Source organism: Populus nigra, chromosome 4 (assembly GCF_951802175.1).
Source record: "Populus nigra chromosome 4, ddPopNigr1.1, whole genome shotgun sequence".
NCBI lineage: Eukaryota > Viridiplantae > Streptophyta > Magnoliopsida > Malpighiales > Salicaceae > Populus > Populus nigra.
The window spans coordinates 13,091,335-13,155,446 of NC_084855.1; the positions used below are offsets into that span (position 1 = coordinate 13,091,335).

Consider the following 64,112-nt stretch of genomic DNA (forward strand, 5'->3'; position numbering starts at 1 on the left):
TTAATTACAAAGGAAAATGACTTAATTAAAATCAAATAAAAGATTTATAAGCAGATTCACGTGCCTCGAATGACTAGAGAAAATTTGTTTTAAAACATTTCCATAAGCTAGCAATCAATTATTCCATTTATAAAAACAATTAAACATTTGAAATTCAAAATTGAAATTGAAACTGGATTTTCAAAGATTTTGGACTGGTGTGGCAAATGACCAAGTCTTCTTTTAAGACTAGCATTTTTTTGAGGCCTCCAAAATTATTGTCGTTTCATGTCAAAATGGTGTCGTTTAGCAGACCAAAAATATCAGCGGGGCACGTGTCAAATAGTTGTGGTGAGTGGCCAATCTATCGTCAATGTTTACCTCTTCCGTCCCCAGACTTCGTTGGTCAGTTGTCTTCGAGCGTGTTTAAAATTGTAGCTGTGGTTGGATTTAAAAATATTTTTTATTTTTTAAATTTTAATTTTATTATTAGTTTATAATAATTTAAAAATATTAAAAATATATAATTTAAAATAAAAAAATCAAAATTTAATAAAAAAATACATAAAAGATTAATAATTAATGCTCAAGGCTCGTCGTAACTTCCGGTGGACATGTATAAAAAAGAAATTTCCGGTTTCATAGATTAACAGCTGAAATATGTTCGACACACTGTTCACGCGCTATACCCCACCTAGGGACCCACTTAAAAAGTAATATTAATGTCACTGTTTTTAGAGAGCGTAGAGAGGACGATTCCATTTTCCACTGACAACCCGACACCTTGTTTTATCAAGCGGTATTTGGATTTCTCTGCTGGCCGAAGCCCAATCCCAAAAGAGTTAAAATCTATAAAATATTAGTTATTTGACGCGGTTGTCTTGTGGGTTAAATTGTTTTTCTCACATGATATTATTTAAAATTTTAGAAATATTATTCAAAAATAAAGTTAATCTATATAAAATATAAAAATAATATAGATATATTAGAATAATCTCTTAAGAGATTAAATATGTATAAAACAAATTAAAAAACAAATTTTATTTAAAAGAATGCTAAATAAACAAAATAAAAAATCAATAGAAGGGGGTATTGATTAAAATATAATACAAAAAATATTTAAAAACACATGTTTTGTACGCATGCACTAATTTTTTAATTAATAATGAGGGGTGATTAAAAAAAAGCAAAGCCAGACCAAGCATGATTTGTTTTTCCTCAAGCTTGGCTCAATTTAATGATCAGAAAAATTATATAAAAACTTGAAATTAAATTAAATATTTTTCCAAACTTAAAAATGTTTTTTAAAACAATTTAAAGGTGAAAAAAAAAACTTAAATAGAGCTTCTCTTATCAAATAAAATTCTTTAACACCTAGATCAAATATTTTTATGGTTAAAATCAACATCCATGTTGATTTTCTCTCTACTATTGAAATTCAACAACTCTCTTTTATTTCTCAAACCATGATTTAAAATTAAAAAATAAAATTTTGGATTAAAATTGATTGTTTTGAAATTTTCAAAATTAATGAGATGCTAAAAAATATGAGGACTATAATGAATATTTCTCCTAGAGTAAAAAAGAAAAGCCACTCATTTCCTTTATTTTTTTCACATTGATTCCCTGCCCTTTTAATTTCACATTTTTCTAGCATATTAAACAAAAATTGGCTTACAATTTGGTAATGTGGGGTGGGGGGGGGGGGGGGGGTTGAGATAAAACACTATGAATTTTTTTGAATTCAAAATGTATTTTTTACAGTGAATTCCTTGTACGTTCTAGAGTTTTGTAAATATTTTTTATGATATATATATTCATGGTTTTTTATGTTCTTAAATTAGAATATTAGTTAATTATGATTGGTGATAAATACATGACATATTTTTATGGTGACATATGTAAAAAGAAAAAACTTACCTATTTTTTACAGAGGCATGTGAAGCAAATAAATACGATACAATAAATATAAAAAGAATAACAAAAACATGTCACATGTAGAAAACAAATCACAGCTAACCAACACCTTAACCAAGAATATAAGAAATCACAAATACATTATGGAAAGTTAAAATATCCCTTTAAAAAAAAAACATAAGAAACCAAATCAATTTAATACATAAATAGTTTTGAGCTTTAGTTAGTACTAGATTTGACACCTGCCCAATGTCGCGATTTCCAAAACAAATTTTTATTTTATTATATGATTTGACATTAAAAATAAATATTTTGAGGTAAAATTGATGTGTATACCAATTTTCTCCCGACAAAATTGAATAAAGTTTTATTTATTTATTTTTTGCTAGAAAATGAAAAGGATACCATTTGATTTTTCACCATTCTTTTTTATATTATAAATTTAAATTTTATTTAACTAGATTGATATGCAATTCAATTTCAAAAGTTTATTAAACATCTTAAATTTGCAAAAAATTGCAAATAAAATAAGAATCTAACATATAAAATATTAAAATATATAAGAATGAAATTAAAAAATAATAAAATTCAATGATTAAAATTTAAAAAAAAAACAGTTCATAAAACAGTGCTACACAATGAATTTCGGTAGAAGTGCAGTAAAAAAACTGTAAAAAACGATATTATGCAATAATTATATTACAATATACAGAACTCAGTTCACGTGCACTTGAGGGTTGAATGTTTGAGCGAACCCCTGCATGGGACCAGGAGGAAAAAGTCAAAGCAGTAAGCACCGCAGGCTTCTCTCGTTGTATCCTTCTTTCTTTTTTCCTCTCTAATCACGTGGCCTTGAAGAAAAAGAATATAAAGGGATTATGTCCTTTAAAAATTTAATTTTTTGTATATATTTTGGGTAGTTTTGATATACTAATCTCTAAAATAATTTTTTAAAAATAAAAAAATATTTTTTAATGTATTTCAACACGAAAAACAATCACAACTACACTCTCAAATAAACATTAATTAAATTATTCTTGGACAAAAAATCTTTTTAAACCAAAAAAATTATTTATAATAAATTCAAACTCGAGCCACACAAGCACGTATGACTTAACCCAAAACCCATTTAATTTAGAATCCCTTCTTTCTAAAAACTTATAAACCTACAAATTTAATTTTAACTTTTTAACTTTCGCTGAATAAACTACAAGAAATTTTTGTAATATTTCATGTGGGTTGAAGTTTTAGGTTCGACAACTAATAATTTTTTAAAATTAATTTTATATTGGTCTATGCACTTGATTTTAGACGCTAATGTTAAACGTGAAAAGATTTAAGTTGAAGAGCAATTTCTCATAAAATCTGAAACCAAATTTTGAGTGAAATCTACAATTAAATTGATTTTAAATGCATTCAATAACTATATTTCAAACCAATTTTTCTAACAAATAAAACATGGAAGAGCAATTGAGATTCAAACTTACACATCGATCAGGCTACCTAGATAGCCCAGGTTAGACACGGGTCAAACAAAAATTTAACAGATATAGCCTGTGAACCTGTCTAGTTTTAGTTTATCCTACTTACGTACCCCGCGCGATACCACGGGTCAATTATTTTTTGTATTTTAAAAATAATTAAAATCTAAAAGTATTAAGTTTTTTTGCAAAGTTATACTCAAGAGTCTCGGGTTTGGTTGCAATGCCTGACTCAAGAGTAATGTTTATAATATTAATAATAACATTAAACTTGGGTTAACCCTTGTCATAAAAGTGTCTGGACTGTAATACCAGACCCAATAGCATTGGACGTGGGTCTGGCTGCAAGGTCGTGTCATAAAAACATGATAATTAAATAGATTAGTTAAAAAAAACCAACAGGAAGACAAAAACTAATGAATATATATATATATATATATATATATATATATATATATATATATATATATATATATATATATATATATATATATATATTGGGTTAACCCTTCAAACCAGGTTAACCCGTCATACCTTAAATTCGCATCATGAAATTTTGATAATTAAAAAGAAAAAAACAAATTAATGGGTTAACCCAAAATTAACTGGGCTAACTCGTCAAACCAGATTAACCTGTCAAACCCGGAATCCGTGTAATGAAAGTTTGATAACTAAATAGAAAAAAATTTAACATTAACAATTTAAATTAAATGAAAAAAATTAATTAAAAAAAAAAACAAAAGGCATCAGCCTTTTCACTGTGGACTGCACTGTGCAGTTCACAGTTAAAGGCATAAAAAAAACTAAAGGCATCAGCCGAGTACTTAGAAAAAAATTTAATATTAATAAACAAAATTAATTAAAAAGAAAAAATAAAAGAAAAAAACCTCTAAGAAGAAAAAAAAAACTAAATAGAAAGAAATTTAACATTAATAAACTAAACTAAACGAAAAAAATAATTAAAAAGAAAAAAAAGCAAAAAATAAAATAAAATTCAGGTTAACTCGTCAAACCAAGTTAACCCGTTAAACCCGGGATCCGTGTCATGAATGACTGGTAACTAAATAAAAAAAAGTGAATATTAACAAATTGAACTAAACAAAAATATTAATTAAAAAGAAAAAAAATCCAGGTTAATTCGTCAAACCATGTTAACCTGTTAAACCTAATATTTTGTGTCATGAAAATCTGATAACTAAATAAAAAAAAAATTAACATTAACAAACTAAATTAAACAAAAATATTTATGAAAATAATAATAAAAAAATTGACGAGTCAACCCGGAATTAACTGGGTTCATCCGTAAAACTTGGAATATATATCATGAAAGTTTAATAACTAAATAGAAAGAAATTTAACATTAACAAACTAAACAAAACAAAAAAAATTAATAAAAAAAACAAAGAAATAAGCAAAAAAATTACTCAAAAAACATAAAAAAAACTGCTAAAGAAACTTAGACAACTTTTTTTTTAAAAAAAAAAGCCTAAAGAATCAGTGTTTTATCATGAACTGTACTGTGCAGTCCATAATAAAACACTGATTTCTTTTAGCTATTTATAATAATGAGAACCTATTATTAATTATTAATATTTGAGTATTGATTAATAGCTTAAGGAAATTATTTGCAACTATTTTTGGAGAAAACTTTGATAACACACGTAATAGAGATCATATTTTGGCTGACAACATAATTATCAAGAAGCTTATAACTCAACTGTAATTAATATCTTTCTTTTCCAATATATTTTAAATTTAATTTTAATATTAATACATAAAAAAATATAAAAAATAATGTTAAAGTAAAACAATCTAATTTTTTTTTTAAAAAAAACACACGTCTAACCATGGTTCCAAACACCCGAAAGCTGCAGAGGGTAAAACTTTTCAGAGCACGATTATTTTTCCTTAAGAAAAAGCAGCACCTCTTGTCGGGGGGCTGGGGCTGGGGGCCGGGCCCATAGTTGAAAGGTCAAAACACACAGTGCCACGAAGCCATGTGGTCTTCGTTTCATCAAGAAAAATACAAAGGGTAGGCAGAAGGCGACACTAGCAAGCTTGATCGTGAACTACGGATTCGTTTGATCCATTAATAGGGCAACACGGTTTCACCGTCGCAGTGAAGCACATCAATTGATCAGATTCGGCATCCTTCTTTTTATAGATATCAGGGCTCCCTTCACCGTCAAGTATAATTACCGTAGTTGATTAGAAAAAGAAAAAGAAAAGAAAAAGAAAGACTATAAATTGATCTTAACTAGAACCTAATATCAAGATTGATCCCAGGAATGGTAATTTAAAATCATAATCCGATGCATATTGACCCAACCAGATAGATCTAAATGAATTGATATTTTTTGAATAATTATTTTATTTAACAAGTAATGAGTAGAATATACAAATTATCAAATCCAACTCAAAACGTGCTGGATCCTAATCTAAAATATATATTTATATTATATAGATAAATTTATATAATATTTAGATTGTTTTAATATAACATCACATATATATATATATATATATATAAACTATTGTTCATATAACAGGATCCTAAAGAAAGGTGCCATAGATCCCTACGAAGTCATGTCGGTAAGAAGATTAAAGCCCCGAATACTCTCACCTCTCTAAGATTCAAGCGCCAGGAGCAGAAGACGTGAATTTAAAACATAGAATGAATGGATTGGCCGGACAGAACTCTCTCCTAGGACCTTAAATTAAGGTCAAGAAATGATGCAAGCATGTCAGTAGTTTGCATTCAATAATTCAAAGCTACGTTCGTGACTTTTACCTAATTGAAAGACAGGCACGCTGAGGCAGTCAGCATGGGAGGAGGACCCATCTCCGTGAACAGGGTTCCTCACTTTTCCTGGATATTTGTAATTAGGCCCTCACAGCTGGTCATCAGTTATTTTATTTATTGGAAGGTAGCTACCAAGTAGCATCTCATCTTACAACGTGCCTGGCTATGGCCACCCCATAGGTGTACGCACGTGTTGGTCGTGCCCATGGATGAAACCACAAGTTATGAGCTACGAGGAGTGCATAATTTTATAGAAATTAAATAAAAAAAATTTATAAAATTTAATTTTTAATTAATTTATTATTAAAGTATAAAATTAAAAAAAAATTAGAGTCAATTAGTAAAACACGCAGTCTCGGTCAAGAGACTAGAATAACCACATAATAAGTAAATTGAAAAAAATTATAAAATCCAAACTTCTATAAATATAATGTTGAAACATAAAATTTAAAGTGAAAAAAAATATAGATTGAAAAAAAAATTAAAGGTACAAAAACTAATATTTTTTTCTAGTGAATGGTGTTTTGTAAAGGGTATAGTAAAATCCCTTTTTCTTTTAGTTTCTAGATAACTTGATCATTGTCCCACACCACGCTTTAGTTCGAGTGAAAAACAATTCATGAAAAACATATCTAGGCATTACTAATATCTTTTATAGCAAAACATTTTTTAAACCATGTGGACTTGGTCTTTTTGGTAGGTCCATATGTAATCCAGATCATTGCTAATAACATAGTTTAACTTAAAAAAAAATATTTAAAATGATTTTTTTATATAAATACTAAAATGACAACATACTTGATTGATTCGGGTCTACCCGGGTTAATCTGTCAGTCTGTATGTCGAGTAATAAGACCATGATAACTCTATAGAAAACGAATTATAAAAAAATAAAACTTAATTTCTCATAAACCCATTGTAAATTAAAAAAAGATCAATTAAAAGAATACCTAAAAAAATAACTCGAGCTAGCCTGGTTAATCTGTTAAACTTGTGACTTGGATTATGAGATCGGGATAACTCAATAGAAAATAAATTAAAACAAACCATTAAGACAAATTCTCAATCAACCTAGTACTGAAAGATGAAATTGAAAAAAAAATCAATTAAAAAAATAACATAAAAACAACTCGTGTCAACCCAGATAAACCCGTTAAACTCTAAACCAAGTCATGAGATAAGGATAATACCATGGAAAGAAAACTAAAATAAATCATGAACCTTAATTCTCAATCAAATCAACGTTAAATGATGAAATTGAGAGGAAAAAGTCAATAAAAAAAAGGAAAAAAAATCATGATTCAATCAAGTTAAATTGTTAAACTCGCGGTCTATATCATAAGATTATAATAACTTCATAAAGAGTAAATTGAATGAAATTATGAAGCTTAATATCTAATAAACCAATTACTGAAAGATATAATTGAAATTAAAAAATTGAAAAAAAGGGGGAAAGGGGGCAAAAAAGACTCTTATAAACTAAAATTAATCAACTAAACTTGTGACCCAATTCATGAGATAATGATCACCTTGTAAAAAGAAAACAAAAAAATCACAAAATTTAATTCACAATCAACCCAATATTAAATGATAAAACTGAGAGAAAAAAAATTCAACTAGGAAAAATAAAAGAGAAGGAAAACATGAGTTAACCTGTCGAATTTACGATCGGTCATGAGACTAGGATAGCCTTATAAAAATCAAATTAAAAACAATTATGAAGTTTAGTTCCCAATGAGCATAATGTAAAATTATGGAATTGAAATTGAAAATTCAATAAAAAAGAAAACAAAAAAACAACTCCAGTTAACCCGCCAAACATGTGACTTGATTCATGAAACGAGGATAACCTAATATAAATAAAACTAAAATAAATTATAAAACTTAATTCCCGATCAATCAAATATTGAAAGATAAAATTAAAAAAAAAGATCAAATAGAAAAAGAAAAAAAACTTAAGTCAACTGAGTTAGCTCGTCAAACTAGTGATTAGGGCTTATAAAACTGAGATAACTATAAAAAAAGTAATTTGGAAAAAAAAATATAAAACCAATATTGAAGGATTGATTCGAAACTAAAAACAAAAAAACAAAACATCAGTATAGTAAATAGTATTTTTCTATAATAATATTTTACGACAAAAGGAATACTAAATTTCTTTTCTCCTATGAAAGTAATGATGACTTATAAAAGTTATGATGCTTGCATTTGTTTCAATAGTGTGGGAATAAATATATATATCATAACCTAATTTTTTATTTTTATTTTAAAAATAAAAAATAAAAACAAATAAATAAATAAAAATAAATATAATTTGAGAATTGGGTTAAAACAACATAATTTAAAAGTTTGAGACTAATAAAGATAAAATTATAAATTTAAAAATCAATTTAATAAAAAAATTAGAAGACTTGATAAGTTCATGAACTTAATTAAATTTTGATTTATTTAATCAATGCAATCAAGGGTTTAATTGAAAAAATATCAAAGTTTAGGGCTGATTTGGATTGAAATTGCAAGAAGTTAAAGTCCAAGGACCAAAGTGAATAGACGGTGATACTACAGGGGGTTAATTATTATTTTAGGGGTAATTTTGAAAGAATTAAAAGTTGAAGAGTTAATTAGGATTGAGTTGAATAATTCAGAAACCAAGGACTTTTTTGTAAATTTCGATAAAATACAGGGTCCAATTGCAATTGATCCAGGGCAAAATTGAAAATAGCCAATGAAAACGGCGCCGTTTTGGAATAACTGTTCATCGCCTTCTTCCTCATCCCAGGGATCGATTCAGCAGGAAAATGCGCCAAAACGGTTGCATTCATGGACCACGTCTACTACCAAGTTTACCAGATGCCCAATATCACACGATGCATCTCCAAATGAAAGTTGGTCGTTACCATTGCAGGACTGTGAGTTCCCATCGTGCAGGTCGTCCATGATCGCTATCATGGGGACAAACAGAGTGCACTTTCTGGCCTTATAAAGGCCAGAGAAAGGCAAGACAGGGGGGGGGGGCGGAGAGCACAGAGAGAAAGGCCACGAAACCAAGAATCACACAAGACAGAGGACGACACCGAGATATAAAGAGAAGAGAGACCAGAGAAAAAAATAGAGAAAACAAAACAAAAGAAAAGGCAGATAGAACAGAGAGAGAGGGAGAGAATCCTGAGAGCAGAAGAAAGCAGGAGATAAAACGGAAGAAGGGAGAGGACGTCGCCCAGCCAGGTCATCACCAGCGTCTTCATCTTCGGTCTTCAAGCTACAGGTCAGTAGCGTTCTTCTTCCCTCGCTTTTCCTTTTTAATTACACTGGCACTGTTGCCAGCATGCGTGAGTAATTCACGCATATTAGGCGGCCAGGTCTCCGGCTCGGGCCAGTGACAAGGCCAGCTCTCTTGGGTCTAGTCCAGCCAGTAAGACTGCACTAGACCCAGCTCAAAAAAAAAAGAGAAGAGAACAGACCAGGCTTGGATCTCAGCCCAACCAACACAATTTGTATTGGTCAAAGGTGTATTTGACAAGGCACATCCTTATACCTTATTCTTTTTATTTTACCTATTTTTATTTTGATATCTAGCCAAACAGATTGTTCTGGTTATCAAAAAATTCCAAAAAAACTCGGAATACCATACATTTTTTTTTAATTTATTTGTAAGTTCCTTGTTTTTTTTTTGTTTTTATGATTTCATTGTATAATTGATCTGTAGATTTTTACTACGAAATACAAATTTGATATATGATATTTTTTTTTATTTTTAAAAATAAAAAATATGTATGCATTTATTTAAATTTATTTTATTGATTTATTAATTAACGCTAGAACCAGGAATAGAATACGTTTTTTTTTGCTACTGAATATTTACCAAAGCCAAAGTTGAAAGTATCCTTAATTGAATATTCATTGACGTTGGAGTCAAGAATATTACAAGTAGACCATAGGTAGCATAGTACAATAAACCCTTAATAATTTAAGATAAAATCAGCAGTACAACCTATCTCATGTAGGACGCTTAAAGGGTGATAATATCTTCTTCTTTTTTGTGTAACTAGTCTCATACCATAGAATCTCTATTGACTAATAAAGGTTTCTAATGACCATAATACTAGGTGTTGAATATTTAAACAAGACCTTTTCCATCTAAGAATAAGATGCCATAAATTTATTCTCTTCGCAATTGAATTTTTAAAGGTCGCTGCGATGTCAGGTGCAACAATACATGTTATATAAGTAAAATGAATTGAGTGTCTTTTCCAGAAAGAGAATGTTGTTTCTATTGACTAATAAGGGTTTCTAATGACTATAATACTAAGTGTCGATTCCTTAAACAAAACTTTTTTCATCTAAAAACAAGATATCAGAAATTTATTCTCTTCTCAATTGAATTTTTAAAGGTTGACGCAATATTAGTTGCGACAATACATGTTACATAAGTAAAATGAATTGAGAGTCCACAAAGAATGTTGATTGCTTAAGATGAAAGAATGCTTTTCCCTGGAATTTATAAATTACTTCTCCAATTCATTTTGTTTTTTATCCAATCAACATGGTGTGCGATGACATTATGTAGTGTGGGTATCATATTACCAACATGTAGATGGAATATGCATGTCTCGTGTCTTTATCGCTCAACTAAAATTATAATCAATGTGTAGTCAGGATATATGCTACTCAACTGATTAATCTAATAATTACTTGCCTCGATATCAAATACTCTAACACACTCATATAACTCTGTTAATGTATTTTTTTTAATATGTTTAAAATTTTATTTTTGTATAAGAAAACATAGTTTAACACTAGTGAACTTGGTTACAAAGACAGATAATTGAATAAATTATTTTATCAAATATACTTGAATTACTTTCTCAGACCGGCAGAACTCTTATCTGTAATATGCATAACATGAAAGCAAAGTTATTCGAGTGTCGGAAAAAAAAGTAACTGCGCGAAAGAAAAGATGAAATTAATAGTTGTTGTCCTAGGTTTATCAGACACATCAGATTTCTTTATTTTCTTATTAATATTTTATAGCCAGCTACCAAGAAAAGTGCTATTGATACCAAGAATTTTCTAGCATTACTTAAATATATTTAATGAGATATAAATATTGAATCAGGTTAAGCTGGTTTTAAATATTTTAAATCATGATATTTATTTATTAAAATTTTATTGGTCTTTTATTTTCTTTTTTATTTTATTTTTTTCCCTCCCCTTATATTGTTCACACTCATTCTTGTTTATTCTAGCACCAAGAGATTATTTTTTTATTTTCAAACTTTTTACATTTTTTTTATATTTATCCGTGAGGTTTTCAAAATTCAAATCAATGCCCCTTTCTCTTACAACAACATCATTCTCCCTAATAAGAGTTTTATTTATTTTTTTCTAATTTATTTTTTTAAAATAAGTTTGTTATCATGACAATGATAAACAAAATGATTCAAAACTACCATATGACTGAAGATTAGTCGAATCGAATCCCGTCAAAAATATATTTTCACCTATGGCTATGCCACTCTTGAATTATGATTGGTTTTGAACTGCAAAAGAACGCAGGTTCTAGTTTCACCTGTAGATCATTTAAAAATAAATATATCCATGCCAAATCATGAGAAACTCATTCATAATCAAATTGAAATTAAGTAATAGGGGACTCGATTACCTAAATTGGAACATGAGGGACCAAATATGAAGAGAGGCTTGACACAAGGACTGGTTTGAGCCAGAAAAGCAACAATAGCTAGGCTCGGTCATGATAATCGGTAGATATCTGGGCGATGCGTGTACTTCTAGAAGCGGGTTCTTGGGCGGCGAAACAATTATTGCCCGCTTACCGAGAAGAAACAAGGCCTTAGTTTGTGCTTCTCGAACAAATTTGGAGGCCTCGTCGCCGGAATTAGATAGTTAAAGTGTTTAATGTGCACAGGGAGGCAAATTGTTGCGCTCACGGCCTCGATATTTTTAGGGTGGGTCTAAATAACATTGTATTATGCAAATTTTACAGAAGCTCCTGCTTTTATATTGGAACACCTGTTAAAAGATTGTATAGGAATAAGAGGCTTCAGAAGCTGTAGTTATGTTCTCTTTTTTTCTTGTTCTTTTTGGTGGCGTTAAGTCCCCTTTGTTACCGACAAACAGAAAAACAAAACCAAAGTAGAATTGAAACGATATCCAGCAATTGTAGTTACTACTCTACACATGGAAATATTGAAAGCCTGAAAACCCATTTTGATAGTCTGAAAACCCCCCAGGGATCCTACTATCTTGAAGTGCAAAAATAGTCATAACACATTTGAGGGCTCCACTCTCTCGAAGATGGGTATATTCATCTAAAAAGAGGAGTCCACGAATTTATTTCTAGTGGGCTTTTCAAGCACTAGCTTTATTACTATGGCACGAGATAACATTCTCAACAGCCAGAAGCCTTGTGCACAAGCATATTAGCTGTAACTTACTCTCCTTGATAGGTCCCATCTCTCTTGCCTTGGCCCTGAGAGATAAATTACACATAGCAACTATAAATGATAAATTATGGATCATAAAAACATTAAAATGTAATATGAAATCAGCTTGTATGAAAAACTTGAAATGATTTAGTTGTTTATACATAGATTATCCCCTTCCGAAGAAACTAAGAGCGAAATTCATGAAACAACCGAACAAAACGATGTTTATCCGATTATTTTTTTTAGCTTTCTGGTAGGTGGCGTCCATTAATGATTCAATAGCTCTAGCTCCTAGGAATGACAAAGATTGAATAGCCTTGAGCAAGGCCATGTGTTCCTATGGTTCTTGATTTTCTTTCCTCGTAAACCCCAGGGATTAATGTGGTCGGTTGGTGTTGGGCCCTCCATATTTTAAGCTTCTGCAGATTGGCTCAGCTGGTCCTTCTTGTTTAACACGCCTTTCCATTTTGCATATAAGCCCCAGCCTGGGGAAATTAAAGATAATCACCCCAACGGGCCACAGCCTCGCAAATCAGGCTATTTATGTTCGGTTAGCGAGGGACAAGCATGGCGATACTTTGTTGACATTGGCTGGCTATGGTGCCTAATCTCCCGTCGCAAGGCACAAGCAAGAATAACGGGGTCCCCGGAACGAGCATTAGCATGATTTGCCGGATCTGGATTTACTGCGCTGTGGCTGAGGTAAAGATAAACAGCAGATCGGCAAATTGAAATGCAATCTTGCTCTGTCAGCAAGGAAGACAACAAGCAACAAGTTATTCGCCGTCTCAATCCAGTACGAGCGACGGACCACTCGTCTTTTGTTGAATGCTAGCCCTTTATTCAAGTCCTCGACGTTTTGGATTCTTGGGTCATTAATTTCATAAAAAACCAAAGTTGTCGTTAAAAAGAATTACTCCTTGCTTTTGTGGATGTTGAATTTGGGTGGCTGGAAAATCTAAGTATTGTTTTTTATCTAAAGATTTATTTTTATCTAATGAACATCTTTTAAATGTCCATAAATCAATTTAGTAACTCAAAACAATTTTAAATTCATTAAAAAACACATAACAAAACCTGAAAAAAATCTTTTCCAATTTTGGTCCTTTTTTTTTTTTTTTTGCCAACTGATAACTTTATCTTTCATTGACAAGTTTTTCTTTAGCCATGTGGTTTTCTTGTTTTTTATATTTTAATCGTCTATTTTTTAACTTTTTTCGTTTGCTTGTCTCCTTCTGACAATTATGATGTCTTTGTTAAACTCTCTCACAAGAACACTACAAAACGAAAAATACCAAACGTTTTTCGTGTGGTTGCGGGTGCTTTTCAAATAGCTTTTCGTGCCGAAATGCATGTCAATGATGTTTTTTTATTTTTTAAAAATTATTTTTGACATCAGCACATCAAAACGATCCAGAAAGTACAAACCACACTTAATTTTAGTAAAAAAAAAATTCAAATTTTAACGAAATACAGGTACAAACACAATACCAAACGTTCTCTAAATGCTTTAAATAAAAAAAACTGTTAGACTCGTTTGCCACCACATGTGCAATCTAAAGGGTGCGCTCTAATAACTTTTCCTTTTAATTGATATTTTTACTTATTAAAATACTTTTTTGCTCTTAATTCAAATTGACTATAACAAAAAAAAAATACTATGGAAATATAAAAATATTATTGAATGACAATTTTATTTTATTTTTTGTTTGTAAGGATAATAAAATTATTTTATTGTGCTAGATAACAGAAAAAGACTGAAAATCCCCTCAGACCTTATCTTTTTGAAAATTGACTTGAAAGGTACTAATGTAATTTTGCTGTTTTAAAAAGATAAAAAAAAACTAAAATACCTTTTTATTTATTTTTTATTCAAAAAACAAATAAATCAGTGCAAAAAATAATAATGAAAATACCGATATATACCATCAAACTTGGTGACATTAATTGAACCTATTAAATCCAATCCTAACTTATGTGGGTGTTATAATTAATGGAGAGCAAAAATGATATTTTACTGTACACCACTGATTCTTTTTAATTTTTTTTCTTAATTAGCAATTTTTTTCTTAATTAACGTTAACTCACTTAACCTGACATAATAATTCTTTTCTGAATATATCATATGGGTGAGCTCTTAAAATGTACAAAGAAAAGATTTAATTTTAATTCAATTATAATCCAATTCAATTATATTTTTATTGTAAATATCTTTTTATGTCAGGTTAAGTGAATTAAAAATAATATGATGCTCGAAAAATAATTAATAATATCTTATTGTTAATTGTGTTGAGATTTTTATGATTTTTTTTTTTGAAAACATCTCATCTTTTCTCCAACACCTTCTATAAAAAGCTATAAAAAGTAAAAGAAATCAGTCCTCTCAGTTTCCCTTCCAAGATCAATTCACCCAGCGACCTAATTAATATTTTCTCCAGGTCTTTCCAGCACAATTTCTTCATCTTTGAAGTGCCCAGAAAAATTGAATTTTCAATTCAATTTTGTCTTCTTTTACTTTTGCAGTTTATTGACCAGCCCACGTTGTATGTATACGACAGGGTGCATGCTAGATCACGTGAGTTTTTCGGTAGCCACAAAAGAAATATCTAGCTTTTGGGAAAGTATCGCGTGGTTTCTATAATTAGTGGATGCTCTTTTCTTTTGAAGCACCAAAATATCCTGTGCGCATTGACGTACAATGAAAGAGCATATAATTTAAGATTTTTTTTAAAAAAAAATATATCAGTAAAATAACATATTTTTTTATTAAAAAAATTAGTAAAATAACACACTTCATATATGTTGAAATTAAAAAACATGACATTCAAGCTCATTATTGTTCAAATACATGATATTTTCAAAAAACATTATGAATTGAATTACACATGAGAAGGGAGGAGAGAATAAAGATGAGAAAGAAATAAAAAAGAGACCCCAAAAATATAATAAAGTTTCAATTATAATATTACTGGTATCACATAAAAAATCTTGAAGAAAAAAATTCAACAACATAAAGGAAGATCATGAACATTAACTCGAGTATATCGTATTTATCGTTTAAAGATGGTTGATGACTTACTTGTCTTTGATGATAAATAGAACTAACTATATTAATTATTGATGATATTTTTTAATATCATTAAATTTGTTTTATTGAGAATTTTTTATGATACTAATAAGATGATAATTAAAATTTTATTGTGACAAAGTCAAGGACCATAAATAAAAGAAAAAAAAAATATAAACGTCTGTCAATGTCATACTGGAGGTGAGAACACCACATGCACCGCCATGAAATAGAGGGGCCTATGAGAAGAATCCAAAGGAAACCCACGTTGATAGTTGAAAGCCTTCACACACATAGCCTGAAGGTGAAGGAGCAGCCGTTGACGTGTCGTGATTTTTTTTTAATATTTTATATTTAACAAATAATTAATTACTCCTAAGCCAACATAAATATCACAAAGAAAAAAGTAAAAAGATAAATAAATAGCCCGTTGATAGTTTATTAATTTTTTCTTTTTAAGGGAACTACCACCTTTTCATTGTGATAATATGAAAGAAAAAGATGAGAATGACCAAGGATAGCATTTCTTTGATTTTCTTCCTCTTAAAGGTACTAAGAAATTTAATTTTATTAAAAAAACGAGTTATTCTTAGTCAATTTCATATTAATTGATAGATAACGTGTAAAGACTCTTACCTAAAAAATAAGCATATTGATTTTTTTAAAATAAAATAAAATAATGACCTTCAAAGATGAAATTGACTAAGAATAACTCGTTTTTTTTTTATATGTTTTGTTACAATTTAGTTTATTAATTTAGTGTAGTGGTAAATCATAAACTAAATTTATTACATTCGGTTTTAGTTTTTTTTATATGTTTTGTTAATCGGGAGGCAATTTATATTGTCAAACTCTAACTTAGATAAGGACAGTTAAGTAATTTACCTAGCTGTTGTCTTCTTGTTAGCGTCCGGGACAAATATAAATATTAATAATGTCATGACGTCCTAAGCCAACGGCTCTAAACGTGTATGGAGCAACTCCCATACGCTGAAGATGACCCGACTACAAATTCCCGATGCTACCCGGGGAAGCGGCACCCGACACCCCGCCTACCGCGGTGTCCGAAAACGGAGGTGGGGAAAATGGGTGTCTGAAATTAGAGAGCCACGCAAGAAATCACGCATTTGGCTAGGCTCATTTCCTGTGCCAGAAATGGCAGCCAAGGCATATGATGTGGCAGCGTATTGTCTTAAAGGCCGTAAAGCGCAGCTCAATTTTCCTGAAGAAGCCGGTGACTTGCCTATACCGTCCACGTGCACGGCCAGGGATATTCAAGCAGCAGCAGCAAAGGCTGCACATTCGGTACTGCTTCCAATGAAAAAGAGCAGCGAAACAAACAATGGTGGTGGCAGTGACGGTGAAGTTGCTGGTGATGATTTCTGGGGCGAGATTGAATTGCCGGAGTTGCTGCTGAGTAATAGCGGGTACAGTTGGGATTCTTGTGGATGGAATACTACTCTTGCAAGTGATAATTCAACGTGGCAGCCGGATGGAGAGGGTCTACAGCCATCCATGGCATGTCTTTAATGTGCCTACGTACATTAATTCCAGGCAAGCAGTAAATCTTCATGTCCTTTTAAAGTGGCTGTGTTAATCCTCTCCCTCTCCCTCTATATATGAAAATGTGTGTATATGTTTTTGTTACAACAGTTAAGTAATTTGTTCTAATAAACTGAAGTGGCCCCAATATATAATTGTGAGTTTACCTATTTATACAGCTTATTTTCCTCAAATTGAGATCGTTTTGGCATCATACATGTGCTGGATGAGGTTTCTGCAGAGGTGGCTGCAGTTTTTTCCCCTCCTAATGACGATGCTCATGGTGGATGTAGATTGTATACTAGCTATCAACCTCAAAGCCAATTTACTTGAGTTTTTTAACGTGCAGTCATCGTATTCTCGGGGCAATATTTTCTCTGGTTCAAATTCTTCGAGCAATTTAGTGCATTGAAACAAGCCCTTCTCAGAGCCGAAATATTCATGGAAATCACTGTTTCATACGTTGTTTTTTCCAGATTTAAAACTTGAAATAAATGGTAGAGTTCAATTTTAATGAAGCTTGTATTGACTTATCAGGTTCTAACCTGTATTGCAGAGGAACATGTGAGGGATAAATTGACACACTATAACTTTAAATTAATCATATTAAATGGTACCCCCGCTTAGATTGCAAACTCTTGATGTAGAAATGTCTGGCCCAACAGAGAGGTTGTATAAGAGTCGCCTCACAATAAGCACAGTGCAATTTCATCTGGAGGCCGATGTTTTGTAAAATTCCAGGTGCTAGAAAACAAAACCATCACGATAGACGGGAATATTCTTAATCTTCAAAAGATCAATTTTGTTTTTCGGGGACTATTTATTTAAAAGAACTTGAATTACTTAGTGTTCTTATTAGTAAAACTTGTTGATGTATTTTCTATTACCTTAAATAGACTCTGAATTGTCCACGTACACTGGACTTTTCTTTATTTTAAACTCACGAAGAAGATAAAAACTTGGGAATACACTTGCCATGCAAGGAATAAAGCATGCAGTACTGTCATAAGTTTGTCGTCTCAGACAGAAGGCCAATTCCAGTTACTTTGCAATTAAGTAGAGAACAAAAAAGCACGGAACATAGGTCGCGCTGTAATTTTATAGGACTGCAAGACTTTTGTGGTTTCAACTGCACAGTGAATCTGCAGGGGAAAGAGATCGCTGCCATTGCTTTCGTTTCCTCAACGTCATTCTGGCGTGGTCTATTTTGTGCTGTGCAATGCCACAAATGACAAAACTGAAATAACCATTGAATTCTAGGCTTTAATCATTCATCGATCACTTAAATTAGAATGGCCCTGATTGGTACTCTTAGCAGTCCACCGATTTATTTGTTATTCCAGGACTTGGGAATTATCAATTACGCGTAATTTGATGCAAGCATATTCTTTTTTAATCTAAAAATCTGTTCGGTCCAGAGCCATACACATAACACAGAATCGTCCTCCCTCAATTCTAGTATCTCACATTAATTCAGGTGTGGATTCGATCAGTATTTGATTCTGAAATGTTGAAATGATATCAAAGCACACGGTGCTTGTGCTTCTCCATCAGTATTTGATGGACGGGCTGCGTGTTCTTTTAGGGACCACGGTATCATCGCTGGGTCAAAACATAAATAAAGTTGAGAAAAACGATCTATATACAGAACATTTTGAATGCATTTGTCTTTTATGTTGCCTTTATTGTTTTTCTTTTCTCTCAATTCTCTATCGAGGGAACTCTTAAAGTTTCGCGTCGGCATGCATCGGCATTGGGTTTCTGAGCATCGGTAATGCAGTGTTCCTATAACAAAGCATCACCAGGATGGTGACAGAACAGGCAATTTAGCTTCAACTCAAAAGGAGAAACAGACCTACAGGGGATCCTCGTTTGGTCTCCAGGAGTTCAGTGACTTGGGAAACAGTGGCTTCGTCCAAGGTCGGCCGAACGCCGCTTTTTCTATTCTACAATACACGGATGTTCTTCAGTGATCATATTTTTATTCTTTGACAAAGACGACGCAGTCAAAACCATTGAACTTCAAAACTTCCCGAATACATCAAATGGTTTGCTTTCATGAAAAGTGCTGAATAATGAAAATTTGGATGGAAGTCTGCCGAGGTGATTCAAGTACAAAACTGTTGCACCTAACAATACTGAAAATCGAACCCGAAATATGTCTCATACGCACGACACAATTTGAGCATGCGTAGACTTGACTAGCCCAGATAGGTAAAAGGGGTGATCAATTTGTGCTAGTTACAAATAAGTGCTCTTTCTTCATGTCCATAATCTTGGCTCGCAGCTCACCGTTCCCTCTCGTATGACTAGTGGTTTCAATTTCTCGAAGCTCTGATTCATCGACAATGACTGAATATTCCGAGTTCATTGTGACCAGAAAGTAAAGGGGTAAAAAAGAATCAAGGAGAGTTGATCGTGACAGTAAGAGGCCCTGTCCTTCTGGAGTGTTGTTAATCAATGTGCTACAGGATTGATAAATCTCATGATCTTGAGGGGATAATATTCAAACATTATTCGGTGAGATAGAAAAAGAACCAATTAAAGTGCTGGCTCGCACCCGCAAGAATACTATATGAACCCGTGACTATTAGGTTGTGTAACTGGTGGTGAAGTTATCAAGTGGTGTGGTAGATGCACATTTGAGGTTTGAAAGATGATTAATCAGTGCAAATTAAACACTTTATGATAGGACCGGACCACCACCTACGGCCTGCAATTTCCGGTGTCACCACGTTTTTCATGGTCTGAAATTTAGCCATCCAAAACGGGTTCTTCAAGAGAAAAAAACAAGAAAAAGATGATAATTTCTTCTTGCAGTAGATTGCCAGTGAAACTTAATAATCTTTGAATTCAGGACAAGGTGATACTTGGGAATCTATTTGGTCTCCGATCATATTCAGGGTGCATAAAACCACTTTTCCAGCACTCTCGCGGTCAGTGCTGAAAATGTAGACATGACCAATTTATCAGGAATTAGCACGTCGTATTGTCACCTAGCATTAATTTTAAGATGAAAATCAAAGAAAAGATCGAGGAGAGTGTAAATTACTGTTTGGTTAAAAATGATTGGTTTTATGGAGAGGATGAAAGAAGTATTTGAAAATATGGTAATGATTGCTTTTTAAAATAATATTTTTTTATTTAAAAATTATATTAAAAAAATAATTTTTATTATTAACTTATTAAAATATTTAATTTTTAAAAACAAAGCATCAATTTTTTTTTTCAAAAATAAAACATGTTGAAACTCTGAATATAACACCCGGGAAACGACAAGGGGACTGCGGTGGAGATCGTGGTCAGAATTTAATGGCTTCGGCAGGTTTTCGAGGCGGTCCATCTACCATACATTGAAACCACAAAATTAGTGAATTTCACATGAGACGGAGAATGAGGAGAGGAGAGGAGACGACAAGGGAGGGCATTCATCATGTGGTGAGGTGGTACTGTATTGTCTTGTTCATTTATTTTGGTATCGTGACATCTTATTTACCAACTAAATTATTAAATGACGAGTACTAATGTACTTTTGATGAGAGGTGAAGTTTAGTTAATTTGATTTTAATTTTTCATTTTAAAAATTATCACTGTCACGTGTTTTAAAGTAGTTGAAAACTTACATGATTGTTAATTTTAAAATTTTAAAAAATTAATCAAAATATATATAAACTCATCGGAACATCTATATTTATATATAAAATAATTATTAAATGATGAGTTTCACGGCAAACTTCCTTGGATTTGTGACTGATAACTAGGTTGAAAGGAGGATGAAAAAACACCACACTGGATTGGCCACAAACACCTAAAACAAGTTTTTTATTAGACTTGAAGTGCCCTGATGCTTAAATTAGTTAAAGCTGTGTGAAAAATGTAGTTTTCAAGTTTATATGCTGTACGTACTATAGTGCATCCATGAAGATAATAAAAGCAGGTGCTGTGAAAATTTGGAACGTGATATGCATGTCTCAATCTTATCGTCTCTTACACAATGATTCATGGATGTTTATATATATATATATATATATATATATATATATATATATATATATATATATATATATATATATATATATATATATATATATGGATCACGTCAAATTACACAAGGAAAAGGGTGTATATATATAAAAAAATATATATTGTATGGCCTATTTTAGAAGGATAAAAAATCTAATTATTGATTAATTATATAAATGTTGAATGTTAAAAAGGAAAAAAATAGAGAGAGGGAGAGCATGAAAGATTTGTTTTACATGTGTTTCCATACAATCTTGCCACGTATTCAAAATTAATTATGGTTTGTTGAGTCTTTAACCAAAGGATATAAATAGCCACATGAACATAATAAATTAACCTCGAAAGATATACAAGGACATAATAAACCAGAACGATATAGTACAATAATATTTTAATGCTTTAATCTTTTAAAAAAATTAATTTATTAGAAACAAATTAATAATAACTAAGTCTAAAACAATGCATGGCAACTATAAATGATAAATTAATTATGGGTCATAGAACATAAAAATATAATTATCAAGGAATGATTTAGTTTATAATATAGGATTATCCATGAAGCTTCCCCCTCCCCCTCCCCCTTCTCCTTCTATTTCAACTTAACCAAATAATTTTAAAAAGTTAAGTTTATGAAACAAGCAAAATAGTGTATGAAAAGCCACTTATCCGTTTCATTTTTTTTTTAGTATGGGAACCCAAAACTGCTCGCCTGTATGATTTTGCGTTTCAAAAATATCTTTGACAAATTCTAAATTTGTTTTATTTTAAATTAATATTTTTTGATATTTTTTTATCAATTTCATATACTGATATTAAAAATAATTTTTAAAAAATAAAAAAATATTATTTTAATATATTTCTAAATAAAAATCACTTTAAAACACAACCACAATTATACTCTCCTCTTTATTATCAACGAAATATTCACAACAAAAACTTTTGGTGGGTGACATCAATTAATGATATGATAGTTCTAACTCACAGGAATGACAATTAAAAGATTGAAATGGCCGGATTTAAGTAAGGTCATACCCTTTCGTTGTTGTTTTTTCCCCCCTGATATTTTTCTTCCTTTACTTTCTATTGAGGTTAAAATTGGGTGATGATATGGAGAAGCAAGGGAGAAAGAGAGAGGAAAATACGAGAAGGGAAACGGAAAAAGGAAAAAAAGAGAGAAAGGTAGAGAATATGAAAGAAAGATTCTTCCACACATGTCAACATAAAATTCTGTCATGTATTCAAAATCAACTATAGTTCACTAATTTCTTAACTCGAGAATATAAAAAACCATAAGCATATTGTAGATAGAAAAAATAAATTAAAAAAAAAAAGATAAAGTAAACCAAATTGATATAGTATAGGGATATTTTCTAGCTTTAATCTTTAAGGAAACAAATAAAAATAATAATTTACAAACAAATAAGTGTAAGAAAAAAAAGTGTAAAACTACACATGACAACTATAAATGTTTATCCGATTTTGTTTTTTTTACCTTTCTGGTGGGTGGCGTCCATTAATGATTCCATAGCTCTAGCTCCTAGGAAAGACGAAGATTGTATAGCCTTGAGCAAGTCCATTAATGATTATCTGAGAATGTATTTGAGAGGGTGCTGTGGTTATTTTTTATTTAAAAATATATTAAAATAATATATTTTTATTTTTTAAAAGTTATATTTGACATTAGTATATCAAAATGATCTGAAAATATTAAAAAATATATTAATTTGAAGTAAAAAATTAAAAAATTTTAAAAATACTTTTGAAACGTAAAAATAAACAGGAGACCCGGCTTTAGGTTTGTTACTGCTTGTAAACCCCAGGGATTAATGTGGTCGGCTAGTATTGAAGCACTCCGTGCGAGCATATTTAAGAGTATAGTTCTTGTTGTTTTTTAAAATATTTGTATTTAGAAATATATTAAAAAAATATTTTTTTAATATCATCATATTAAAATCAAAACAATATATATATATATAAATTTAAAATAAAAAATAAAAAATTTTAATTTTTTTTAAAATAGAAAACAAACAAAACCTTAGATTTACACAGATAGAGTCGGCCGGGTGCTTTTTGTTTCACACCTTTCCTTTTTGCAGATAAGCCCCAGGTATGTGGTTGGTCTTGTCGAGCTTGTACCTGATTGTTGGAGTACGGAAGGAGATAAATGACCCAAGAAAAAGACTGGGGAAATTAAAGATAATCACCCCAACGGGCCACAGCCTCGCAAATCAGGCTATTTATGTTCGGTTAGCGAGGGACAAGCATGGCGATACTTTGTTGACATTGCCTGGCTATGGTGCGTAATCTCCCGTCGCAAGGCACAAGCAAGAATAACGAGGTCTCCGGAACGAGCATTAGCATGATTTGCTGGATCTGGATTTACTGGGCTGTGGCTGAGGTAAAGATAAACAGCAGATCGGCAAATTCAAATGCACTCTTGCTCTGACAGCAAGGAAGACAACAAGCAACAAGTTATTCGCCGTCACAATCCAGTACGAGCGACGGACCACTCGCCTTTTGTTGAATGCCAGCCCTTTATTCAAGTCCTCGCCGTTTTGGATTCTTGGGTCATTAATTTCATAAAAAACCAAAGTTGTCGTTAAAAAGAATTACTCCTTGCTTTTGTGGATGTTGAATTTGGGTGGCGGGAGAATCTAAGTATTGTTTTTTTTTATCAAAAAAAATTTTTAATTTTTTTTTAATGAATATATTTTAAATGTTCACTGGTAGATATGCCCGTGCGATGCCGCGGGCTTATAGCAGGTTTGTATATTATCGTGGATTTGTGAAAAAAATCACATAAAAAAAATTGTTACCATTCACAATATTTTAAAGGAAAAAATTATAAAGTTATATTTTCAATCAATTCAATATTTAAAAAACAAAATAGATAAAAACAATTATGAAAAAAAACAAAAAAATAAAAAAAAGAAGATGATAATTTTGGAAAAAAAGCAAAAAGCAAATAAAAAAAATAAAAAAAACATGTGGGGAAAGCTAAAACTAGATTATCAGCCAGCTTAATATTGAAAAAATAAATTCGATAAAAATAATTAAAAAAACATATGTGGGGAAACATTGCAGCAAAACAAAAACTATATAGGGAAAACACTGTGGCAATTCATATTGTTTTTTTTAAAAAAACTACAAAACTAAATTCTCAACTAACTTAATATAGAAAAAATAAAATCTACAAAGACCATTTAAAAAAAAAGAATAAATAAATCATAAAAAGAAAAAAAAAACAATGTATGAGAATATTATAGCAGTCCACAATGTTTTAAAGAAAAAAACTACATAGTTAAATTTTCAATCAGCTCAATATTTAAAAAAAATAGCAAAGAAAATTTTGAAAAAAAAATTAAAAAAAAAAAGAAGAAGTCAATTTTGGGTTAAAAAAAGGAAAAAAAACATGTAAAAAAAAAAGAAGAAACAGAAGCAAAAAAAAAAACTGCTACAATTGAAAAACCTACGCGTTTTAAAGTATTCGTTAATAAATCAATTTAATCACCCAAAACACTTTGAAATTCATTTAAAAAAATATAACAAAACCCGAAAAAATCTTTTCCAGTTATGGTCTATTTTTTTCACAATTTAAAAGTTAAAAAACATAAATTCATCTTAAAAAAAGAAATCATTGATACAAAAATCTTCCATCTTGGTTTCTAGAATATAGCCAACTTTTTTTTGGTCATTTTAAAGCAAGTTTCTCTCTCTATTTTATTATAAAAACTAAAAAAAATAACAAAATCAATATGTGAACCAAAATGACTTATTATTAATTTTGTATTAGCGATTTGGATTTCTTGTTTTTTATATTTTAATCCTTCTTCTTTAAACTTTATTTTTCCTTTATGGATTTTACCTATCAATCAGTAATTGAGAAACAAAAGGTTCCAATTGAAAGAAAGAAATAAAGACTAATGAAAAAAAAAGTGAGGTGATTGAATGTTAATATAAATGAATTATAATTTCACTTTAAATATTGAAGGATGAAATTAGAAAAAAAAAGGATCAAAATGAAACAAACAAATAAATAAATTATAAAGATCAATTCTTAACAATCAAATATTGAATGATGAAATTAAAAAAAATAATTAAAAAATTAAAAACCAAATATAACATAAAACAAGATGAAATTAAATGATGTAAAAAGCCCATGAAAATTCCAGTTAGCATGTCAAATTCATGATCAGGATTATAAAACCAGATTATCCTCAATAGAAAGCAAATAAAAAAAATAAAAATGTTTATTCTCTAATAAACCTAATATTGAATGACGAAATTGAAAAATAAAATAAAGACCAATATCAACTCGAGCTAACATTTAATACTTATGTCCGAGTCATAAGACTAAGATTACCATATCGGAAAAAAAAACATTGAAGCCTAATTAGAAACAAATTCAATGTTGAAGGACGGAAAAAAAATCAATTTAAAAAAAATTCAAAGAAAAAAAACAATTAAAAGAATAAGGTCTTAATCTTACATAAAAATAAAATGATGGGGATGACATTGAGAAAGGAATTTAATTAAGAAATGGATATAAAAAAAATAAAAAAAATAAAATCATATTTGATATAAAAATTAAATAAAATCAACAAATAAAAAATAAAATTAAAAAAACAATAAAAAAATTCAATTTTTGTTCAAGGTGGAGGAGTGACCAGTACGTTGACGTGTCAACAATTATTTTTTTAATATTTTATATTTATAAAATGCTTAAATTGCTTTCAAGCCATCATAAATATTACAAAAGAAAAAAAACCACCAGAGTAAGAAAAAAAAATAACCCGTTGATAGTTTATCTATTTTTGCTTTTTAAGAAAAAAGTAAAAAGATAAATAAATAACCCGTTGATAGTTTATTAATTTTGTCTTTTTAAGGGAACTCCCACCTTTTCTTTGAGATAATATGAAAGAAAAAGATGAAAATGACCAAGGATGGCATTTCTTTGATTTTTTTCTTCTTAAAGATATTAAGAAATTCAATTTGCTAAAAAAACGAGTTATTCTCAGTCAATTTCATAATAATGGATAGATAACGTGTAAAGACTATTACCTCAAAAATAAATTTATTGATTTTTTTTAAAGAAAAAAAATAATTACACTTTAGTGGTAAATGATAAACTAAATAATTACACGGTTTTAGTTTTTTTTATATGTTTTTGTTAATCCGGAGGCAATTTATATGGTCATACTCAACTGTTTTTAGACAAGGACAGTTAAGTAATTCACCTAGCTGTTGTAGTCTTGTTAGCGTTATAAATATCAATAATGTCACGACGTGCTATGCCAACGGCTCTAAACGTGTATGGGGCAACTCCCAGACGCTGAAGATGACCCGACTACAAATTCCCGATACTACCCGGGGAAGCGGCACGCGACACCCTGCCTACCGTGGTGTCCGAAAACGGAGGTGGGGAAAATGGGTGTCTGAAATTAGAGAACCACGCAAGAAATCACGCATTTGGCTAGGCTCATTTCCTGTGCCAGAAATGGCAGCCAAGGCATATGATGTGGCAGCGTATTGTCTTAAGGGTCGCAAAGCGCAGCTCAATTTTCCAGAAGAAGCCGGTGACTTGCCTATACCGTCCACGTGCACGGCCAGGGATATTCAAGCAGCAGCAGCAAAGGCTGCACATTCGGTACTGATTCCAATGAAAAAAAGCAGCGAAACAAACAATGGTGGTGGCAGTGACGGTGAAGTTGCTGGTGATGATTTCTGGGGCGAGATTGAATTGCCGGAGTTGCTGCTGAGTAATAGCGGGTACAGTTGGGATTCTTGTGGATGGAATACTACTCTTGCAAGTGATAATTCAACGTGGCAGCCGGATGGAGAGGGTCTACAGCCATCCATGGCATGTCTTTAACGTGCCTGCATTAATTCCAGGCAAGTAGCAAATCTCCATGTCCTTTTAAATTGGCTGTGTTAATCCTCTCCCTCTCTGTATATATGAAAATGTGTGTGTATGTTTTTGTTACAACAGTTAAGTAATTTGTTCTAATAAACTGAAGTGGCCCCAATAATTGTGAGTTTACCTATTTATACAGCTTATTTTCCTCAAATCGAGATCGTTTTGGCATCATACATGTGCTGAATGAGGTTTCTGCAGAGGTGGCTGCAGTTTATGCCTCTCCTAGTGAAGATGCTACACTAGCTATCATACATATCAACCTCAAAGCCAATTTACTTGAGTTTCTTAACGTGCAGTCATCGTATTCTCGAGGCAATATTTCCTCTGATTCAAATTCTTAGAGCAATTTAGTGCATTGAAACAAGCCCTTCTCAGAACCGAAATATTCACGGAAATCACTGTTTCAAACGTTTTTTTTTTTTTCCAGATTTAAAACTTGAAATAAATGGTAGAGTTCAATTTTAATGAAGCTTGCAAGTGCGGAGGCATGTATAGGCTTTGGTGTGCTATGGCAAATGTCAAGATTTTATTAATATTTTTTAACTAATTTTATGTAAAATATTTTTGTAATTCTTGATTGAGGTTTTAAAAAATTCTGAAAATTTATGTGTAGTTTTCTAATATGATACTTTAGTTTAAGATAAAATTTCAGAATTTTTGGAAGAATTCATAAATTTAATAAAAAATCACAATATGACTAGTTTTATGTTATTAGGTGTAATTTTCAATCCGACCATCAGATTGAGCTGAAATTTTACGAGGGATCTTAAAATATATTGAATAAAATCTAATTAAAATTTTAGGATGAACAAAGTTTGATAGTGCTAACAAAAAAAAATCAAATAAAAGCAAAACGACCTATTAAGGGTAAAACAATTATTTGCCATTAAAAAATAAAACAAATCAGTTCTTCATTTCTTTTATATGTTGTCAACTGGACAGAAGCAGAATAAAAAAAAGAAAAGAAAAGGCGAGAGAGAAAGAGAGAAAAGTAAGGGAAAAATAAAATAAAAATCCATGGAAAAAAAAGAGAAAAGTAAGGTAAAAGTGAGCGAATATCCTTGTAAACTTACAAAGTCCAACTTATAAAATACTAATTTAAGGAAGAATCAAGTAAAGGAAAGAGGAATTGAGAGAGGAAAAAAATTTAATTACTTTGTTTTTCAGTTGACATGAAATTGTTATTTTATCTCGGTTGAGGGGTTGTTACAATATCGATTCAGATTCGATTATAGATAAATTATATTACACAAAACATCGAAAAATATAACTTTAATAGTGAGTTTATTTTTACTTTTACTTCAATTTTATATATTTTTAAATTTATTTTTTAATATTTTGGATTATGTATTTGAATTAAAACTTTACGGTTGATTTTAAAAATTCATGTACATAAATTAATAATTTATCTTTAAAAAAATTATATATTTATTTAATAGTCTACGGTAGAAAATTTTTTTGGCTTCGCACTTGGAAGCTTGTACGGAGTTATCAGGTTCTAACCTGTATTGCAGAGGAACATGTGAGGTATAAATTGACACACTATAACTTTAAATTAATCATGTTAAATGGTACCCCCGCTTAGATTGCAAACTCTTGATGTAGAAATGTATGGCCCAACAGAGAGGTTGTATAAGAGTCGCCTCACAATAAGCACAGTGCAATTTCATCTGGAGGCCGATGTTTTGTAAAATTCCAGGTGCTAGAAAACAAAACCATCACGATAGACGGGAATATTCTTAATCTTCAAAAGATCAATTTTGTTCTTCGGGGACTATTTATTTAAAAGAACTTGTCTTACTTAATTAGTGTTCTTATTAGTAAAACTTGTTGATGTATTTTCTATTACCTTAAACTGACTCTGAATTGTCCACGTACACTGGGGAAATTAAAGATAACGCACCCCCACAGCCTCGCAAACCAAACCAGGCTATTTATGTTCGGTTAGCGAGGGACAAGCATGACGATACTTTGTTGACATTGGCTGGCTATGGTGCGTAATCTCCCGTCGCAAGGCACAAGCAAGAATAACGAGGTCCCCGGAACGAGCATTAGCATGCTTTGCCGGATCTGGATTTACTGGGCTGTGGCTGAGGTAAAGATAAACAGCAGATCGGCAAATTCAAATGCAAACTTGCTCTGTCAGCAAGGAAGACAACAAGCAACAAGTTATTCGCCGTCTCAATCCAGTGTTAACAACGTCTCGCCTGTTAACGAAAGTCATTTTACTAGTTTGATCTCTCGTGATATGTCCAGGGTACATGTTTAAATTAATTTTGAATATAATAAAAAAAATATGTTAATATTATGTTTTTTAATTAGAAAACACATACATGTTGTTTTTTTAATCCTGACGTTTTTATTTTTTTTTATATTAGAGATTTCTTCTTTAACAAAGGAAAGATGAATTTTCTTTTTATAGATACATTGGAAATACAAATTACTTATAGAAAATATGAAAGAAAGAAAAGATAAATCACTATAATTTTTTGAAAGATGATCAAATTAAATAATAGCTACTAATTTAAAAGTGTTAAGTAAAAGTTATTTTGAAAAAAAAAAGGAAGAGAGGGTGCCATTTAATTTTTTTTTATTGGCAATTTGTTTATCAAAATATTTCTTTGTTGGACCAAAAATTTACGAGAATCATAAAATAATTTTTTAATAAAAAATAATGTTTTTATAATATCATAGATAAAGTTAATTGTATTATTTATTATATATCATAAATAAAAAATTACATTAATTGAAAACAATTGCTCAATAATTTTATTAAAAAACATTATATTAATATTAACATTACAAAAAAAATTGAAAATATATTGAAACTTTTTATTTCAAATCTTTGAAAAAAAAAATAAAAAATAGGCTAAAGAAAATAGGCTAACGTTTGGGCCTAAGTGACCCAACTCTTGGTCCAACAAGAGATAAAAGCCTCGTATGTGGGCCTGCAAAGTCAAGCCTATTTGTCATGGTTTCTTTTTTTTTTTTAATATTTATTTTTAATAATTTGAGATGTCATCAATTTGTTTTTATTTTCATACGTCACATTATCTGCCTATCTAGTTTTTGACCACTAAATAAATGGCTAAAAATTAAAGTTTTTTTTTTTTCATTTAAAAATTCATTTTCAATTTATTTTTATTTAATGAGCATCCTTTTAATGTCTATAAATTAATTTACCAACCCGAAATACTATAAAATTCATTAAAAAACATATAATAAAACCCGAAAATAAAATAATCTCAATTATGGTTTTTTTTCCAGCAATTTAAAGGTCAAAATACACCTTCATTAAATTATTGGATTGATTTTAAGAAGAGGAATACATTGATACAAATATCTTTCATTTTGATCCCTAAAATATGGTCAACTGATATTTTTATATCTCTCATTCATCTTTTTTCTGGCAAGTTCCTCTTTCCTTTCAAACATAATGACTAAGAAAATTAACAAAACAAACTTTTAGATCAAAATGACTTATTGTGTGAATTTTATATTGGCCATGTGGTTTCCCTGCTTTTAATATTTTGATTTTTAATCTTTGAGTTTTGTTTTTTCTTTATGGATTTCTCCTATCAGTCATTAATGGAGAAATAAAAGGTCCCAATTGAAAAAAAGAAAGAAATAAAGACTCTAATGAAAAAAAAGTGAGGTGATTGAACGTTCATATATGAATAATAATGTCCTCGGTAAACTCTTTCAGGAGAATAGTACTTTACTAGAAAGATGGCACGGGCTTCGCCATGGACAAGACCTATATATATAAACAATAATATATCTATTAAATACTTTAAAATATACTATTATTATAAATTAATAATATATCTATATAGAAAATAATATATTAGGATATATTACTATAAAATATAAAAATATATTAATTTTATATATTAGTGCATGTAATACTTTAATTTAAAAAATATCGCTAAAAAATACATTTGAATACAAAAAATGTTATATCATGCAATAATTATATATTTTAAATTATATAAATTATGTTGTAAAATTAGGATACCATAGAAAATAAATTTATTTTTAATTTTCTCCAAGCATCAAAAAATGATTATATGTATATAACATTATATTTAAAATATTTATATTATATAGTTATATTTTACAAGATAAACTATATATAAATATATTATATAATAAATTATTTTTTTATCATTACACTTTTTTATTTTTATATCTCATTATTTCTTATAAGTAGTGAAATAGTTACATGTGATGAACTTGAATGAAAAAATTAAAATTTTAATAATTAATTTTTCATCTTATTTTTCATGACATAGAAAAATACTATTTTTTTTAAAAAATTATCATAAAAAATTAATTTACTTTCTATATAAACCACTTTAGAAAAACTACATTCCATCTAATAAATGAGTGCTAAATTACGATAAACAAATCATTCATTCAACGTTAACATCATGGATCTACTAGTTTTGGACTAACAATAAGAGCTTGGACTCGACTATTTCTATTTGGGCCTAGATCGCCGGCCCAAGTAAACTTGCCTCTCTTCTCCGAGTTCTCTCCTTCAAACCCACGAAACGGAACCATCCATCATCCACCAGAATAAAGCCCAGTCAGTCTACCATACTGTCTGTCACTCACGGTCAGAAACCCTCCAAAATTCTCTTCAAAAAATCCCTTACTTTTCCCTCTCTAGCCATTTCACTTTCCACTCTCTCTCTCACACACTCTAATTTTCGTATTTCAAATTCTTAAATCCCCAGAGAGCTGCCTACACTCACAAACTCTAAAAAAATTCCCAACCAAATCATGGAATACAATCCAGAGTTCCTCTCTCGATGTTTCCTCCACACACTCTCTCCACAACCCGAACCTCGCCGCGCCGCCGAATCCAAACTCACCGAACTTGCCAACCACCCTAACTACGCCCTCGCCGTCCTCCGCCTCGTAGCTGAACAGTCAATCGACGAACAGATCCGCCACGCCGCCGCTGTCAACTTCAAAAACCACCTCCGCTCCCGGTGGGTTCCATCTCTCGATTCCTCCTTCACTCCAATCCTCGACTCCGAAAAGGACCAAATCAAAGTCCTTATTGTCAATCTCATGCTCTCCTCTACTCCTCGAATCCAATCTCAGCTCAGCGAATCGCTCTCTCTTATTGGACAACACGATTTCCCTAAATCCTGGCCCACTTTGCTGCCTGAACTCGTGTCAAATCTGCGAGCCGCTTCGCAATCCGATAATTATGCTTCAATTAATGGTATTCTCGGTACTGCTAATTCCATTTTTAAGAAGTTTCGTTATCAGTACAAAACGAACGATCTCTTAATTGATTTAAAGTATTGTTTGGATAATTTCTCCGCTCCATTGCTAGAAATGTTCCTTAGGACAGCGGCTTTGATAGATTCCATGGTTGGTTCAGGTGGGGGGTCTCCGGTTACTCTAAAGCCGTTGTTTGAGTCACAGAGATTGTGTTGTAGAGTATTTTATTCATTGAATTTTCAAGAGTTGCCCGAGTTTTTTGAGGATCATATGAAAGAGTGGATGACTGAATTTAAGAAATATTTAGTGAATAACTATCCTGTGCTGGAGAGTAGTGCGGAAGGATTAGGTCTGGTTGATGAGCTTAGGGCTGCGGTATGCGAGAATATTAGTCTTTATATGGAGAAAAATGAGGAGGAGTTTAAGGATTATTTGAATGATTTTGCGCAAGCAGTTTGGACTTTGTTAGGGAAAGTGTCCCAGTCTTCGAGTCGGGATAGTTTAGCTGTTATGGCTATTAAGTTTTTGACTACGGTGAGTACCAGTGTTCATCATACTTTGTTTGCAGGTGATGGGGTTATACCACAGATTTGCCAAAGTATTGTGATTCCTAATGTGAGGTTGAGGGATGAGGATGAGGAACTTTTTGAGATGAATTATATTGAGTTTATTAGGAGGGATATGGAAGGGAGTGATGTAGATACCAGGAGAAGGATTGCCTGTGAGTTACTTAAAGGGATTGCAACAAATTACAAGCAGCAGGTGATCAGTATAGTTTCTGTTCAGATTCAGAATTTGTTGACTTCGTATGCTGCAAACCCAGCTGCAAACTGGAAGGACAAGGATTGTGCAATATATTTGGTTGTTTCCCTTTCAACTAAGAAGACCGGAGGTAATTCTGTTTCAACTGATCTTGTTGATGTTCAGAGCTTTTTTGGGTCGGTAATTGTGCCTGAGTTGCAGAGTCAGGGTGTAAATGCTTTTCTGATGCTCAAGGCTGGTGCTCTTAAATTCTTTACAATGTTTAGGAATCAGATACCAAAGCATCTTGTACTTCAGCTGTTTCCATATTTGACTCAATTCCTAGGTGCAGAGTCAAATGTGGTTCATTCTTACGCTGCAAGTTGTATAGAGAAACTCTTGTTGGTCAAGGACGAGGGGGGAAGATCAAGGTATACCTCGGCAGATGTAGCTCCAAATCTGCCAGTGCTGATGAATAACCTCTTTACTGCCTTAAGGTTTCCAGAGTCTGAGGAGAATCAATACATAATGAAGAGTATCATGCGGGTTCTAGGGGTCGCAGAAATAACTCCTGAGATTGCAGGACCTTGCATTGCTGGATTGACTTCTATTCTGGCTGAAGTTTGTAAGAATCCAAAGAATCCAATTTTCAATCACTATCTCTTTGAGTCAGTGGCTGTTCTTGTAAGGCGGGCATGTGAGAGAGATATCTCTCTCATACCATCTTTTGAAATTAGCCTGTTTCCTATACTCCAGGAGATCTTGGGAAATGATGTGACTGAGTTTTTGCCTTATGCGTTCCAGCTCTTGGCTCAACTTGTTGAGTTGAATAGACCACCCATCTCAGATATTTACATGGAAATTTTTAAACTTCTCCTGTCTCCTGATTCTTGGACCAGAAATTCAAATGTCCCAGCCCTTGTGCGTCTCCTTCAGGCTTTCCTTGAGAAAGCACCTGAAAAGCTCAACCAAGAAGAGAGACTAGCCCAGGTGCTTGGCATATTTAACAGGCTTGTGTCAGTCCCTAGCACTGATGAACAAGGCTTCTTTGTGCTGAACACTGTTATTGAGAATCTTGACTATGGAGCCATTGCTCCCTATGTTGGTCACATATGGAATGCCCTATTCACACGCTTGCAAAGTAAACGCACAGTAAAGTATATCAAGTCTCTTTTGATCTTCATATCACTCTTTTTGGTCAAGCATGGCTTTGCAAACCTTGTGGACTCTATGAATTCAGTGCAAGCTGGTATATTTTTGATGATTTTGGAGCAGTTCTGGATACCTAATCTCAAGCTGATCACTGGGCCCATTGAGGTTAAGTTGGTATCGGTTGCCTCAACCCAGCTTATCTGTGAATCTCTTACCCTTTTGGATGCTGGGGCTGTTAGAAACTGGGGGAAAATGCTGGACAGTATTGTAACTCTCCTCTCACGACCAGAGGAGGATAGAGTTGGAGATGAACCAGAAATGCCAGATATTGCTGAAAATACAGGTTATACTGTTGCATTTGTCAATCTTTACAACGCTGGAAAGAAGGAGGAGGATCCTCTGAAGGACATAAAAGATCCTAGGGAATTCTTAGCTACTTCATTAGCGAAGCTTTCTGCCCCATCCCCTGGGAGATTTCCCCAGATCATCAGTGAAAATCTTGATCCAGCAAATCAAGCAGCATTGCACCAGATTTGCAGCACTTACAATTGCCCGGTTGTTTGAGTGAGTAGCTATATTAGCTTTACATTTATCATCTCATATTCTTTGTTTTTTACTGTGATGCTTCTGTTTTTCTCAGTTGTCTTTTTTTTTTCTTTTTATGTTTTGGATAAGATCAGTAGCATTGCTCGTGTATCAGAAAATAAATTAAAATTATGTCAATTGTAGTGAGTCTTTTAAATGAATTTAATTGCTTTGCACGTATTCAGAGAATGCCTTATTTAACCAGTCCTATTAACTCAATATAATGTAATTGGTTATCTTCACCAAACATTTGCAACAGGTAATAATGATATAATCAACATGATTTTTATATGGTATTATGATTATGGTACCATAACCTGTTTTCATTGTGATTTTTTTTTAACAGACTTGATTGTTCTGTTCTCTTGAATGTTTCTGTAGTACTAATCAATGCATGTTTCATTGTGTTTCCTGCAAGAGGGAGAGGCCTACTGAGAGTCTGCAAGTTTCTAGGGTGTAGCTGCATCTGCTTTGTTTTCTCTTACAAAGTGTGAGAAGTGTAGATACTTAGCCTCGTGGTTGTCTTGTGTTTTGTATCATGCAATTGTCATGTTTTCTTTTCTCTTGTATTTGTAGTCAACAAGACCCCTTCAATGCAGGGCTTCTTAAAATTTTCTTAACGGCATTTGGTCACTATTTCATATTGAATCTCAATTGATTCTTTAATGACAATGCTTGTCGCTAGTGTTTTTGGGTAGCACAAAAATTTACCAAGTAATTTCATTTTCTTCATGAGAATTTGTGAATTATCATGGCTGCACCCTACATGACTATATTCTTCTATAGCTCATGCATTCAGAGGCGGGCATTCTGCAGTCATCTCAGGATGTTGTAGCTAGGTGACATATTTAAAGCGAGAAAACAGCCATGGCATTGTAAACTGAAACTGTGAATTTAAAGCCTGTGCTAGCTGAATATTACAATGTACTTGATTCAACAGGGAAGAGTGTTGTAAATTTCCAAACTGACTCGTTTAGCTCCAACAACATAGAACATAAATGGTAAATTGCTGAGTTTTTATCACCAGTGCAGTGTTTTTGTAGCTGAAGGCTATTAACATTATTTATGAAGTTGTGGTAGAGTGTAGGAATCATCATACTAACATTTCTGATAGCTCATAATCTTCTATGTATGATTATTCTTCTCTAAAACTGGAAATTTGTATTTTGCTCATCAGATTTTTACTTTGCTTTGTTTTTTACAATCTTCCTTGAAATCTATTGTTAAGCCCTCAGGAGATCTCGTGTTATGGAGCTGTAGCTGCCTTGTTTTGGGATGTCTTTGATTGTTTTTAATTTGCAATGCTAATTGCCGTTTGATGTAACATCTTTAACATATTTCCGCCTTGTACTTTTTAAATATACATGCAACTACAAGAGAGATCTTACAATTTTGTTGTGCTCTCTTTCAGAATCTCATGTGGGAGTTGAGCTCAGTTATGTGGTCAACAAGGTTTTTCATCACATTACAACAAGACGGTATACTCTTTGCATTGTGGTCAACAGGTTCTACCAAGTAATAAACTTGCTTGCAACTTCCTATGATATTGCAGTAATGACTTGATTTTGTGGCCACAGCCTGGCAGTGATTTTCCTGAAGAGTTAATGATGGTTCCGCAATGTGTTTTATGGGGTCTGGTGTAACAAACCCCCGTTCAGGCTTTGTTGTGAAGAGTTTTTTTAGTCTTGCTCGGCTGCATCTGTGATTTAATTTAGGCCTATATTCTTTGGTCAATTGAGCTGTAGTTTGTGTACTATACATGTATGCGTTGCTGTCAACGGGCTTGTGAAAAAAAAAATACCAGTTTTTGAAGGAATTGATTTGGTCACAGTGCAGGTGAATTTTGGTTGATTTGCTGTTGCAAGGCTTCACAACTACTACTTGCATGTTCTTGTGGAAGATTTGATTTTACATACGATTTTTTCCTGTGGAATGATGATGGTTCAAATAGAGATAAAGACTATGATAGTGGCAGAAATTTCGTGAGCACCTCAAGAGAACAAGCTATTCCAGCTTGATACCCGTCAAGAATCCCCTACTATTATTGTATAGCAACAGGTGGGTGGTTCAATAACATGGAGCTGCAAATTACACGGCTGAAAGCAGTGTACAAATCCAGGACATCCCATTTTGATTGAAACTTTCGTCTCTTGGCCTCAACGTTAGCGTTTGGGCGTCCTATGCTTTGATTTTTGTGTTTCATGTTCTTTAGAACTGTTTCAGACTTTTATGGAGCAGGATCTGGACTTGGAAAGGGTCACAAGGGCCCCAATTCATTCATTCAGGAGATGTTTGATAGAATTCATCAGGTCGTACAGAGAATTAGGGGGAAATTTGGAGTAAATTGTGAGTAGCCTTGAAATTTGAGATGGAAATTTGAAGAGGTAAAAACTAAAAACTGAGATTGGATATAATAATAATAATATAGCGTTCATGCGTTTGGATTCGGTTATTGATATATAGAAAAATCTCCTATTTTCTTGGTAAAGGCGGAAAAAAAAATAACTTTTTGTTACCAAAAATCTCAATTTTTTTATTAGAATCCCCGGAACGCAAAAACGCATGCACCAAATATTATTTTGAGAAAAAAAAACCATAAATCCCACTTTCAATCCGCTTGCTTTTTCGGAGCGTTACCTTCACATTGGCCCTGAACACCGGAGCTGGTTATGTTATGATGAAACCAATGGGATTCGAAAGAAGACCTTTTAACTTTTTTGCACATACCCTTTATCCTCTTCCTTTCCATGTTGTCTTTTTCTTATTCTTCCTTCTTCGATTATTTTATCCAAATTGCTCATAAAATCCACACAAAAGCACTCACTTTGGTCCGTTTGAAATTATATTATAAGCGGCATTTCATGAAAATTTTAATTTTTTTTGTTTAATTTTTTTTATATTTTTGAATTGTTTTGATATGTTGATGTCAAAAATAATTTTAAAAAAATTATTTTAATATATTTTCGAATAAAAAGTAATTTATACCTAATTAATTTAATTGATAGCAACAATTCACACCTAATTCATCTAACCTCAATTAAACCCTAACATAACATAATCAACTCAAACAATAATCATTTAAATCTTAGCATAATCATACAATAACAACTAAATCCATAAAATTAAGAATGAGATTAAGTGCTTACCTTGTTTAGTGGTAGCAGTGGAAGTGATGGCAAGTCTGCGGTAATAGAAGGTGAAAGAGAGGGGGTAGTGATTTTGGGTGGAAGAAAAAAAGCAAAAAGAGAGGAAAAGATGATGAGATAAAGCTTAATTTTGAAGGAAAAAATGGTTGTAAAGTGGAGGGGAAGCTCGGGTGGGCGAGGGAGAGGAAGGGTCGGAGTATAAGATGCAAAGGAGAAATTGAAAAAAAGATGCAAAGGGTTTCTAATTTTATAGGTTGTGTTGTTCAAAATAGCACAACCTAATTCTACGATGTTGTTCCCAACAACACAATTTATATGTTGCTTTATTCCTAGCAAGACAACATGTACATTAAAAAAAAATAGGTTATGTTGTTCCCAACCATGCATTTCATTAGCCTATTCAATTTTCCCAAATATTTTTTAAATTGTTATATTATGCTAAAAATATTTGTTAAACATGTTTTTCTTTAAATAAAAAAAAAACCTATGATAAGAGGTAGGAGAGATGGAGTGTTCTTAGTTCTCAAGATTCTCAACATCAGACAAGGAGCCAATAGCTTAGAAGTGTTCAATTAGGTTAAAAGTGAGTCATTATTTGTATAGAAAAAAAATGTAAAGCTCATGATATTTTTTAAAAAAATTAACACACAAAATTAAAAATGTTGACACAACAGTATAGTTTATACATGTCACGATTGAGAAACATGATATTTATAGCCTGTCACTATTTAGAATAACGATTTAAACACAAGTATTAAATGGGCATGAAAGAGGAGAGAGAAAAAAAGAAAAAGAAAAAAAGATCTTGAAGACACATCAGAACTCTAATTACAACAACACTAATATCATTGAAAAGATCTCGATGAGATGAATCTAACAATACAAAAAAAGGTCATCAACGGTAACCCGATTGTGCTACACTTGTCGCTAAAGACAAGTGAACCACTTGCCACCCTTGACAACTTTAATGTCGTTGAATTTGTCTCATTGAAAACTTTTTATGATACTAATGGTGTCGTAATCAGAGTTTTGATGTCTCTGGAGTCTCTTTTTTTCTCTCTTCTCTCTCTTTCCCATTTAATAATTTTTCTAGATGTAATTATTTAGAATAGCAACAAGCTATAAATATTGTATTTTTCAATCATAACATATACAAATTATGTTATTTTGATATTTCTTTTCAATTGTGACCTTGGTGTCGTTGGATTCGTCTCATCGAAATCTTTTTTATAATACTAATGGTGTCATAATCAAATCTTCGATACGTCTCTGAAATCTTTTTCTCTCTCTCTCTCCTTTCTCCTCCCAATTTAATAATTTTTTTAGATGTAGTTATTTCAGCAAGTTATAAATATTATATTTTTCAATCACAATATATACAAACCATGTTATTTTAATATATTTTTTTAATTGTGTTATTTCACCTGTATGAAAAAAAAAGGTGCTATTAAGCAAAAATAACAAAAGCCCATCCATTCATTCTTTTTTAATCCTCTTTTATGTAAATAAAGAACCATGATTGGGGTTGTGATCTGCAAATTATGAGACAAAGGCCAATAATTTGTTCATTAATGTTTAATAACAGTGCTTTTGGGAGGCCTCTCCAGCACTTGCTTTGATCGAACTACTATTTTTGTCACATGCTTGGGTCATTAATAATATGGCCAGTACATGTCTCCATGCACGCTCATATGTGACGTGACCTCTCAAAAATTTCTACGATTCAGCTTCTTTTATGGATTTACAATTTCGAAAGTCACATTTATATCGTTTTAAGTCTTTTTTTTTTTTTTTTTTTTCTTACAACTTAAATTTCTTCCATTTGATTATCCTAACCACGTGAAATATTTTCTCCACAACTATCTTTCCCCGTCATGGGCACGCGAATCAATCCAGAAATATACTAATTGATGCTCATCATTTAAGAATTATTTAATATTTTTATTAAAATTACAACAGATAAAGAAAACAATAAAGTTGAGAGATTATTATTTAAAATTAAAAAAATGAAAAATTAATTAAAATTCTTAAAATGTAAAAGGAACTAAAAGCACAATCATTCCATCTGGTTCTAAGCAATTGAGATCTCTGGGGAACGAAAAAAAAAAAAGCTTTCAATTGTTCGGTGTGGTGACCTATAATAAGTTCATAAATATCCATGCATGTTTTCTATTTTTTACTTTTTATGGAGACATATTATGAGTGGAATATGTTCTATAAATAATTTACTCTTCTTCATAAAAAGCTATAAAATATTATTGCTTCCCGTTATTTAAGAAAGAGAGAGGCAGGGAGGGAGAGAGACCTCTCTTCTAGCTCGCCCTCGAAGGTCCTAGAAGCTCTCTGCTCCTACCCTTTAATCCTTAAGATCTTCCATTAATGTGAAGTTCTTTCGCCATTTAGACATCAAAGTGGGATTATATATATATATATATATATATATATATATATATATATATATATATATATATTAAAATAATTTAAAAATATATATAAAAAATTATTTTTCTTCAAAAGCACGCTACCATCTCAAAAACAAATTATATCTAGCGTGTTTGTTTTTTGTGCTCAAAAAATATTTTTAAAAATTTTTAAATTTATTTTTGCCTTAGATTAATATTTTTATGATCTTGGATTGTCTTGCTGGTGTCAAAATAAATCTTTTAAAATAAAAAATTATTTTAATATATTTTTAAGTAAAAAATACTTTAAAAAACAACTATTACTATAATTTCCAGCACTGTTCTAGTCTATAAATATATCCACAACACGTTCACTAATTGTATATATATACAAGTTTTGAACTCAACAAACTTTCAATCCAATAAGTTTATTATAAAGCAATATAAAATCATTTTCATAACCTTAGCCAAAAAAAAAAAACAAATAATTAATATGGAACAACCATGAATTGCATTTATTAGTTTGTCTACAGCATTCCTAAACTATTGATTAGGCATGTTTAAGTTAATAAATGGTGGAGACATCCAAATCGTTTTTGAATTCTAACAGCCTCTGGATGTTACTAGTTACATAACCCGCGCGATGCCGCAGATCTTTTTTTATGTAAAAAATATATATAAAAAATAAAATTTAAAAGTATTAGATTTTTCTGTAAAGCTATACTTAAGAGTCTTGGATTTGGCTGCAATGTCTGACCTAAAAATAATATTAATAATAACATTAAACTTGCATAATCCAAGTTTAAGTGAGTCTGACTGCAACACTAGACCCAATAATATTGGATGTGGGTCTGGTTATAAAGTCATGTTATAAAAATATGATAATTAAATAGATTAATTAAAAAGAAAAAACCAAAATGCAGAAAAAATATAATGAAGAAAAAGAAAAAAATCTGAATTAATTAGATTAACCCTTCAAATCAGGTTAACCCGTAAGACCTAGGATTCACGTCATGAAAATTTGATAACTAAATAGAAAATAAATTGACGGGTTTACCCAGAATTAACTGGGTTTAACCCATCAAACCAAGTTAACTCATCAAACCCAAGATACGTGTCATAAAAGTCTAATAATTAAATAGAAAAAAATTTAACATTAACAAAATAAACTAAACGAAAAAAATTAATTAAAAAGAAAAAAATTTGGGTTAACTCGTCAAATCAGATTAACCCATCAAACCTGAGATCTGTATCATGAAAATCTAATAACTAAATAAAAAAATTTAACATTAACAAACTAAATCAAACAAAAAAAATTATTAATAAAACTAAAAGAAAAAACAATACTATAATATAATATAATATAATCATTATAATAATATAATATAATAATAAGTGAAAGATGCGGGAAAGCTACAGTAGTAGATCTACCATGCTTTTAAAAGTATTACTTAATTATAATTATTAGAGGTACTTGCTATTGTTTGAATTTAAGAGGTGCTAGCGTCCTTGAACCTAATTCTGCAGTTGATGACTGGCTCAAGCATGACGAGACACCTGTCCTGGCTACTTTCTTCTCTTTATTATGAAGACATCTTTCCTTCAGTAGTGGGCCTTATTTCTTCATTCCAGGTATGAAAGAAAGGCTTTACAACAAGGCTTTCGGCTCTCTTCCTTATGATCGGCAAGTGCAACTTTATATTTAGCCCGTTGGAGAAGAGGTTAAAACCGTCTTTCATCAAACTTTAATTTTTTTAATTTAAAATTATTTTTTATATATTTTCAATCATTTAAAAAAAAAACACTTTAAACCTCAATCACTACCAAACTTTCAAACAAATTTAATCACAAAATTACTATTTCTCTATATCTTTGCAAGATGAAGCTTTTAGCAGATAATCCCGCCTCTATACCTTCCAGTGAACGTAAATAAAGGAGAAAATAAAGTGGAGTATTTATTATATTTTGACTTTTTAACTGACATTTGAAAGGAGAATACCGAAAAAAGAAAAAAATAAGACACTTGTATAAAAATAGAAGTAGTTTAATATAATGGTTGTCGAATGTAAATAAAGTAAACTCCTTTTTATTCTTAAAAAAAAGAAAGTAACAGTAAATTGGAAAACGATTCCCCCAACTGCATCCAGTCCAATCGTTCATGATTTTCTTCCAAATGCTAGTTTCTTTTGTCTTTCCCTGGGTAACCAGATAAGTATATGATTAATGTCCCGTTCGGACCATTTATTTTTAACGTAATTAAAACTGGATTGAAAGAGTTAATGTTAAAACCTTCTAACTCGAGTTCTTGTTTTACTTACAATTTCAAATTAAGTGATGTGAGTTTTTTAATGTGATATCGATTGATTTGATAGATTTAAAAACAATTTATATAATCAACAAGAAAATAATTTAATTTAAAAAAATATATGGGATTAAAACTTAAACAAATAAAAACGTATAATTATTGTGAATTGATAAAGTCAAATATGTACGCATTTCAGTAAAATCTGTATCTGTGATGGTCATAAAATACTTCGAATGCTTATAATTTAATAATAATAATAATTATTATTATCAAGTGTACAAAAACACAGGTGGGCGTGAGGAGAAAAACCATAGCATTAGCCATTAGGGAGGGAGGGGGCAAACCCTTTCCGAATTGTGGGGCACCCCAAATTTGCAAGGTTCAGGGTAGCGAAGGAGCACAAACTGAATTGGTCTCCACATGGGGTGTTCATACAAGATCACCAGCCCCCACCAATCATGAATTTTGCCATTATCTTTTGCTGCAAAAGGAGGGCACAGTGTCTAGAGAGAGTCAACAGCTCTTTCCCTCTCTACTTAACTTTAGCGTCACCCAACCACACAGAGAGAGAGAGAGAGAGAGAGAGAGAGAGAGATTTTTTTTCCTTCTTTTATTATCAACAGCCCGAAGTAACGGGAACAATGCAGAAGATTCTGTCAAGATACCAGGCCTTCATGCCCAGAAAAGGCATTCCAGTCAGTCACGAGGAACCGCTAATTTTGTGTTAACTTGTCATTTGGTCAAATATCTAGCCCTTTTTTTTTTTTTTAACAATTTACAGGGGATCTACTCTATAGTCCTAGAGGAAGCTACAGATCGGATCGGATGGACGTATAAGATTATACGATTCTACTTTTTATTTTATTCTTTTAAAAATATTATGAAATTTCTTGAGGTATTAAGTTCATGTTTGGTAATGTATTTTTAACCATGTTTTAAAATTATTTTATCCTGGAAAAATATTAAATTAATATTTTATTTTTATGGTTTTGATATAAAAAATAAAACTAGCTTTCACTAAATTAAATGTGAAGAAAGGTGATTAATTTAAATATTTGGGGTTAGAGACGGACAGAAAAAATCCAGCTCATTGTAATCTCCTCCAGGTACAACATGATTAATGGGATTTTCCTTTCTCGTTAGTCAAAAGAGTTGCTTAGATTTTAAAAGATGCTGGAGGAATAAAATCTCGGTTGTAGCTTAGTTAAAGTTTTGGTCCTTGTTAACGAACTCTTTATGCTTTCGCTACGATTCTTCTCTAAATTAAAGGAAATAAAATAAAAAAAAAAGCCTCTGCGCACCCACACCACCACCGCCTCATTTGATTCATTTCCCACGACGATCTTCGCCCCCCAACCACCACACACTTCAAATTTTTAGCCGACCAATAATTTGCCACTCGGTTTTTCCTCCCTTCAATTTCTCAGCTATCATACTCATAAAATACGCAAATAACATATGCTGGAAGTCTCGTAAAAATAAAAAAAACTTGACACTAAATCATGCAAGGTGTTGACTGTGAGCTTGTTCGGATGCGTGTTTAGAATTGTAATAGAAATGAAGGTTTAAAATATTTTTTTGTTTAAAAATATATTAAAATAAAATTATTTTATTTTTTAAAAATTATTTTTTATATTCACATATCAGAACGATTCAAAAATATATAAAAAAAATATTTTAAACAAAAATATTAAAAAAGTTTAAGGAACGTCGTTCACACCGCGTTCCAAAACAATACCTAAATATAAGCTAAACCAAAAAAAAATTTCCGAGTTCTAAAACTGATTTCTTAGTTTTGTGATCATATTTGCATAAAACCAATCTTATTTGCAAAAAAATCTTAAATTTCAAATTTAATAAAAACACAAAGAAAATCTATTCAAACATATGTATAAACCTACTTTTTACCCAAAAACTAAAAAAATTGAGTTATGTTTCGCGCTTTCACCATGTCCTCAAGAATAATCGAATCAGTTTAACTCAATACGATGCTTGGTGATTAATATTACAAGAACCTAAACCCTACAAGGAAAGTACTATAAATATACCTTCAATTACTATGGACTTTAATAATAAAATTATAATTTTATTTTTAACTAAAAAATCAAATGAATTAATTTTAAAGGATAAAATTATATCTTCACGAGGTTAATTTATCATTTTTTATTTGTTTTGAGGGCAACATTAACTTTTTTATTTTTTAATACCAATAAGATCATTGTATTAACCTTAAAAAAACTAAATTGCCCTTACCATCCAGGTTTTTTAGCATTGGTTTTATGGGCTTTATAGTAATTTTATAATTAACCTTTTGCAATTATTATTTAGTTTTAAGGGTATTTTAGTTTTTGTACCGAAAAACAAAAAAGGTTACCAACACTCACCTAGCACACGTCATCGTGCAAAGAAAAATATAATTAACATTGGAAAGATCCTAAAAAGCAAGAATATATACAAGAATATATATATATATGTATATATGTATGTATATGTATATGTATATATGTATATATGTATGTATATGTATATATGTATGTATATGTATATTTTGCTCATGATCCTTTTCTCGATAAGTGTTTAATAATATGATAGTAGTTATTTTTTAAAATATTTTTTACTTGAAAATATATTAAAATAATATTTTTAATTTTTAAAAATTTATTTTTAATATTAACTACATGTAAAAAATATAGTTATAGAAAATATATTACTTAAAAGAGGAATTCTAATAGAAATATATTTTATTTCACTTGAATTTAAATTATTATTCTTCTTACAAATCTTTTTATTAACGTATAATAAAGTAAAATAAAATTGAAGAACTTCTTGCCGCGCGATATCATATATTTTAGTATTTATTTATTTTTATTTTTTCAACTTAATCTTTAATTAGAGTTAAAAAAAATACTTATTGATATATATAATTTTTAATTTATTTTGTTAAATATACAACCCAGCCTTTTGATTTACAGTTAAATATTTTTTTTATAAATAACATATTTATAATACCTGTGTATTTTTTTTCGTATTAAAAAAAAAAACTTATGAGTCAGTCGGTAGTGGAGGAGTATGGGCACCCTTACAAGTAAATACTATGTTTTTTATCCGTACATATAATAAAGTTCTTGTTATATCTGTATTAAAACTGGATTTTAATGGAATGACAATTTGTCACCTACCAAGTAAGGAGTAGGTGGCAGAAACACAATCGTAGGATGCGTTTCTTTGATGGATTGTGAAAATAATGGATTTTTGTTTATATATATATATATATATATATATATAATATAAAGACGAAGACTTAAGGAAATATTAAAGTAATTTTTTGTTTTTTTTATTTGTAATTTTCAATCAATTCTTTATAATTTAAATATATTTTACTTTTGTTCTATCATTAGCCGAACAAGGAGATACTCCATGCAATAACTAATTCCCTATCGTATCTTTATCGAAAAAAAGAGTATTTATTTTATTGAATTTAAATGGATCAATTAAGTTATTAAAAACTTAATTATATTTTATTTTTAGTTATTTTTTAATTTGAAACTTTTCAAATCATAATTTATCAATCAACCCACAAAGCTGATTGAGTTTTGAAGTATTTATTTATATCATTAAGGTTACATTTTGTCTCAATCACAAATTTAATTTTATTTAGTTAATAAAACTATTATATAATTTTATTTAAATCATAACTACAAAAGCTTTTTATAATACCAAACACACTCTTTTGTACATGAGTCAACCTATTGGGGACCGACACAATTACCAGGGGAACTGACTTTAAGTGAAAACACGTGGAGGTTGAGGACAAGATACGACGTTTGTTTAATTAATTTTCTGTACCCCGAAAATTTGAGAAGTTTCACCGTGTTTAAGAAAACGGAGACAGAATGTCCTGCATTGAACATAGAAGACAAGTCGGATAATGACACGTGGGTACAAAAAACCACGTGGCCTAGATTAATTAGGTTCTCATTATGACGAGTACTAGGGACCACCTAACAGATCACCTTTGCAACTTTACTGTTAACACACAAACCCAACCCACACTTTATTACATTATTAATCCGCTTGATATTGTTTTAATATTTGTTTTTAAAGTGTTTTTTTTAATATATTAAAATAATATATTTTTTTATATTTTAAAATTTATTTTTCATTTAAAATTATCTGAAAATATTTGAAATGAAAAATAAAAAGGCTCTTAAGAGGTGGAAAACAAAAACCCAATCCCCGTCTCCCGTCTGCTGTGAAATTATGCGCGTGTAGTTACCTGAAATGAAAGGAGAGTGGGTTTTAAATAAAACGAAACTGACGCGTCAAAAGCCAACGCCCTTGCCATGCTCTCCTGCTTAGTCAGTAAAACGTGTAAATGACCATTTGTTTTCTCCAATGTCGAAAAAACAAAATATCATAAAATTCTCCAGAGATTAAAATTAGAAAAGCAAGGACAAAAATTGGGTCTGCCGGGTATACACGAGCCAGCACCTCTGCCTGCCACGATGTAGACAAAGAAATAGACGGCAAATAAACTGTAACGGCGGCCGAGATAACGGAATGGAACGGAGAGCGGTCACCCTTCTCGTGGTGCCGTATGATGATGTGACATGTATTTCCTTATTTGAGTCCCGCCGCCTTTACCAAGACTGGTTTCCTTTCCAGCAGTGATTTCTCTATTCACTGCGGTAAACGCTTGCATGGCATTGCATCGTTTATTAAAAATTTAAATTTTTTTATTAATTTTTTTTATATTTCTTTTTTATATTTTTATATTTTTTTTATATATTAATATTTAAAATTGATTTTAAAAAAATAAAAAATTATTTTAATATATTTTTAAATAAAAAATATTTTAAAAAACAACCACCATTAAAATATTAAACATTCTTTAAGACTTCATTTACATATGATCATATGCTCTAATCATATATTCTTACTTCTAGGAGAAGAAAAGTAGCAATGAGGCATGCGAGATTGTCATGAAGGAGAGGTTTAAAAAAATTGAAAAAAAAATCACCATATAAACATGATTTTTTTTCATTTAAATCTATAATGTGTTTTTTATATTACACTCAAATTTGGAGGCTTTTTTTTCTTTTCAAAAAACCACATTTCAAAAAATATTTAGAAAAAATTGATACTTTCATGAGTCATATGTTATGTATGCGATTCATGACTCCTCACAAATTATAACTCATATACCTAGTTTCTTTTCATTTTTTTTTATTTCCCTTCTCTCTCCACAACCACCACCCGCCTCTACATCCCGTTGTTACCCACTACCATCACCTTCTTTCTCTATCGTGAAACACCCTATTGGTCACTGTGAGACAACCTCCCTCCCTCTTTTTCTATCATGATGAGGCTTTCTCTCCACTCGCAGCTCTCGCACCGAGTTTTAGTCGTTGTTTTCACCATCCACACTCAACACTTAAAGAAATAATACATGCTTTCTCTATATTAATTTGGTATCAAATCGATGCTAATTTGTTCTTGAGATTGGCAAGTTGGGAAGGTGGTGTAGACTTATCCACGAGTTGGGGTGAGTTTTAGATGTAGTTATATTATATGTTTTATGTTTTGAGAATTATAAATTTAGTTTAAATTTAATATAATATTGTGAGAATTTTCATTGTGTTTAGTTTTGAATCGTGAAGGGTGTTGATTTTTTAAAATTGTCTAGTATGTTGTGAAGTTTGTTGAAGGTGAATTGTGAATTGTATTTGTAAATTGTGATTCCTGTGGGGTTGAGTTTTTGTGATATGGAGTCATAAACTTGAAAAAAACTGCCATGACCACTTTTCCTAGAGAATTACAAGACATGCATGCGACTTACGAGCTGCAGATGTAGCATGTAATTCATGAGTCGCAGAAAAAAAAACTCGTGAATATATATATATATATATATATTATTGTGCTAATATCCAAAAACACTCCTCAAATTTGATCGGTCATTTATTTTTTTGCCTTTCAAAGGTATCAGATACATGTACGATTGCAAATAAAACAAGTTTCGAAGAGATATATGAGTCGGCCCCTCAAGATCTCATAAGATATTAAGCTTGTGTTCACCACATGCTTGAAATGATCACATTTATTTTTGTGTTCGAAACTCTATTTTAAAAGTATATTATTTTGAGAAAATATTAAATTAATATTTTTTTTTTTTTTTGTTAATTTTGATGTATTAATATTAAAAATAAAAAAATATTTTTTAAAAACATTATACATCATAATATCAAATAAAGCACTGAAACTCAACATCGATCGTTTTAATTGCTATAAAATTTAATCTCGATTTTTGTATGTCTTCTTGCGTATGTCTTACATAGATGCTTATATCATTAATTGTCATAATTATTTCAACTCCTCTCAAGGATCACACATCATGTAATAACACGGTAAGAAATTCCAATACCTCAACTAGCCAGCGTGAAAGTTTATGATATCATCCATAGTTAATGACTTGAGTAGATGGTGAAAGTGAGAGTCTATGGAGGTTTGTTTTTGCGTGTGAAACATTATTTAAAAGCGTGTTGGGATGAAAGAATTTCAATTTGATATTTTTTTTAGTATTTTTTTAGGATTTTGATATATTATATAATGTTAATAATAAAAAAAATAAATTTAAAAAATATTATACACCACAATACAAAACATACATATTAAATTATTTGTCCCAACAACTTTTAATGGTGGGAAGATTTTTCTTTGCTTGATAAAATCATTTTTCTCGTGATTATCATGCATATATTGATTTTCAATGGTACGTGATTATAGGTTGGGAAAGGAAGTCACGATCCCTTACAAGGTTAGGAAAAAAAAACAAAAGAAAAGAGAGAGGGAGAGTTAAGATTATATATAATTATAAATTAAAAAGGAAACTAAAAGATTTGAGGATATAGTATGTCCTTTTATATTTCACTGATTATATTATTATTTATAACCAATTTTTTAAAAACAAATATCTGAAATTTTTATTTTTACTTTGGTCACTAAACTTAATTCCTTTTAATTTTATCATTTTAAATTAAGTCATCACAGTTTTATTTATTGTTATTGATTTTTGTTTATATTATTTAGAATATTTTAACACTAGATTAAATATCAACATATATAAATTATTTAGTTTTTATCCAAAATAATATTATTTTATAATTAAATTTGATTGATTAACTGATTTATAAATTGAATTGACCAGCCTATGATTTAGTCATGAACCACATCAAATTTTGGATTAAGTTTTTAAATCCGATCTAGCTTGGGTTGGATCATGTATTAATCCAGATCAATCCAAAATTATGTCATTTTATTTTTAAAATTTTATTTTAAACAATATTTTTTAAAGAGATTTTTATAAAAAAAAAATCAAATCAAATTTTAAAAAAATCAATTAAATTAAATTTAAATAGATTTTACTTTAAACCCAACCTCAGCTAGTTCCATCATGTCCTGAATTTACTTTCAGGCCAGCCGGTGTTTAATAACTGTGTTATAAGCAACCCCCTGGGAGCAGCATAATTAAAATCCATTATTAATACAAATTAAACCACTAGTTAATAATACCCACCATTTAAATCAAGGAAAAGTGTTTTCGTCACCAAGTAATGCGCGTAGAGGCAAAATGCACATATTAAGGCAGCCGTCTGATGGTGGACCCCACGAATGAGTTTCATGTGATGACGACAATCATATAGTCTGTGTACCGCATTTGTTCAATTTTAATTTTTAAACACAACCTCGGTGGAGTACTGGTGTTTTTTTTTTTTTAAAAAATATATATTAAAAAAATAATTTTTTAAAATTTATTTTTAATATTAACACATCAAAACAATCTAAAATTATAAAAAAAAATAACTTAAAATAAAAAAATTATAAATTTTTTGAAAATGTTTTTCCAAACGAAAAAACAAGCACGCTTTTAACGATGGTTAATAAGAGGTTAGCGTGGATGGATGCCTCGCCGATGCCTTGCCTGTTTTTTTCCTGTTGTAGTAGTACGGTCTAATATACTCTAATTCTATAGATTGGTGCCTAGCTATTTAAATGCAGCAGTAAATAGCGATTGGCGAGAGAGAAAAAGGAAAAGAAAAATCACAAACAAGATGTAAGGTAAGCTAAAACGACTAGAGAAGGGAAGAGAGTAGAGAGTGACTAAAAACTAGACAGAGAGAGAAACCAGAATGAGGCTCAAAGATTACAATACTCAAAGATTACATCTTGGGCAGCCGGAGAGAGCTCTTCTAGTTTTCGGGGTTTAGGTAAAAATATCGATAACGTTGATTTTAAGTCCTTTTAGACAGAGAAAGAGATCACAACAAGAAGTCAGCAGCAGCTACAACAAAACACTCCTCCCTCTTGTGTGTTGTAAAAAAAACAGCGGTTTTTGTGTGAATGAGAAGACTATAAAGCAGCAGGAGCGGATTTGTCCCTGAAACAGAAGAGAGAGAGAGAGAGAGAGAGAGAGAGAGAGACTGAGCCACTTCCCACTCCCTGTATATCTTTAATTATGAAAGTAAAATGACTCCTTACATAAACGTCCTGTCTGCTCAGCGTTTTATATGGTTTCTGGCTCATTTAATGGGGGAGTCCTTTACTGCCTGAAAGACCTTCTCTTTCCTTCCCTCCTCCAGCTTCCGTCTTTTTAGCGGATTCTCTATTTCTTTACTCCTTCGTTTTATCTCTACTTCTCTGATACCACCTTGCTTGACCGGTTCTTTTGATGGCTCATGCTGAAAGAGGTGAGTGTTGATTTGGTGAACAAGAAAATGAATGGGCTTTTGCTGCTTTGTTTGGTCGCTGAGAATGGAGAAGAAAGGCAAAATAAATGGGGCTTTGAGCTGTACTATTAATTAATCTTGGTGTGCAAAAGATTATAAATTTTGATGGAGTGGAGGTTTTTGCTTTGAAGGGATTAAAATTATGCCAAACTTATGTCTCTTAATCTGCTGTTCTCTTTACTTTTCTTGGGTTTTCTCAGCAACCAAACAGAGTTTTAGACCCACTTAAACATTATTTAAGAACTTTTGTTATTTTGTGTGTTTTAATTTGGTTTTTGACGGGTGTAGGATGTGATGATCTGTATACAGAGCTATGGAAGGCATGTGCAGGGCCATTGGTGGATGTCCCAAAGGATGGAGAGAGAGTTTTTTACTTTCCTCAAGGTCACATGGAACAAGTGTGTAGCTTTTTTTTTATTTTTCTTCATTGCTCTACTTTCATTGTTTTAAAGCACTTAGATCGAAATCTTAGTCTCTACCTTTATTGTTTTTTGGCTTATGGATTCTTTATGCAGTTAGAAGCATCAACAAATCAAGAACTGAATCAGCAAATCCCACGGTTTAATCTTCCACCTAAGATCCTCTGTCGTGTTGTAAACATTCAACTGCTGGTAATTCTAATACCGTTGCTCTTGTTTCCTATTTCTGTTTTCTTTGAAGTGTTTTTTATTATTTTCTTTTATTCACTTTTGTTTTCTTTAAATTTTTAGGCTGAACAAGACACGGATGAAGTTTATGCTCAGATTACTCTGCACCCAGAAGTAGATGTGAGCAAATGTTTTTCCTTTTTGGGTTTTCGTGTGTTTTGTTTTCGGGTTTATTGTTTCATTTGGTTGCTGAATGAATGATCTTGTTCTACAATTCAATTACAGCAAACCGAACCTACAAGTCCTGACCCTTGTCCACCTGAGCCGGCAAAGCCAACAATTCATTCCTTTTGCAAAATTTTAACAGCTTCTGATACTAGCACCCATGGAGGCTTCTCTGTTCTCAGAAAGCATGCCACTGAATGCTTGCCTCCTTTGGTAATTACTCTTAAATGGTGTTTAGATGTAGTAGTGGTTGTTCATTGAAACTTCCGTTTTTAATTACCACTATTTCATATTCATTAGGACATGAGCCAAGCAACACCAACTCAGGAACTGGCTGCCAGAGATCTTCATGGCTTTGAGTGGCGGTTCAAGCATATATTTAGAGGTAAATGTTCCATATCGATTTTACTTTGTGCAACGTTGCTGTTTTCCGATTTACCGAAATCGGAGAAACGCTTAAGAAGCTGGAGTTTAGACTTTTTGATAAATAGGAGCACAACCTGTTGTATTACTCTATCTTCTAGTTTACATGTTTTCTTTTTACTTATTTAACTAGGTCAACCGCGAAGGCATTTACTTACAACAGGATGGAGCACATTTGTCACTTCCAAAAGGCTGGTTGCAGGAGATGCTTTTGTGTTTCTTAGGTGGCTGAACGTAGATGATCTGATTTATTATTCAATTCAGGTCTCTGTTTCTGCTTACAATTCTATTGTATATGCTGTGTAGAGGTCATAATAGGGAATTGCGAGTTGGAGTTCGGCGTCTTGCTCGGCAGCAAAGCTCCATTCCATCATCGGTGATATCCAGCCAAAGCATGCACTTAGGAGTGCTTGCTACTGCCTCTCATGCTGTTTTGACACAGACCCTCTTTGTTGTGTACTACAAGCCAAGGTTTGATCATTTCCTTAATCACTGTAAACCTGTGCGGTGCTTGTTAATTGGTCATCCTATCCCGCAAATCTAAAGTTTACTTTCTGTACCCTTCTGCAGGACAAACCAGTATATCATTGGGCTGAACAAATATCTGGAGGCTGTTAAGAATGGATTTTCCGTAGGTATGCGCTTCAAGATGAGATTTGAGGGAGAGGATTCTCCTGAGAGAAGGTATGTCCGCCATATATTTTTGGTTGCTGGGTTTCATGGTTGTTTTAAGATGTTCCTTAATTCTCGTGGCAACTGCGTGATCAGGTTCACAGGAACTATAGTTGGAGTTGGAGATATTTCTCCAGAGTGGTCTGGCTCTATATGGCGGTCTTTGAAGGTTGATTACAGTTGTGGAATTCTTATGTGAATGCTGACTTATTCATTGTCTTGTTTTTTATGCTAGTTTCCGTATTATTTTTCCCCACAGATTCAATGGGATGAACCAGCAACTATTCAAAGGCCAGAGAGAGTTTCTCCATGGGACATAGAGCCTTTTGCAGCCCCTGCTTCCCCAAATCTTACTCAACAGGTGATGAAGAACAAAAGGCCTAGACCTACAGATATTCCTACATCTGGTATGTGGAATGATTGTCTTGGTTTCTCTATGTGAATTATTTAATCTATACTTTCTTGAACTTTATGCACTAATTGGAGTGTAGTGATTACTCCAAATTCAGCTGCTTCATCTTTCTGGTATCATGGATCAACCCAATCCCACGAGTTAGCCCAACTGGGGAGTAATATTGAAGTCCAAAGCTCTGAAAGCCATGTCTGGTCTATGAGGCAGAAGGAAATTGATAGCAATCTCCTCAATAATAGCAGTAGCTGCAACACAAGGGCCCGACCAGAAGGAATCTGGCCTTCTTCACCTAACATGAATGTCTCTCTCAACTTTTTTCCGGATTCCGTGGGGGACAATAATTTTGCTACAACACGGTCAATTATCTCCGGTTTTTCCTCTCCTACATCATCAAGGCAAAGCAATTGCCTGATAAATGAGCAGGTGGAGAAGGGGAGAAAGTATGAGAACTCTGTAGGTTGCCGGTTGTTTGGAATTGATCTGACAAGTAACTCCGGTAGTTCTGCTCCTCCAGAGAAGGAGCCTGGATATCCAATTGTTGATTCTAATGGCACCAAAGGACTTGTTCCAGCTGCAAGTGAGGCTGAGAGGGCCCAAACAATGGAAGTATCAATGTACTCAAAAGAACAGAAGCAAGTTTTATCAGAGGCGATGGTAAAGGAGTCACAAAGCAAGCAAGGCTCCACAACCTCCATGAGAACTCGTACTAAGGTAAAATTTGAAGTTCTGCCTTCCGTAGTTTTTTCCTTTCTGTCTGAGCCTTCTGATGAGCAAGATTTTCTTTGATTCTGGAAAGGTGCAAATGCAAGGGATTGCTGTTGGCCGTGCTCTTGATTTAACTGTGATGAAAGGATACAGGGATCTTATATATGAGCTGGAGAAGATGTTTGAAATCGAAGGAGAACTCTCCACACCCAAAAAATGGGCTGTTGTGTTTACAGATGATGAGGGTGATATGATGCTTGTGGGTGATGATCCATGGCCGTAAGTAATTTAGAAACTTGTATATCACTTGATTGTCTCTTTTCCATTAAATTATAACTGGATTATTGAAATCTATTTTATTAACTGCAGGGAGTTCTGTAAGATGGTGAAGAAGATATTCATCTATTCATGTGATGAAGTGAAGAATACGGGCACAAGATGCAAGCTTCCAGCATCTTCTTTTGAGGGTGAAGAGACTGTTGTAAGCATGGACTCGGACCATAGGTCTGATGCATGAAATTCAGAAATCATTTTGCTTTATACAGTTTTGTTTTATATAGTTTGGGTAAAAATGGAGGAAACGTGGTGCTTAAGTTGGCTCAGTTTTTTCGGGAGCTTGCACTTGCTAGGCAGTGGAGTAAGGTGGAAGTCTTTTGAGTCTAGATAGCTGATTAGGGATTGCATGTTTAAAAACAATATATTAAGAACTTCAATTTAAATCAAGATTAGAACTGGAATTTGTGTATACCTTGATTGTGGGTTGGTGATGACTTAAATTTAATCAGGCAGTAAAAAATACATGAATGCTTGCTTGTGTTTTGGCTGGCTTTCACCATTCAACGTCTTGTGTGCCTGCCTCAGAAAAAGCCTACAGAGAAGATGCCCTCGTTTTCTTTCCCTGAGCTCCCTTTATCTGATTTAATATCCGGGACCATTAAATTACAAAGTGTCAGCATGTATGAGGATGCCCTTAGAGGCATAGAGTGTTCGGTGCAGTCAATGGATTTTTCAGGTTGTCCTTGCTGCTGGTCCCAGTATGCTGGACAGGACATTTCTCTGATAAGGACTTGTCTTCTCGAAGTTGATCAATATCGTGTCTGGTCCTAGAAACTTGTTTTATGAAACCAGCTGTGAGAGCTGGATGATAGGTGACGCATGGTCTGGCTCTGTACTCGGATAATGTGGAAGCACTTTTCACCACTTTAATTTATCATGGTAATTGCGAACAAGTATCAGATAGATGGTTTATGATTATACAATCTTTTTGTTCTTTTAAAGACTGGATGGCTTCTTGTTTGGCCTTAACCTAATTGCTAGACGCCGGGTTGATCCGTGAGCATTAAATCTGATAGCCAAGCTGTTAGGATCACATGACCCAATCACTAAACTGGTTAGCTTGATTGATTGAGCACCACCAAATCTGATAGCCAAGCTGTTTGGTCACATTGGTTAGGCTTTGACTCAAACGTGTTTAAATTCCCTGGAAACCCAACGCTAGCATGCACCATAATGCAGAGAAAGCATGGTGTTGCGACCTATGCTTACACACGAAGGGTTGGTACCATGCTTATTTACTCGCCAATGACTTTTCCCTGTCTTGTTGCCAAAGCTCTCTCCATAATGTGCTGATCTTTTATACCAATCAGTACCAACTTTTTCATCAATGATACAGTAAGGTATAATAACTAACTACTTAATTTTTGAAGTTGCAAAGGAAAAACATTTATTCTTTATCGTTACTTTACTCTACACGAGGTAAGTTTAAGTGACCAAGATGTAAACAATTCCATACAAGAACATTATACAAAAGAAGGTCACAAACCACAAACACCGGTCACATTCTCTTTCAAGGGAGTTGCTCCAGCCATGAAGAATTCCCACATCGAATGCCCCAAACAGAAACTCCAAGTCTCCAAACAAAACCACCATGCCGTGAACCATTTAGAAGGTGACCCAGTGGTAAAAGCTTTGGACTAAGAGGTTTGCTCTCTCTGTGGTTTCAAGTTCGAGCCATGTGGTTGCTCATATGATGGCCATTGGAGGCTTACATGGTTGTTAACTTTAGGGCCCGTGGAATTAGTCGAGGTGCGCGCAAGCTGGCTCGGACATCCACGTTAAACTAAAAAAAAAAAAATCACCATGCCATGCCTCCAACAAATATATTCATGTCTTCAAACAAATTCTTCATAGCTCCGACAAAAATATTCATGTGTCTAAATGAAACACCAACCAAAATTTACATGTCTCCAACAAGATGTCTCAATAAAATCTTCATGTCCCTATTCAACTTCTTCACACATAATACTTCGACAATACTTTCATGATCATAAACATTCTCTACTGTCCAAATGAAAGTGTTCTCCATCCTAGGAGAAACAAACTAGTCAACTGAACTCTCATCACTCTTGCATGACATGTTAACAAAAGTCACAAGAAAGTAACACGACATGCATAAAACAACAAATGTTCTCACCCTTCTATTTCTATTAGTTAAGTCTTTCATACATATACTTGAAAGATTAAGGGCAGATAATGATATATATATATATTTTAAAAAAATAGTAGATCAAACACCTTGTTATCTGATCTAAGCCTAAATCTAATCGCTAGACTGGCCAGCTAAGCTAACTGGTCACATGAGTTAGGCTTAGCCCAACAACTAAACCGAACAACCAAGTTGTCCGATCACATGGTTATGCCCCAACCGAAGCACTAGACTAGTCAATCTGGTTTACTAGTCACCACCAAACTGGATAGCTTATCACATGGATTAGGCTTCGTCTCAAACAACACTATTTGGATCTCAACCTAACCCCATCCAAATTCCTATCGAGCCTAGCATTAGCACACACTATAATACAGAGTCACAAACCTCTAAGAAAGTATGACATCGTGTTCTTCTATATTTACACATGAACTGTTAATGCGACATGTACTTTCTTGATAATTGTTATCTCTCTTAACCTCTCTCCTCAAATGATGTCTACTTTCTTATCATTATCTCTCCCACCAACCTGATCCTAAAAAGGCACCAACCTTTTACATCAATTACCCTTGAGTGCTAACCTTTCCATCAATAGCACAATAAAACACAATAACAAAAGACTTAACATTTAAAGTTACATACAAAGGAAAATCAATTATTCTACATCATTACTTCATTATCCACAAGGTAAGATTTAAAAACTTTATTTTTGTTATTTTTTCCTTGATTTGAGAAAGGAGAGAAAAAGTCATTAAATTCTGGTGATAGAAAGAGGAAATGTTAATTGATGTTAATTGTAGTAATGAAAAAGGTCGATATTAGTGTCAATGAGTTCTATTCGATGTGAAGAGTTCCATTAAGGTATATTTTAGCCTTCCTATCTCCTTAGATGGTAGGCCTGAGCTTAAAAAAGTTTTTGTATTCAAGTTGATTTTGGGTTTTTGGACAAGTTTATAGGTTATTTGAGGCCAAAAATCAATTTATTAAGGTCTCTAAGGTTTTTTAATTGTTTTTGGTAAAAATGGGTTGAAAATAAAATTTAAAGCATAAAATACCCTTGCCCTAATTTTCCAATGACACTTTGGTCTCCAAATTCTGGAGACACAAGCGTCGGGTTATCTATTGATGTTGAAGACGCATTGTCTGCATATTTTTTTTCTAAGATAAATAGAGGGCGGATGACACATTATCTATTCTCTAATATTGAAAAAAAAAAGGCATGACACACAAGACATACCTCTTTTTATGGGCCAAACACGTGTGTAGGTTGAAGTGCCTGGCTTGATTGTTATTTTTTCTAAATGTTATTTTTTTCATTCATTTTCAGCCTTTTAAAAGTATTAAAAAGTCATCTTTTGTAATTTAATGGTCTCTTTTTGTTATTTGACTTAAACAAAACTCATTTTGTTATCCAACTTTAAAAAATAGGCTTGTTTTTTGTTTTTCTAGGCCCATGTATCTATCTTATTTGTTTTTTTATTTGATGAGTCCTATATACTTGGTTGGTTGTTGTGTGATTAAATGAAAAATAATCTAAGAGATAAAAAAATGTTAAATCATGCAGGATGCATGACTAGATCGCGAGATTAGCAGGTTGACTCGAGTTCACCCGAGTCTCTTTTTTTAATTGAATATTTTTATTTTTATTTTTATTTTTATCTTTTAGCATGGGGTTGCTTGAGAATTTGACATTATTATTTGTTTCAATTTGCTTTTATGAGATTATCATGGTCTTTTGATCCAGGTCGCTAATTTAGCTACCTATCCTAGGTTATCCAAGTTCAATCCGATATGTTATCATCTTAATATCTAAAAAAAAATGTAATAAGCCATTGTCTGGTATTGAAAATTTTATGTTGGGTAATATGCCTTAGATTTTACATTCATAATCATTTTTTTCTTGGAAAACACATTTTTAATGTATAGATATTTTTTTTCTAATGTTTAGATAAAAATATCCCAACTGGAGATGTAGCGCGGACATTGTTCTGGTTTTTTTTTTTAGTTTAATGTGGGTGTCTTAGCCAACTTGCGCGCACCTCGACTAATCCTATGGGCCCTGAAGTTAACGACCATGTAAGCCTCCAGTGGCCATCATATGAGCAATCACAGGGTTCGAACCTGAGATCACAGAAAGAGCAAATCTCTTGGTTCCAAGCTCATTGTTTTTGTTTTTTCTAAAAGGCATAATAGTTCAAGTGGAGAAGGATTGAGGATTTAAAAGTTGTAAAATCCACTTGACAATGATATGGATTTAAAAGTTGTAAAATTTCGGGTTTAGATGTAAAGAAGGAAAACTTCCTGGAAAAAATATCTAAAAAATAATTATAATTTGGTTAAAATATAAGAAAATATTTCAATAGAATTTTTTTGAAATTATAATTTTTTTGATAATTTTGAATCATTTTAATTTGTTGATATAAAAATAAATTAAAAAGTTAAAAAATATTATTTAGATATATTTATAAACAAAAAAATACTTTAAAAAACAAATATCATTACTGTACCAAACACCTTCTCAGTAAAAAAACACCAACAAAAACGAAGAATTTTGTGTTTTTTTGGATGAGAACCAGAAGGATTATTTTAGAGTGGAAAGGGGAAATGCATGAAAGAAGGAAAACAAGGACACGATGGATGAAAACATTTGAATTTCGAAGGAAAAATAATAAAATCAATCCATGTCATTCAACGAAATTATTGGTAGTAAAAATAAATAAATGAAGAACATGATTTTTTTTTATGTTTGGAGGATGTGAGAGAATCCATGCTCACTATCCTGATCATCTTTCATTGGCATGTCGCACGTTTTTACGGCCTCTACTGCAGAGGGCGTTTCATGATTTTTTCATTTCCACATTAATTATTGGGTGGTGGTAGGTTAGAGTTCTGACCTTCCCAGATTAAGTTCTTCATTTTTTATCGGAGCTTTTGGGAGTCTTTTGCCACATAATGGTTTGCATCTTCTCCATTAAAAGTCCCATAATGGTTCCTTTTTCGAACGATCTTAAAGACATATCTCTCACATCGACATGGTGTATTCATATAAGCTTAATAAATTCTCCTGTATGCTAGCTCTAAGCTTTAAACCCAGAAAGTTCAGGGATGAAGAATATCTTCTTAACTGTTGGACCAGACCTTGGAGGTTGTTCTTAAGAACTTGAGAGCTCCAAATCCATAATATTTAACAGTAAATTTGGTAAAAACTAGTGAAGACAGTGAGTTCATGAGATAACCAGAAGAGCAGCTAAATCCCATATAAATTCCGAGCACAAATCCAACATTCTACAGCTCCCTCCTTGAATATATGTTCCCTCTCTTTTTTCCAAACTCATTGCTCTGCTTCTGCTCCCTGCTTCGCTTCCATGCGCATAAAAGGAGAGAGGGTCTGTTCGAAAACATAAATCTAGTAATAAACGATCGCAATCTAGAAATAAATTTAAACTTATTTAAAAAAATGTTTTAAAATATTATTTATATTTTTTTAAAATAGATTTATTCGAACTTCAAACTTGCATGAATTTATATTATATTATACTTAATTTTTATTAAATAAATAAAATAAAAATAAAAAAATTTAAAATTATAATCACTTAACTTAATGAATTAAATTCTAATAACATATTAAATAATTATTTCAATCTAAAAATTTAAATTATTAAATAATATAATTTAAATTATTTTCTCCTTCTATTTGTTTTATCTCCAAGTCCATGTCCCATCCTTCTTCTGCCCCTCCTCCCTCTTTTCCCCCCAAGTAAACTCGTGTTTCCCTTTCTCCCAAACCCCTTGCTCTGCTTCCGTACACGCAAAGAGAGGAAGGGAAGAGAGAAGTCAAAGGGGGCCTCGGGGCTTAAAACAGGCCACACAGTCCAAGACTAAAACAAATAATAAAAAATAATGTGTCTACATTAACATGTGTCAATATCAATGTCTACGGTCAAAAAAACCATCTTAGTTTTTTTACTAGTTTTTAACCTAAGTTGGCCGCAGGTCTCTCTCTCTCTCTCTCTCTCTCTCTCTCTCTCTCTCTCTCTCACACACACACACACACACACACGGGTATTTCTGTTCTCTCCCTTTTTACTCAGATAAATAAATAAAGAAAGAAAAGATAAAAAAAATATATAAGAAAACGCTGTGCTGTGAGACTGGATATTTTGTATTTTCCGCAGCTGGATATCTGATTTCAGGTCTCACAGTCCAATTCTCATCCACTATCTGCATCCGGGTCTCAATGCATTCCTCTCTACTCGTCACAAAAATGATTCTCGCTATGCAATTTCTTCCCTTCTGTTCAGTGTCTACAAGCACACAGAAGCATTAGTTCAGAAAACCATGCATTTTTTTAATTTTTCGCAACCTCAACGGTTGTTTATATGACTGGCAATTGTCATATGATTGTCTAACTATGGTTTTCAAATATCACTCATTCCTTGGATAGGCTCCTGATATATATATATATTAATGTAGGTATTTAGGTCAGTTTACACGCATTTCAACTAATCTCACGGGTCCTGAAGTTAACAATCATATAAATCTCTAGTAACTTTGAGATTTGTAGAACTCGAACTATTAATTTTTAAAAAATAAATCTAAAATTTAACCAATAACACTAATTAAAATTAGACCCGTGATATATCTTGTCCCGAGAAGTGGAGTTGCTGGCACAGAGAGATTGGCCTTGAATGCTGTCAGCAATAATTTAAATAGCTCATCGATGAGATATGTTCTCACAACATAACCATAATGAGAATCATTTCTAGCTAGATATGTTGTGTTGTGCAATATACCAGGTAGTCCTTTAGTTGCAAGAATAATGTCGTTTATCGAAGGAATCCGAGCATTTGAACGGCAAGCGATTCTATCTTATACGGTGCAATTTACAGCATAGAACCTAAAGATGCTTTAGACTGTCAAATAGCTACCAAACATGTAATTGACTCCATAAGATACAAGTTTCCCATCAAAAGTGATTCCACCACAGGAACCCAACAAGTTTTTGTTTTCTTTCACTAGGATTATAGACATTGAACAGAAGAGTGTCATCCACTCTCTCTCTCTCTCTCTCTCTCTCTCTCTCTCTCTCTCTCTCTCTCTCTCTCTCTATATATATATATATATATATATATATATATATATATATATATAATTTGTAAAGGATATCTTTAACCGTTTATAAAAAAAAATTGTAACATGAATAATCAGAAAAAAAATAATCTTTATGATGCACTCCCTCAGACAAGATAAATTTTAGAAATGATATCTTCTTTATCTTTTGAATTTTCAATTGAAAAACAAAGAAACTTCTACATGTTTCCATGAAAATCTTTAAGTTTCCAGCAAAATATCTCTATGAAATGTCTATGACAAGGTTTTGGTTTTCATGTCTCTATTTAACCTGATTAATTTCAAATCAATAGCATGCATGATACAACAACTATGATATGACATGTCAATCAAGAATCACGATGGCTAACCAAATCCATACGACACCAATAATACAATCTCTTAATAGATTCTAAAACATAATATATAAATACATTCAACCAAACAAGAAGAAGCTAGAGGACAACCAATCCTACAAGATAAAAAACAATTTCTAACCAGACAATCTTAGTCAAAGCCACAAAAGCTAGCCAAAGGCATGGAAGCGAGGCCAAACATTGAAAGCTAGACAAAACCAGGCTAGTCCATATGATATCTAGGCTAGATATGCATTTCCATTCACTTTATTTTTTTTTAATTTTTACACACACACTTACTTAAGTATTGAATAATTTCTTGTTTCTTAAAAAATATTTTTTCAAGCCTACTAGTTAAGTCCATCAACCTAACCATGAAAAATCTAATTTCTTTGGAGTCTTCTCACAATTTCATCAATAACTATGTTTTTCATGGGCTTCAAAGTTATGGGCTTCAGCAAGATTGAAGCAGGCTTAACTGGGCCTTAAGCAGCCGAAAACGCAAGGCTCAAAACTAATCAATGGGCTTGGTCAACGTGTCTCTGCATTCCCTTCCATCGGTCTAGAAAAAAGCAAGCCACCTGCCCACCTTATTAAATCTTTTGATTGATGTGGTCGATGTTCAACTCTTAAATTATTGTGCTCTCCACTTTTTGTACCTGGCTAATGATTATTCACCATGTTAACTTGATTATATTTTCCATTTTTATTCTTGTTCTAGATAAGACAGGGCAAATTGTGTTGCTCTGCTCTGCCCATCTGGTTTTAGGATAACAATACAAGTAATTCATTGTACACCCTTCATGACGATGATGCTTCTGGGTTAGAAATATATTAAAATAATAATATTTTTTTATTTTTAAAAATTATTTTTAATATTAGTATATTAAAATAATAATAAATTTTCATTTTGATCTACGGTATACGTGACCGCAGTACTGATGTGGCCTGTGCCTCAAGGGATGCTTAGCTTAGATGACTAGAATACTTTCTTTATTTCATTTTGACTTTTGCGCGCTGCGGGTGGCCATGGTTGGTTCCTTTCCATTCCACGATTTCCACTTGCTAAAGTGTTCTAATCTTACCTTCCTTGATTGAGAGTTGAGACTGATATTTTCTGAATTTGTACCTTTCATCGGCATTTAGATTGTTTTCTTTGACGTGGGGAGATTATTTAAGGAGAAAATTAACTTTATTTTTAATAAATATTATGCACACATTCTAGCTAGCAAAAACTGAAGGTTTAAAATAGCCGGATGAGAAGAATTTACCTTAAATAGATTATATAGAAAGCATAGTAGATATATATTTTTATAAATAAGGAGAACATGGCTAGACTAAAAAAGATCCCGTTGTTAGATCAATATAATGGCAATATAAGTGCAAAAAAAACTTAAATAGAGCTTTTCTTGTCAAATAAAAATCATTGATACAAATATTTTTTTTTTTTATTGTTGCTATAACAGAGGAAGTAGTCGAGAACTTTCTTTTTCTACATTGTTTTTCAATGATTCTCTCAATTCTCAGCAATGTGATCAAAATAAAATTTTTGGATCAAAATAAAAAAAATTCTAAAGTAAAAGACATAAAAATAAAAAAAAATACTAG

At 31.8% G+C, this 64,112-nt stretch overlaps 4 protein-coding genes across 6 annotated transcripts; all 4 read left to right on the forward strand.

The window, feature by feature from the left end:
* Window positions 1-16,644: 16,644 nt before the first annotated feature.
* On the forward strand, window positions 16,645-17,749 carry LOC133691664 (ethylene-responsive transcription factor ERF023-like). The gene has a single exon (XM_062112264.1). It carries the CDS (start codon window positions 16,690-16,692, stop codon window positions 17,221-17,223), a length of 534 nt encoding a protein of 177 aa, XP_061968248.1. The 5' UTR covers window positions 16,645-16,689; the 3' UTR covers window positions 17,224-17,749.
* An 8,785-nt stretch (window positions 17,750-26,534) lies between these two features.
* LOC133691877 (ethylene-responsive transcription factor ERF023-like) lies at window positions 26,535-27,346 on the forward strand. Its single transcript, XM_062112494.1, has 2 exons — window positions 26,535-27,150; window positions 27,312-27,346. The coding sequence occupies exon 1, from the start codon at window positions 26,597-26,599 to the stop codon at window positions 27,128-27,130; it is 534 nt and encodes a 177-aa protein (XP_061968478.1). The 5' UTR covers window positions 26,535-26,596; the 3' UTR covers window positions 27,131-27,150; window positions 27,312-27,346.
* Window positions 27,347-31,786: 4,440 nt separating this feature from the next.
* LOC133691876 (exportin-2-like) lies at window positions 31,787-36,745 on the forward strand. The gene is made up of 2 exons (XM_062112493.1): window positions 31,787-34,873; window positions 36,306-36,745. Exon 1 carries the CDS (start codon window positions 31,964-31,966, stop codon window positions 34,871-34,873), a length of 2,910 nt encoding a protein of 969 aa, XP_061968477.1. The 5' UTR covers window positions 31,787-31,963; the 3' UTR covers window positions 36,306-36,745.
* Window positions 36,746-50,795: 14,050 nt separating this feature from the next.
* Window positions 50,796-55,299, forward strand: LOC133691108 (auxin response factor 18-like). 3 transcript variants are annotated; one of them, XM_062111447.1, is made up of 14 exons: window positions 50,796-51,491; window positions 51,840-51,928; window positions 52,046-52,141; window positions 52,241-52,297; window positions 52,403-52,555; window positions 52,643-52,727; window positions 52,899-52,989; window positions 53,072-53,236; window positions 53,336-53,449; window positions 53,534-53,606; window positions 53,697-53,844; window positions 53,929-54,560; window positions 54,646-54,833; window positions 54,924-55,299. In XM_062111447.1, the coding sequence occupies exons 1-14, from the start codon at window positions 51,473-51,475 to the stop codon at window positions 55,069-55,071; spliced, it is 2,058 nt and encodes a 685-aa protein (XP_061967431.1). In that variant the 5' UTR covers window positions 50,796-51,472; the 3' UTR covers window positions 55,072-55,299. The 3 variants fall into 3 exon arrangements, with proteins under 3 accessions (XP_061967431.1, XP_061967428.1, XP_061967429.1); XM_062111444.1 differs by having other exon boundaries at window positions 50,797-51,491; window positions 51,819-51,928; XM_062111445.1 differs by having other exon boundaries at window positions 50,799-51,491; window positions 51,819-51,928; window positions 53,947-54,560.
* The last annotated feature ends 8,813 nt before the right edge of the window (window positions 55,300-64,112 follow it).

Bases quoted from the DNA above. Each gene is read 5' to 3' on its own strand.
- LOC133691664 (XM_062112264.1), top strand. From the start codon at position 16,690: ATGACCCGACTACAAATTCCCGATGCTACCCGGGGAAGCGGCACCCGA.
- LOC133691877 (XM_062112494.1), top strand. From the start codon at position 26,597: ATGACCCGACTACAAATTCCCGATACTACCCGGGGAAGCGGCACGCGA.
- LOC133691876 (XM_062112493.1), top strand. From the start codon at position 31,964: ATGGAATACAATCCAGAGTTCCTCTCTCGATGTTTCCTCCACACACTC.
- LOC133691108 (XM_062111444.1), top strand. The intron at 52,556-52,642 runs GTAATTACTCTT...CATATTCATTAG, and splicing joins CTGAATGCTTGCCTCCTTTG to GACATGAGCCAAGCAACACC. The intron at 54,561-54,645 runs GTAAAATTTGAA...GATTCTGGAAAG, and splicing joins CCATGAGAACTCGTACTAAG to GTGCAAATGCAAGGGATTGC.